The sequence below is a fragment of the Hordeum vulgare genome, chromosome 3H (assembly GCF_904849725.1).
Source record: "Hordeum vulgare subsp. vulgare chromosome 3H, MorexV3_pseudomolecules_assembly, whole genome shotgun sequence".
Taxonomy (NCBI): Eukaryota; Viridiplantae; Streptophyta; class Magnoliopsida; order Poales; family Poaceae; genus Hordeum; species Hordeum vulgare.
In genome coordinates, this window is record NC_058520.1 from 433484768 (window position 1) to 433556856 (window position 72089).

A 72089-nucleotide genomic window follows, 5' to 3' on the forward strand; every position below is an offset into this window, starting at 1 on the left:
GTAATCCAACTAGCATCAACTACAAAGAGTAATGAACACTACTAGCAACCTTACAAGTACCAATCGGAGTCGGGAGATGGAGATTGGTTATAAGAGATGAACTAGGGTTTGGAGAAGAGATGGTGCTGATGGAGATGACTCCCCTCCGACGAGAGGAGTGTTGGTGATGACGATGGCGACGATTTCCCCCTTCGGGAGGAAAGTTTCCTCGGCAGGATCGTCCTGCCGGAGATCTAGATTGGTTTTTCTCAAGTTCCGCCTCGTGGCGGTGGAGAATCTACGAAAAAGCTCCACCCTGATTTTTTCTCGGATGAAACCCTTCGTATAGAAAAAGAGGGGGGCTAGTGGGCCACCAGGGTGCCCACAAGCCCTGTTGCCGCGGCCAGGGGGGTAGGCCGTGGCAAGCAGGCTTGTGGGCCCCTGGCATCTCCCCTCTGACACTTCTTTCGCCCAGTATTTTTTATATATTCCCAAAAAATTCCACGTTGATTTTCTGGGCATTTGGAGTTGCGCAGAATAGAGGACTCAGACTTGCTACTTTTCTAGTCCGGAATTCCAGCTGCCGGTATTCTCCCTCTTCAAATAAACCTTGCAAAATAAGAGAGAAAAGGCATAAGTAAGGTACCACAAAGTATAATAACAGTCCATAAAGTGATAAATATCAACATGAAAGTATGATGCAAAATGGACGTATCAACTCCCCAAAGCTTAGACCTCACTTGTCCTCAAGCAAAAACCAAGACAGAAAACATGTCCACATGTTTAGGGATGAAGGTGTCGATAAAACATAATACGGACATGAGGGCATCATGATGACACATAGAACAGCAATACATCATAGAGATTCTTATGGGAAAGTAACAATTCCTTCACAAAGCAAAGTATGAAACAAAAACCTTACCGAGAAGTAGACAACAAAAGTCCATAGTCATTGAAGCAATTGCAATTTATCATATCATGAGAATGAGTCAAATAAGAGCTTGTAAAGCAAATCCAGATACTCAATCATCTCTTTTCTTTTCCACAATTGTTACAACTCATGTGGTACTCATGGTATCAAAGTTTCAGTTGGACACAGAGAAAGATAGGGGCTTATAGTTTTGCCTCCCAACCATTTACCTCAAGGGTAAAGTCAACAATAATAAAGCATAAGTACTCATCTCCAAGTTGATATATGAATATAGATCTTTCCCAAGCATATGACGTTCACCAAGAAAAAGGCTAAATGAGGAATTGGTGAAGATCACCATGACTCTTACAAGGGCAAAACGTAAAGGTACAAGGTAGGCCCTTCGTAGAGGGAAGCATAGGTTGTCATGCACTTTTGAGGTTTGGATGCGTGTCCTCTTAGTGCGGAGGAACGTCACTTTATATTGCCTCCTGTGATAAAGAACTTTATTATGCAGTCTGTCGCTTTTATGTCTTCCTCATCACAGGTTCGTATAAAGCTTATTTTCCACACACTAATAGATCATACATATTAGAGAGAAATTTTTATTGCTTGCACCGATGACAACTTACTTGAAGGATCTTATTCAATCCATAGGTAGGTATGGTGGACTCTCATGGCAAAACTGGGTTGAAGGTTTATGGATGCACAAGTAGTATCTCTACTTGGTGCGGGAGTTTTGGCTAATATGAGGTGGAAGCAATAGTCACATGCTAAGGGATCTCTAATCATATAACATTGTTTGGAACCAAGCAAACACAATTCATTATGTTGTCTTCCTAGTCAAACATCTACTTTTAAGCATGTAATAGTTTGGTGAGTGCTCACAATCATAGAAAGTGTCTAAGATGATATATTTATATGTGAACCTCTCTTTCCTTATTACTTCTTATTAATTGCAACAATGACTGAGGTCTATGTTGGTCTATTCTCAACAAGTTTCAATCATCATACTTGTTATATGTGAAGTTGTCACTTTCCATAACATCATCTCATGATCTTTCATGCTATCGTTCTTTTCATACTTTTGATCACGGCACAAAACAAAGCCCTTGACTAAGATACTCTTTATTATATAGCTCGCAAGCTCGAATACATCGGGGGAGACACAAGGCAAAAGACTCAAACTAAACACTAAAGACTTATTCCACTAAAAGAAGAAATAAAAACTGAAAAAAGAAAGAACTAAAATAAAGGTAAAAGCAAGAGATATAAAGGTGATATGATACCAGGGCAACTCCCCCAAGCTTGGCATAAGCCAAGGGAGTCGCCCATACCAATGCTTAGTTGCCTTCCTTTGGTGGTGATGGTGGCGGAGTCTTTGCCTTTCATTCCAAGAGAGATATCAATCTTTGATTTATACCTTGGAGATCTGTGACATGGTTTTCCAGCAAAACAACTTCACGAGAAAGGGAAATATTGCGAGCACGAGTTGTTTAACAAAACCTCAAGAGTTCAATCAAGGATGGAGACAGCACATGGAGGAAAGGTTGGAGAAAATCCACTCCTTCAACGTCTTCAATGTTGAACATAGGTTGAGCTTCCTCCCTAGCTTGGGTTTTCTCCTTAGCTTTGTCCCTGGCTTCCGTGACTTCTACTCTTTTCAGATAAGTATCTACTTCTTCATGAACTTGAGAGGGATTATTCTCCCCAACAGATTCTTGAGACATCTTTGCTCTAAATATGCGGCAGACAACAGGCTCGAAACGAAAACAGAGGAAAACTGCGCGATACGGAGATCAAAACCCTCGGGCGTATATATAATGATTTTTTCTGGACCAGAAGGAGTGCTCCGCAAGAAAATGGAGTCCAGGAGGCACACGAGGCCGCGGCAACCAAGCTTGTGGCCTCCTCGTGCACTCTCCGGATTGCTTTTTATTTTTCTAATTATCCATAAATTCCAAAACGGAGAAAATTTCCTATTGGAAATGTTTCGGAGTCCAATTACTTACCGAAACACATACCTCTTCGTTTTCAGGGTCTAAAATAGGTTGATAAACATCCCTTATGTACTCCTGTGGAGTTATGATATTGATGATATTGGTTTCAACATTTATGGGAGTACCAGAGATATAATGCTTGATTCTTTGCCCATTTACCACTCTAGGAAAATTACCTTCCGTGTTATTGATTTTGATGGCACCAGAACAATATACTTCCTCGACAACGTAGGGACCTTCCCATTTCGAGAGAAGCTTGCCTGGGAAGAATCTTAAGCGAGAGTTGTATAGAAGGACATAATCACCTACATTGAACTCTCGTTTTTGTATTCTTTTATCGTGTCATCTCTTGACCTTTTCCTTGAACAACTTGGCATTCTCATATGCCTGGGCCTTCCATTCATCTAATGAGATGATATCAAACAACCGCTTCTCACCGGCAAGTTTGAAATCGAAGTTGAGCTCTTTGATTGCCCAATAAGCTTTGTGTTCCTGTTCAAGAGGTAAATGACAAGCCTTACCGTAAACCATTTTATACGGTGACATGACCATGGGATTCTTATAAGCAGTCCTATAAGACCATAGTGCATCGTCAAGTTTGCTAGACCAATTCTTTCGAGATCTATTGACGGTCTTTTGTAAGATCAATTTGATCTCCCTATTACTCAACTCCCCTTGACCACTAGACTGAGGATGATAAGGAGATGCAACTCTATGGTTGACATCATACTTAGCGAGCATCTTGCGGAAAATACCATGAATGAAGTGTGAACCGCCATCAGTTATCAGATATCTAGGGACTCCAAATCTTGGGAAAATGACTTCTTTAAGCATCTTAATAGAGGTGTGGTGATTAGCATTTCTAGTGAGGATAGCTTCTACCCACTTAGTGACATAATCCACAGCAACTAAGATGTGAGTATACCCATTGGAACTTGGGAAAGGTCCCATATAATCAAAGCCCCAGACATCAAATGGTTCAATGACAAGTGAATAGTTCATAGGCATTTCCTAACGCTTACTGATGTTCCCTATTCTTTGGCATTCGTCACTAGACAAGACAAACTTACGGGCATCCTTGAAGAGAGTGGGCCAATAGAAACCTGATTGCAATACCTTATGAGCAGTTCTGTCTCCAGCAAGGTGTCCTCCGTAGGCTTCGGAATGACACTTCTGCAGGATCTGTCCCTGTTCATGTTCAGGCACACAACGTCTAATAACACCATCTACTCCTTCCTTATAAAGGTGAGGATCATCCCAAAAGTAGTGTCTCAAATCAAAGAAGAATTTCTTCTTTTGCTGGTAGGTGAAACTGGGTGGTATGTATTTGGCTACGATATAGTTTGCGTAATCAGCATACCACAACGCACTATGTGAAGTGCGGATGACATTCAATAGCTCATCAGGAAAGTTGTCATCAATAGGTCGTGGGTCATCAAGGACATTCTCTAGCCTAGACAAGTTATCTGCTACACGGTTATTAGCACCCTTTCGGTCAACAACATGCAAATCAAATTCCTGTAGCAGGAGAACCCATCTTATTAGCCTAGGCTTAGCGTCCTTCTTCTCCATAAGGTACTTAATAGCAGCATGATCAGAGTGAATAGTGACTTTGGAGTCAACTATATAAGATCTTAACTTTTCACATGCAAACACGACTGCTAAAAACTCCTTCTCCGTAGTGGCATAGTTTCTTTGGGCACTGTCTAGAGTTTTACTAGCGTAGTGGATGACATTCAACTTCTTGTCAACTCTTTGTCCTAGAACAGCACCAACAACATAATCACTAGCATCGCACATGATTTCAAAGGGCAAGTTCCAATCAGGTGGTTGAACAATAGGTGCGGTTATCAAGGCCTTCTTAAGTATTTTGAAAGCTTCCTCACAATCCTCATCAAAAACAAAAGGAACATCCTTCTTCAAGAGGTTGGTAAGAGGCCTAGAAATCTTAGAGAAGTCTTTAATGAACCTTCTATAGAAACCAGCATGACCTAGGAAACTTTGTATACCTCTAATATCTGTGGGGCAAGGCATTTTCTCAATTGCATCAACGTTAGCCTTATCAACTTCAATGCCTTTCTTAGAGATTTTGTGTCCTAAGACGATGCCATCATTAACCATGAAGTGGCACTTCTCCCAGTTCAAGACGAGGTTGGTATCTTTGCATGTCTGTAAGACTCGATCAAGGTTGCTGAGGCAATCGTAAAAGGAAGAACCGTAAACGGAGAAATCATCCATGAAAACCTCAACGATCTTTTCACAAAAGTCAGAGAATATTGCCATCATACATCTTTGAAAGGTGGCAGGTGCATTGCATAAGCCAAAAGGCATACGTCTATAAGCAAAGGTACCGAAGGGGCACATGAAAGTGGTTTTCTCCTGATCAGATTGTGCAACAGGTGTTTGCGAGAAACCTGAATAACAGTCTAGAAATCAGAAGTGTGTATGTTTAGATAGCCTTTCTAGCATTTGGTCGATAAACGACAAAGGATAATGGTCTTTCCTGGTTGCCTTGCTCAGTTTCCGGAAGTCTATCACCATCCTATAGACAGTAATAATCCTTTGTGGGATTAGTTCATTCTTATCATTAGGAACAACGGTGATACCTCCCTTCTTAGGTACGTAATGTACTCGGCTTACCCAATCACTATGAGCAACAGGATAAATGATTCCTGCCTCCAGAAGCTTTAATATTTCTTTCCTCACGACCTGTTTCATCCTCGGATTTAATCTCCATTGATGATCAACAACTGGCTTAGAATCAGGATCGGTTTTAATCTTGTGCTGACATAGAGTGGGACTAATACCCTTTATATCATCAAGAGTATATCCAATAGTAGCATGGTGCTTCCTCAAAGTTTTTAATAACTTCTTCTCTTCGCGATTCGAGAGGTGAGCACTAATAATAACATGATATATCTCCTTCTCATCAAGATAGGCATACTTAAGAGTATCTGGTAACTGTTTTAGCTCGAACACAGGATCACCCTTTGTTGGGGGAGGATCCCCAAGTAGTTCAATAGGTAGATTATTCTTGAGAATAGGATATTGTTCTAAAACAATTTTATCTATCTCATCTCTTTCATCCATATGCATATCATTTTCATGCTCAAGAAATTATTGCTCTAAAGGATCCGTAGGAGGTACAGCAATAGAGGCAAGAGCAATGATTTCATCCCTACCAAAGGACTCTTTTTCATGGGGTTGTCTTCCAAACTTGGAGAAGTTAAATTCATGATACACACCCTCGAAACTAACAGTGACAGTCTGTTTAATGCAATCAATATGAGCATTGACAATATTGAGGAATGGTCTACCAAATATGATGGGACAAAAGCTATCTTGTACAGTAGCAAGGATGAGGAAATCAGTAGGATACTTCGTCTAACCACACATGACTTCTACGTCTCTCACAATTCCCAGAGGGCAGATAGTGTCTCTATTAGCTAGCGTAATAGCGACATCAATGGGTTCTAACTCAGTAGGTGTAATCTCATCTTTGATTTCATCATATAGGGACCGGGGTATTGCACTAACACTAGCACCCATATCACATAAACCATGATAACAGTGATCTCCTATCTTGACAAAAACAACGGGCAGTCTAACTACAGGTCCGTATTTGTCTTCCGCGTGAGGTTTGGCAATTCTAGCGGAGTCCTCACAGAATTTGATAACATGCCTGTCTATGTCTTCGGCTAAGATATCTTTGATAATAGAAACACTAGGTTCAACTCTAATTTCCTCAGGGGTGCAAGTGGTCTAATGTAACCCCTACGTATCACAGTTGGAGCTTTAGAATAATCCTTTTTCCTAGCAGGGTAAGGTGGTTTCTCAGTGTAGGCACAAGGAACAATAGGATCACTAAAGGCAATGACTTTCTCTTCAACTATATTGGGTTTAACTATGTTGACTTCTACAGGAGGATGATACTTATGTTGGGGAACGTCGCATGGGAAACAAAAATTTTCCTACGCGCACGAAGACCTATCATGGTGATGTTCATCTACGAGAGGGGATTTCCGATCTACGTACCCTTGTAGATCGCACAGTAGAAGCGTTAGTGAACGCGTTGATGTAGGGGAACGTCCTCACGTCCCTCGATCCGCCCCGCGAACCGTCCCATGAACCGTCTCGCGATCCGTCCCACGATCTAGTGCCGAACGGACGGCACCTCCGCGTTCAGCACACGTACAGCTCGACGATGATCTCGGCCTTCTTGATCCAGCAAGAGAGACGGAGAGGTAGATGAGTTCTCCGGCAGAGTGACGGCGCTCCGGAGGTTGGTGATGATCTTATCTCGGCAGGGCTCCGCCCGAGCTCCGCAGAAACGCGATCTAGAGGTAAAACCGTGGAGGTATGTGGTCGGGCTGCCTTGAAAAAGTTGTCTCAAATCAGCCCTAATTGCTCCATATATATAGGAGGATGGAGGGGAGGCTTGCCTTGAGGCTCAAGGAGCCCCAAGGGCTGCGCCACCAAGGGAGGAGGAGTCCTCCTCCAATCCTAGTCCAACTAGGATTGGAAAGTGGAGTCCTTCTCTCCTTTCCCACCTCCTTTTTTTTTCTTTCTCTTTGATTTTCTATCCTTGGCGCATAGGGCCGTTTTGTTCTGTCCCACCAGCCCACCAAGGGCTGGTGCGCCACCCCCAAGGCCTATGGGCTTCCCCAGGGTGGGTTGCCCCCCCCCAGTGAACATCCGGAACCCATTCGTCATTCCCGGTACATTCCCGGTAACTCCGAAAACCTTCCGGTAATCAAATGAGGTCATCCTATATATCAATCTTCGTTTCCGGACCATTCCGGAAACCCTCGTGACGTCCGTGATATCATCCGGGACTCCGAACAACATTCAGTAACCAACCATATAACTCAAATACGCATAAAACAACGTCGAGCCTTAAGTGTGCAGACCCTGCGGGTTCGAGAACTATGTAGACATGACCCGAGTGACTCCTCGGTCAATATCCAATAGCGGGACCTGGATGCCCATATTGGATCCCACATATTCTACGAAGATCTTATCGTTTGAACCTCAGTGCCAAGGATTCATATAATCCCGTATGTCATTCCCTTTGTCCTTCGGTATGTTACTTGCCCCAGATTCGATCGTCAATATCCGCATACCTATTTCAATCTTGTTTACCAGCAAGTCTCTTCACTCGTTCCATAATACAAGATCCCGCAACTTACACTAAGTCACATTGCTTGCAAGGCTTGTGTGTGATGTTGTATTACCGAGTGGGCCCCGAGATACCTCTCCGTCACACGGAGTGACAAATCCCAGTCTCGATCCATACTAACTCAACGAACACCTTCGGAGATACCTGTAGAGCATCTTTATAGTCACCCAGTTACATTGCGACGTTTGATACACACAAAGCATTCCTCCGGTTTCAGTGAGTTATAAGATCTCATGGTCATAGGAACAAATACTTGACAAACAGAAAACAGTAGCAACAAAATGACACGATCAACATGCTACGTCTATTAGTTTGGGTCTAGTCCATCACGTGATTCTTCTAATGACGTGATCCAGTTATCAAGCAACAACACCTTGTGTATAATCAGAAGACCCTGACTATCTTTGATCAACTGGCTAGCCAACTAGAGGCTTGCTAGGGAGAGTGTTTTGTCTATATATCCACACATGTATATAAGTCTTCATTCAATACAATTATAGCATGGACAATAAACGATTATCCTGATACAGGAATTATAATAATAACTATATTTATTATTGCCTCTAGGGCATAATTCCAATAGTCTCCCACTTGCACTAGAGTCAATAATCTAGCCCTCACATCATCATGCAAATTACATTGTAATAAATCTAACTCCCATACAGTTCTGGTGTTGATCATGCTTTGCCCGTGGAAGAGGTTTAGTCAGCGGGTCTGCTACATTCAGATCAGTGTGCACTCTGCATATATTCACGTCCTCCCCTTCGACGTAGTCGCGGATGAGGTTGAAGCATCGGTTGATGTGTCTGATCTTCTTGTGAAACCTTGGTTCCTTTGCTAAGGCAATGGCACCTGTGTTGTCACAGAACAAAGTTATTGGATTCAGTGCGCTTGGCACCACTCCAAGATCTGTCATGAACTGCTTCATCTAGACACCCTCCTTATCCGCCTCCGAGGCAGCCATGTACTCCACTTCACATGTAGAATCAGCTATGACGCTTTTCTTGGAACTGCACCAGCTTACTGCACCCCCATTAAGAATAAATACGTATCCGGTCTGTGTCAAAGCTTGCATCGACGTAACCCTTTACGGCGAGCTCTTCGTCACCTCCATACACGAGAAACATCTCCTTAGTCCTTTTCAGGTACTCCAGGATATTCTTGACCACCGTCCAGTGATCCACTCCTGGATTACTCTGGAACTTGCCTGCCATACTTATGGCCAGGCTAACGTCTTGTCTAGTGCACAACATTGCATACATGATAGATCCTACGGCTGAAGCATAGGGGACGGTGCTCATATGCTCTCTATCTTTATCAGTTGCTGGGCACTGAGTCTTACTCAATCTCGTACCTTGTAAAAATGGCAAGAACCCTTTCTTGGACTGTTCCATTTTGAACTTGTTCAAAACTTTATCAAGGTATGTGCTTTGTGAAAGTCCTATCAGGCGTTTCGATCTATCTCTGTAGATCTTTATGCCTAGAATGTAAGCAGCTTCTCCTAGGTCCTTCATACAGAAACTTTTATTCAAGTAATCCTTTATGCTCTCCAAAAACTCTACGTTGTTTCCAATCAGCAATATTTCATCCACATATAATATTAGAAACGCCACAGAGCTCCCACTCACTTTCTTGTAAATACAAGATTCTCCAACCACTTGTATAAACCCAAATGCTTTGATCACCTCATCAGAGCGTTTGTTCCAACTCCGAGATGCTTGCACCAGTCCATAAATGGATCGTTGGAGCTTGTACACCTTGTTAGCATCCTTAGGATCGACAAAACCTTCGGGTTGCATCATATACAACTCTTCCTTAAGGAAACCGTTAAGGAACGCCGTTTTGACATCCATCTGCCGGATTTCATAATCGAAAAATGCAGCTATTGCTAACATGATTCTGACGGACTTAAGCATCGCTACGGGTAAGAATGTCTCATCGTAGTCAACTCCTTGAACTTGTGAAAAACCTTTTGCCACAAGTCGAGCTTTATAAACGGTCACATTGCCATCAGCGTCCGTCTTCTTCTTAAAGATCCATTTGTTCTGAATAGCCTTGCGGCCCTCAGGTAGTACTTCCAAAGTCCACACTTTGTTTTCATACATGGATCCTATCTCGGACTTCATGGCCTCCAGCCATTTGTTGGAATCTGGGCCCACCATTGCTTCTTCAAAATTTGCAGGTTCATTGTTGTCTAACAACATGATTGACAAAACGGGATTACCGTACCACTCTGGAGCAGCACGTGGTCTCGTCGACCTGCGTGGTTCGATAGGAACTTGAACCAGAGTTTCATGATCATCATCATTAACTTCCTCCTCAACCGGCGTCGCAACGACAGGGGCTTCCCCTTGCCCTGCGCCACCATCCAGAGGGATGAGAGGTTCGACAACCTCATCAAGTTCTATCTTCCTCCCACTCAATTCTCTCGAGAGAAACTCCTTCTCGAAAAAAGCTCCGTTTTTAGCAACGAACACTTTGCCCTCGGATTTGAGATAGAAGGTGTACCCAAATGTCTCTTTTGGGTAACCTATGAAGATGCACTTTTCTGCTTTGGGTTCCAGCTTTTTAGGCCCATGCTTTTTGACATAAGCATCACATCCCCAAACTTTAAGAAACGACAACTTTGGCCTTTTGCCATACCACAGTTCGTATGGTGTTGTCTCAATGGATTTTGATGGTGCCCTATTTAAAGTGAATGCAGTTGTGTCTAATGCATAACCCCAAAACGATAACGGCAAATCGGTAAGAGACATCATAGATCGCACCATCTCTAATAAAGTACGATTACGACATTCGGACACACCATTACGCTGTGGTGTTCCAGGCGGTGTCAACTGTGAAACAATTCGACATTGTCTTAAGTGAGCACCAAACTTGAAACTCAGATATTCACCCCCACGATCAGACCGTAGGAACTTAATCTTCTTGTTACGATGATTTTCAACTTCACTCTGAAACTGCTTGAACTTTTCAAATGTTTGAGACTTGTGCTTCATTAAGTAGACATAACCATATCTACTCAAATCGTCAGTGAAGGTGAGAAAATAACGATATCCGCTGCGTGCCTCCACGCTCATCGGACCGCACACATCGGTATGTATGATTTCCAATAAGTCACTGGCACGCTCCATTGTTCCGGAGAACGGAGTTTTAGCCATCTTGCCCATAAGGCATGGTTCGCACGTGTCAAGTGAATCAAAGTCAAGTGACTCCAAAAGTCCATCGGTATGGAGTTTCTTCATGCGCTTTACACCAATATGACCTAAGCGGCAGTGCCACAAAAACATGGCGCTATCATTGTTAACTCTAGCTCTTTTGGTCTCAATGTTATGTATATGTGAATCACTATCAAGATTCAATATGAACAATCCTCTCACATTGGGTGCATGACCATAAAAGATGTTACTCATAGAAATAGAACAACCATTATTCTCTGACTTAAAAGAGTAACCGTCTCGCAATAAACAAGATCCAGATATAATGTTCATGCTCAACGCAGGCACTAAATAACAATTATTCAAGTTCATAAGTAATCCTGATGGTAACTGAAGTGAAACTGTGCCGATGGCGATTGCATCAACCTTGGAACCATTTCCTACGCGCATCGTCACTTCATCTTTTGCCAGCCTTCGCCTATTCCGGAGTTCCTGTTTCGAGTTGCAAATATGAGCAACATAACCGGTATCGAATACCCAGGCACTACTACGAGAGCCGGTTAAGTACACATCAATAACATGTATATCAAATATACCTGATTTTTCTTTGGCCGCCTTCTTATCAGCCAGATACTTGGGGCAGTTGCGCTTCCAGTGACCCATACCCTTGCAATAGTAGCACTCTGTTTCAGGCTTAGGTCCAGCTTTGGGTTTCTTCATCGGATTGGCAACAGGCTTGCCGCTCTTCTTTGAATTTCCCTTCCTGCCTTTGTCGTTTCTCTTGAAACTAGTGGTCTTATTCACCATCAACACTTGATGCTCTTTACGGAGTTCAGACTCTGCGACTTTCAGCATTGCAAACAACTCGCCGGGTGACTTGTTCATCCCTTGCATGTTGTAGTTCAACACAAAGCCCTTATAGCTTGGAGGTAGTGGTTGAAGAATTCTATCAGTGATAGCCTCTTGCGGGAGTTCAATCCCCAGCTCAGCTAGACGGTTTGAGTACCCAGACATTTCGAGCACATGTTCACTGACACACGAATTCTCCTCCATCTTGCTAGCATAGAATTTATCGGAGGTCTCATACCTCTCGATCCGGGCGTTCTTCTGAAAGATAAACTTCAACTCCTGGAACATCTCATATGCTCCATGACGCTCAAAGCGACGTTGAAGTCCCGGTTCTAAGCCATACAAGACTGCACATTGAACTACTGAGTAGTCCTCCTTACGTGTTAACCAAGCGTTCTTAGCATCCTGATCAGCCGTAGCGGGTGGTTCATCTCCTAGCGCAGCATTAAGCACATAATCCTTCTTCCCAGCTTGTAGGATCAACTTAAGATTACCAGCCCATCATCTTTCAACTTAGCTTTCTCTAGGAACGTATTAAAATTCAGGGTGACTGTCGCGGGAGCCATGATCTACAACACAAATATATTCAAAGTGGACTTAGACTATGTTCAAGATAATTAGAGTTTAACTTAATCAAATTACTTGCTAAACTCCCACTCAAAAAGTACATCTCTCTAGTCATTTGAGTGGTTCATGACCCACTTACACTAGCTCAAGTCCGATCATCACATGAGTTGAGTATAGTTTCAGTGGTAAGCATCCCTATGCTAATCATATCAACTATATGATTCATGATCGACCTTTCGGTCTCATGTGTTCCGAGGCCATGTCTGCACATGCTAGGCTCGTCAAGCTTAACCCGAGTGTTCCGCGTGTGCAACTGTTTTGCACTCGTTGTATGTGAACGTTGAGTCTATCACACCCGATCATCACGTGGTGTCTCGAAACGAGGAACTGTAGCAACGGTGCACAGTCGGGGAGAACACAATTTCGTCTTGAAATTTTAGTGAGAGATCACCTCATAATGCTACCGTCGTTCTAAGGAAAATAAGGTGCATAAAAGGATTAACATCACATGCAATTCATAAGTGACATGATATGGCCATCATCACGTGCTCCTTGATCTCCATCACCAAAGCACCGGCACGATCTTCTTGTCACCGGCGCCACACCATGATCTCCATCAACGTGTCTCCATCAGGGTTGTCGTGCTACTCATGCTATTACTACTAAAGCTACATCCTAGCAAAATAGTAAACGCATCCGCAAGCACAAACGTTAGTTTAAAGACAACCCTATGGCTCATGCCGGTTGCCGTACCATCGACATGCAAGTCGATATTATCTATTACAACATGATCATCTCATACATCCAATATATCACATCACATCATTGGCCATATCACATCACAAGCATACCCTGCAAAAACAAATTAGACGTCCTCTAATTTTGTTGTTGCATGTTTAACGTGGTGACCAAGGGTATCTAGTAGGATCGCATCTTACTTACGCAAACACCACAACGGAGATATACGAATTTCTATTTAACCTTATACAAGGACCTCCTCGGTCAAATCTGATTCAACTAAAGTTGGAGAAACCGACACTTGCCAGTCATCTTTGAGCAAATGGGGTTACTCATAGCGATGAAACGAGTCTCTCGTAAGCGTACGAGTAATGTCGGTCCAAGCCGCTTCAATCCAACAATACGGCGGAATCAAGAAAAGACTAAGGAGGGCAGCAAAACGCACATCACCGCCCACAAAACTTTTGTGTTCTACTCGAGAAGACATCTACGCATGAACCTAGCTCATGATGCCACTGTTGGGGAACGTCGCATGGGAAACAAAAATTTTCCTACACGCACGAAGACCTATCATGGTGATGTTCATCTACGAGATGGGATTTCCGATCTACGTACCCTTGTAGATCGCACAACAGAAGCGTTAGTGAACGCGGTTGATGTAGTGGAACGTCCTCACGTCCCTCGATCCGCCCCGCGAACCGTCCCACGAACCGTCCCGCGATCCGTCCCACGATCTAGTGCCGAACGGACGGCACCTCCTCGTTCAGCACACGTACCGCTCGACGACGATATCGGCCTTCTTGATCCAACAAGAGAGACGGAGAGGTAGATGAGTTCTTCGGCAGCGTGACGGCGCTCTGGAGGTTGGTGATGATCTTATCTCGGCAGGGCTCCGCCCGAGCTCCGCAAAAACGCGATCTAGAGGTAAAACCGTGGAGGTATGTGGTCGGGCTGCCTTGAAAAAGTTGTCTCAAATCAGCCCTAATTGCTCCATTTATATAGGAGGAGGGAGGGGAGGCTTGCCTTGAGGCTCAAGGAACCCCAAGGGCTGCGCCACCAAGGGAGGAGGAGTCCTCCTCCAATCCTAGTCCAACTAGGATTGGAAAGTGGAGTCCTTCTCTCCTTTCCCACCTCCCTTTTTTTTCTTTCTCTTTGATTTTCTATCCTTGGCACATAGGGCCGTTTTGGGCTGTCCCACCAGCCCACCAAGGGCTGGTGCGCCACCCCAAGGCCTATGGGCTTCCCCGGGGTGGGTTGCCCCCCCAGTGAACATCCGGAACCCATTCGTCATTCCCGGTACATTCCCGGTAACTCCGAAAACCTTCCGGTAATCAAATGAGGTCATCCTATATATCAATCTTCGTTTCCGGACCATTCCGGAAACCCTCGTGACGTCCGTGATCTCATCCGGGACTCCGAACAACATACGGTAACCAACCATATAACTCAAATACGCATAAAACAACGTCGAACCATAAGTCTGCAGACCCTGCGGGTTCGAGAACTATGTAGACATGACCCGAGTGACTCCTCGGTCAATATCCAATAGCGGGACCTGGATGCCCATATTGGATCCCACATATTCTACGAAGATCTTATCGTTTGAACCTCAGTGCCAAGGATTCATATAATCCCGTATGTCATTCCCTTTGTCCTTTGGTATGTTACTTGTCCGAGATTCGATCATCAATATCCGCATACCTATTTCAATCTCGTTTACCGGCAAGTCTCTTTAGTCGTTCCGTAATACAAGATCCCGCAACTTACACTAAGTCACATTGCTTGCAAGGCTTGTGTGTGATGTTGTATTACCGAGTGGGCCCCGAGATACCTCTCCGTCACACGGAGTGACAAATCCCAGTCTCGATCCATTCTAACTCAACGAACACCTTCGGAGATACCTGTAGAGCATCTTTATAGTCACCCAGTTACGTTGCGACGTTTGATACACACAAAGCATTCCTCCGGTTTCAGTGAGTTATATGATCTCATGGTCATAGGAACAAATACTTGACACGCAGAAAACAGTAGCAACAAAATGACACGATCAACATGCTACGTCTATTAGTTTGGGTCTAGTCCATCACGTGATTCTTCTAATGACGTGATCCAGTTATCAAGAAACAACACCTTGTATATAATCAGAAGACCCTGACTAACTTTGATCAACTGGCTAGCCAACTAGAGGCTTGCTAGGGATAGTGTTTTGTCTATATATCCACACATGTATATAAGTCTTCATTCAATACAATTATAGCGTGGACAATAAACGATTATCTTGATACAGGAATTATAATAATAACTATATTTATTATTGCCTCTAGGGCATAATTCCAACAACTTAAACCACTTCTCTTTGGGAAGATCAACATGAGCAGCAAAAGATTCACATAGAGAAGCTACTCTCTCAGAGTCAAGTCCATACTTAGCGCTAAAATCTCTAGAGGTGCTTGTTTCAACAAAAGATTTAACGCAATCAAACTGGAAATTCATACCTGACTCTTTACGTTCTTCAAGCTCCGAATCTTCAGAGTTACGTTTAATTCTTTCCAATAAATTCCACTTCTGGTCAATATCCTTCTTCATAAAAGAACCGGTACAAGAAGTGTCAAGCATGGTACGATCTTCATGAGGAAGCCGAGGATAAAAGTTTTGAGTGATAATTTCTCTCGAGAGCTCATGATTGGGGCACGAATATAGCATTGATTTAAGCCTCCACCAAGCTTGAGCTATGCTTTCCCTGTCACGAGGCCAAAAGTTATAAATATAATTCCGATCACAATGTACTAAATGCGTAGGATAAAACTTTTGATGAAATTCCAATTTCAACCGATTGTAGTCCCATGATCCAGTATCATCACATAGCCTATACCATGTCAACGCCTTATCCTTCAAAGATAAAGGAAATACTTTCTTCTTTACCTCATCCTCGGGCAAACCTGCAAGCTTAAATAAACCACAAACTTCATCTACATAGATTAGATGCAAGTCTGGATGTGATGATCCATCTCCTCTAAAAGGATTAGCCAGCAGTTTCTCAAGCATACCTGAAGGAAATTCATAAAAGATATGTTCAGTAGGTACCTCAGGTTTAGGAGCAAACCCTCGTGCTTCCATTCGTGGTGAAGATACCCCGAACAAACTCCTCAAAGAAACAGTTTCCATAGTGACAAGTGACAATAAATTTCAGCACAATATATAAATATTTCCTTACCAAATTCCACTTACAAAAGGCGCTTCCCTCCTCGGCAAAGGCGCCAGAAAAGAGTCTTGATGTCCCACAAGTATAGGGGATCAATCGTAGTCCTTTCGATAAGTAACAGTGTCGAACCCAACAAGGAGCAGAAGGCTCTGATAAACGGTTTTCAGCAAGGTAATAATTGTAAGCACTGAAAGTAGCGGTAACAAGTGATGGTGTAGTGAGGTGAAACATAGCAGGTGAAAAGTAACAAGTAACAAGTAGTAGCAACGGTGCAGCAAAGTGTCCCAGTTCCTTTTGTAGCAAGGGACACGCCTGAACAAAGTCTTATAAGAGGAAAAACGCTCCCGAGGACACACGGGAATTTCTGTCATGCTAGTTTCATCATGTTCATATGATTCGCGTTCGTTACTTTGATAGTTTGATATGTGGGTGGACCGGCGCTTGGGTACTGCCCTTACTTGGACAAGCATCCCACTTATGATAAACCCCTCTCGAAAGCATCCGCAACTACGAGAGAAGAATTAAGACAACGTCTAACCATAGCATTAAACAAGTGGATCCAAATCAGCCCCTTACGAAGCAACGCATAGACTCGGGTTTAAGCTTCTGTCACTCCAGCAACCCATCATCTACTTACTACTACCCAATTCCTTCCTCTAGGCCCAAATATGGTGAAGTGTTATGTAGTCGACATTCACATAACACCACTAGAGGAAAAGACAACATACAACATATCAAAATACCGAACGAATACCAAATTCACATGACTATTATCAACATGACTTATCCCATGTCCTCAGGAACAAAAGTAACTACTCACAAAGCATAATCATAATCATGATCAGAGGTGTAATGAGTAGCATCAAGGATCTAAACATAATCTCTTCCACCAAGTAATCCAACTAGCATCAACTACAAAGAGTAATCAACACTGCTAGCAACCTTACAAGTACCAATCGGAGTCGGGAGATGGAGATTGGTTACAAGAGATGAACTAGGGTTTTGAGAGGAGATGGTGCTGATGAAGATGTTGATGGAGATGACTCCCCTCCGACGAGAGGAGTCTTGGTGATGACGATGGCGATGATTTCCCCCTCCGGGAGGGAAGTTTCCCCGGCAGGATTGTCCTGCCGGAGCTCTAGATTGGTTCTGCTCAAGGTCTGCCTCGTGGCGGCGGAGAATCCACGAAAAAGCTCCACCCTGAATTTTTGTCGGACGAAACCCTTCATATAGCAAAAGAGGGGGGCCAGTGGGCGACCAGGGTGCCCACAAGCCCCGTTGCCACGGCCAGGGGGGTAGGCCGAGGCAACCAGGCTTGTGGGCCCCTCTGATACTTCTTTCGCCCAGTATTTTTTATTTATTCCCAAAGAATTCCACGTTGATTTTCAGGGCATTTGGAGTTGCGCAGAACAGAGGACTCAGTCTTGCTTCTTTACCAGTCCAGAATTCCAGCTGCCGATATTCTCCCTCTTGAAATAAACCTTGCAAAATAAGAGAGAAAAGGCATAAGTAAGGTACCACAAAGTATAATAACAGTCGATAAAGCGATAATTATCAACATGAAAGCATGATGCAAAATGGACGTATCAGTGACTACAACTTGCAAGATAGGATCAAGAACACACATATATTGGCGACAACATAATAGGTTCAGATCTGCAATCATGGCACTCGGGCCCTAGTGACAAGCATTAAGCATGGCAAAGTAGTAGCAACAACAATCTCAGAACATAGTGGATACTAGGGATCAATACCCGTCAAAACTAACTCGATTACATGATAGATCTCATCCAACCCATCACCGTCCAGCAAGCTGCTAGGGCAACAAAAGTCCTTCCGTGGCAACGACGCCAGAAAACCTTCTGTTGTCGCTTGCGTTGGTTTTCCCTTGAAGAGGAAAGGGTGATGCAGCACAGGGGCATTAACTATTTCCCTCAGTATGAGAACCAAGGTATCAATCGAGTAGGAGAATCGCGTCAAGTCCAGAGTACCTGCGCAAACACAAAAGAACTTGCACCCAACGCTATAAAGGGGTTGTCAATCCCATCAAGATTGATTGCAAAGTGAGATCTGAAGGCGGAAAGTGCAACGAAGTAAAAGTGTATGGCTGAAAATATGGTGTGGAGTAGACGCGGGGGCCATAGTATTCACTAGAGGCTTCTCTCAAAATAGCAAGTATTACGGTGGGTGAACAAATTACTGTCGAGCAATTGATACAACCGCACAAAGTCATGATGATATCTAAGGCAATGATCAAACATATAGGCATCACGTCTGAGACAAGTAGATCGATACTTTCTGCATCTACTACTATTACTCCACACATCGACCGCTATCCAACATGCATCTAGTGTATTGAGTTCATGACGAACATAGTAACGCCTTAAGCAAGATGACATGATGTAGAGGGATAATCTCAAACCAATGATGACAACCCCATCTTTTTACCCTTGATGGCAACAACACGATGCGTGCCTCTCGACCCCTTCTGTCACTGGGTGAGGTCACCGCATGGTATGAACCCAAAACCAAGCACTTCTCCCATTGCAAGAATCATAGATCTAGTTGGCCCAACAAAACCCACAACTCGAAGAGAATTACAAGGATATGAAATAATGCGTAAGACAGATCAGAAGATACTCAAATAAGATTCATAGATAATATGATCATAAATCCACAATTCATCGGATCTCGACAAACACACCGCAAAAGAAGATCACATCGGATAGATCTCCATGAAGATCATGGAGAACTTTGTATTGAAGATCTAGGAGAGAGAAGAAGCCATCTAGCTACTAGCTATGGACCCGTAGGTTTATGGTGAACTACTCACGCATCATCGGAGAGGTCATGGTGTTGATGAAGGAGCCATCTGTATCCGAATCCCCCCTCCAACAGGGCACTAGAACGTGCCCCAGATGGGATATTGCGGAGATAGAAGCTTGCGGCGGCGGAAAAGTATTTTCGATGATCTCCTGATTTTTTTTTTGGGATTTTAGGGAATATATAGGCGCAAAACCTAAGGCAGAGGAGGTCGAGGGTGCCCACATGCCAGAGAGTCCCAACCTCCCCCCTGAGCGGGGCTAGAGGGCTTGTGGTGTCCCAGGGGACCCCCTGCCTTGGTTCTCAAGTCTCCCGATCTTCTTCTGTTTCGGAAAAAATCTTTTCGGGGAAATATGCCCTAGAGGCAATAATAATTAGTTATTATTATATTTCTTTGTTCATGATAATCATTTATTATCCATGCTATAATTGTATTGATTGGAAACACAATACTTGTGTGGATACATAGACAAAACACTGTCCCTAGTAAGCCTCTAGTTGACTAGCTCATTGATCAAAGATGATCAAGGTTTCCTGGCCATAGGCAAGTGTTGTTACTTGATAACGGGATCACATCATTAGGAGAATCATGTGATGGACTAGACCCAAACTAATAGACGTAGCATGTTGATCGTGTCATTTTGTTGCTACTGTTTTCTGCGTGTCAAGTATTTGTTCCTATGACCATGAGATCATATAACTCACTGACACCGGAGGAATGCTTTGTGTGTATCAAACATCGCAACGTAACTGGGTGACTATAAAGATGCTCTACAGGTATCTCCGGAGGTGTTCGTTGAGTTAGTATGGATCGAGACTGGGATTTGTCACTCCGTGTGACGGAGAGGTATCTCGGGGCCCACTCGGTAGTACAACATCACACACAAGCCTTGCAAGCAATGTGACTTAGTGTAAGTTGCGGGATCTTGTATTATAGAACGAGTAAAGAGACTTGCCGGTAAACGAGATTGAAATAGGTATGCGGATACTGACGATCGAATCTCGGGCAATTAACATACCGAAGGACAAAGGGAATGACATACGGGATTATATGAATCCTTGGCACTGAGGTTCAAATGATAAGATCTTCGTAGAATATGTAGGATCCAATATGGGCATCCAGGTCTCGCTATTGGATATTGACAGAGGAGTCACTCGGGTCATGTCTACATAGTTCTCGAACCCGCAGGGTCTGCACACTTAAGGTTCGACGTTGTTTTATGCGTATTTGAGTTATATGGTTGGTTACCGAATGTTTTTTGGAGTCCCGGATGAGATCGCGGACGTCACAAGGGTTTCCGGAATGGTCCGGAAACGAAGATTGATATATAGGATGACCTCATTTGATTACCGGAAGGTTTTCGGAGTTACCGGGAATGTACCGGGAATGACGAATGGGTTCCGGGTGTTCACCGGGAGGGGGCAACCCACCCCGGAGAAGCCCATAGGCCTTGGGGGTGGCGCACCAGCCCTTAGTGGGCTGGTGGGACAGCCCAAGAAGGCCCTATGCACCATAGGAAGAAACTCAAAGAGAAAAGGAAAAAAAGAGGAGGTGGGAAAAAGGGGAAGGACTCCTCCTTCCAAACCTAGTAGGATTCGGTTTGGAAGGGGAGGACTCCCCCCCTTGGCTCGGCCGACCCCCTTGGGGGTCCTTGGACCCCAAGGCAAGGCCCCCCTCTCCCACCTATATATACGGAGGTTTTAGGGCTGATTTGAGACAACTTTGCCACGGCAGCCCGACCACATACCTCCACGGTTTTACCTCTAGATCGCGTCTCTGCGGAGCTCGGCCGGAGCCATGCTGATATTAGATCACCACCAACCTCCGGAGTGCCGTCACACTGAAGGAGAAATCATCTACCTCTCTGTCTCTCTTGCTGGATCAAGAAGGCCGAGATCATCGTCGAGCTGTACGTGTGCTGAACGCGGAGGTGCCGTCCGTTCGGCACTAGATCGTGGGACTGATCGCGGGACGGTTCGCGGGGCGGATCGAGGGACGTGAGGACGGTCCACTACATCAACCACATTTCTTAACGCTTCTGCTGTGCGGTCTACAAGGGTACGTAGATCGAATATCCCCTCTCGTAGATGGACATCACCATGATAGGTCTTCGTGCGCGTAGGAAATTTTTTGTTTCCCATGCGACGTTCCCCAACATGCTATTGACATGAAAACAATAATACTTCAACCAAACTAGCAAGGTAATCATGAACTTTCGAAATAACAAGGCCAAAGAAAGTTATCCCTACAAAATCATATAGTCTGGCTATGCTCCATCATCCTCACACAACTAATATAAATCATGCACAACCACGGTATTGGCCAGGTAATTGTTTTCGCTCACTTACTTTCTCAAACCTTTTATAACTATCACGCAATACATGACCGTGAGCCATGAATATAGCACTATAGGTGGAATAGAGTGTGGTGGTTGTTGTGAGACAAAAAGGAGGAGATGGTCACATTGACTCGGTGTATCAAAGGGCTATGGAGATGCCCAATAATAGATATCAATGTGAATGAGTAGGGATTGCCATACAAGGGATACACTAGAGCTATAAGTATGTGAAATCTCAAAAGGAGAACTAGTGGGTGTGCATCCAACTTGCTTGCTCATGAAGACCTAGGGCAATTTGAGGAATCCCATCATTGGAATATACAAGCCAAGTTATATAATGAAGATTCCCACTAGCATATGGTAGTGACAAAGCAAGAAGCTCTCAATCATGAGAACATGCTGCTATTATCAAGCACGAGTGTGGAAAAAGATAGTAGCATTGTCCCTTCTCTCTTTTTCTCTCTTCTCTCTTTTTATTATTTGGGATCTTGGCCTCTTTTTTTTATTTGAGCTCTTTGGCCTCTTTATTTTTATTTCCTCACATGGGACAATGCTCTAATAATGATGATCATCGCACTGTTATTTACTCACAGCTCAAAGCTCAAAATGATGATGACTCTATAGGAAATGCCTTCGGCAGTGTACCGGGATGTGCAACGATCTAGCTTGGCGTATGACGATGAAACATCTCGCTAGCTATCTTACAATCATGCAATGGAAATATGAGAGTGAGGGCACAAGTCATGAGATGGAACGGTGGGAGTTGCATGGCAATATATCTCGGAATGGCTATGAAAATGCCATAGTAGGTAGGTATGGTGGCTGTTTTGAGGAAGACATATGGTGGGTTTGTGTACCGGCGAGAATTGCACGGCACTAGAGAGGCTAGCAATGGTGGAAGGTGAAAGTGCATCTATGCCATGGACTCACATTAGTCATTAAGAACTCACATACTTGTTGCGAAAGTTTATATTAGTAATCGAAACAAAGTGCTAAACGCATACTCCTAGGGGAAGGTTTGGTAGGTGTTAACCATCGCGCGATCCCGACCTCAACACAAAGGATGACAATCAATAGATCAATTATGCTCCGACTTCCTAACATAGCAGTTCACCATACGTGCATGCTACGGGAATCACTAGCTTCAACACAAGTATTTCTAGATTCACAACACCATACTAACATAACTCTTAGTATTACCAAATCCATGTATCAAAACTAATTGAGAGGAATCAAGACTTCTCTTTCTACTCAATGTACATGAATATGGAGGTTTTTGTATCCTATTTGGGTACCTGTCACCTTTGGGACTGCCTTCATAGCATAAGCCAACTACCAAGTCACGCACCGCCATGCTCTAAAAGATCTAAGTGAAGCACATAGAGCAAAATATCTAGCTCAAAAGATATAAGTGAAGCACGATGAGCATTCTAGCAAAATCACGATGAGTGCATGTCTCTCTCTAAAGGTGTGAAGCAAGGATGATTGTGACACAACAAAAATAAAAGACTCGTAAGATACAAGACGCACCAAGCAAAACACATATCATGTGGTGATAAAAAATATAGCTCCAAGTAATGTTACCGATGGATTGAAGACGAAAGAGGGATGCCTTCCCGGGGCATCCCGAATCTTAGGCCTTTTGGTGTCCTTGAATTTTTCTAGGGATGCCTTGGGCATCCCCAAGCTTGAGCTCTTTCCACTCCTTATCTCTTTGTCCATGAGAAAATCACCCAAAACTTGAAAACTTCACGACACAAAACTTAAACAGAAACTCGTGATAACATTAGCACAAGAAAACAAACTACCACCACTTTAGGTACTATAGCAATCTTGATTTCTATTTATATTGGTGTTGGGATACTGTATTATCACTTTTCCATGGCTAGTACCCCCCGATACTATCCATAGTTTCATCAAAACAAGCAACCAACTCAAAAAAATAGAATCTGTCAAAAACAGACCACTTTGTAGCAATTAGTATACTTCGTATACTTCTGGTACCTTAAAAATTCTGAAAAATTAGGAATGCCTGGGAAAAAGGCATATCAACCAGCAGCAGAAAGAATAAACTCAAAAGCTCTTTCTTAATAAAAATGAAAAATCATCTCGGGAGCGAAAAGTTTCTGTCTTTTTCCAGCAGGATCAAACAACCATCACCAAAACTAGTCATAAAGGTTTTGCTTGGCTCAAACACAAAAAGAAACACAAAAAACACAATCACAACAAAATTATGATGGTGTGGACGAAACAAAACAGAAAGAAAAAGATAAATTGATTGGGTTGCCTCCCAACAAGCGCTATTGTTTAACGCCCTTAGCTAGGCATAAGGCGATAGAATCACGTATCGTCGTCTTTGGTACTCAAACCATAAGTGGCCCTCATCATGGATTCATAAGGCAATCTTATTTTATTTCTAGGAAAGTGTTCCATTCCCTTATTTAAAGGAAATTGAAATCTAATATACCCTTCCTTCATATCGATGATAGCACCAATAGTCCTTAGGAAAGGTCTACCAAGAATAACAGGGCAAGTAGGATTGCAATCAATGTCAAGCACAATGAAATCCGTGGGTACATAGTTCGTATTTGCAATAATAAGAACATCATTGATCCTACCCATGGGTTTCTTGACAGTAGAATCCGAAAGATGCAAATTAAGAGAACACTCTTCAAGCTCATTCAAACCCAGAACATCACATAAAGACATTGGAATCGCGGAAACACTAGCACCCAAATCACACAAAGCATTGCATTCATAGTTTTGATTTTGATTTTGATAGTAGGTTCCCACTCATCATGAATCTTTCTAGGGATAGAGACTTCCAATTCAAGTTTCTCTTCAAGAGATTTTATCATACCTTCGACGATATGATCGGTAAAGGCCTTGTTTTGGCTATAAGCATGTGGAGAGTTTAGCATGGATTGCATCAAGGAAATGCATTCAATCAAGGAGCAACTATCATAATTGAATTCCTTGAAATCCAAAGTAGTAATTTCATTACTACTCAAAGTTTTAATATCTTCTACTCCACTTTCAATGCTTTTAGCATCAAGATAGATGGACTACGAATCATTGGGGCTCTTTTCAACCATAGTGGATTCATATCCAGCCCCATCATCATTGGGTTTGACACAAGAAAACAAAGATTCAATGGGAGTCACACCAAGAACTTTAAGATCTTCGTGATTCTTATCATGAGAACACGCCTTTTTAAGCCATTCATGTCTAGCACGAATTTGGGCGGTTCTTTCTTTGCTCTCAATCATGGAAACTTGCATAGGTTTCAAAGTTTCATCCATATTGATCTTGGGAGGAGCACATCTAACTTTCAAAAGCATCAATATCACTAGAAATTCTATCCACGCTCTTAGCCAAATCGTCAATGTTGAGTAGTTTTTCCTCTATGGACGCATTGAAAATCTTTTGCGAGTTGATAAACTCTTTGATATTACTCTCTAGATCAGAGGGTAATCTATTGTAGTTTCCATGAGTGTTGTTGTAGGAGTTGCCAAAGTTATTAGAGGAGTTATTAGGAAAAGGCCTAGGAACATAGTTTCCTCTAAAAGCATTGTTGTTGCCAAAATTATTCCTACCAACAAAATTAACATCCAAGCTAGCGTTGCTACCCTTCAATCAAGGAAGACAAGGGCATATCATTAGGATCTAAAGGAGCACTTCTACTAGCAACCAAATTCATCAACTCATCCATCTAAGCACTCAACGAGTTAATTTCTTCTATAGCGTGTACCTTCTTACTAGTAGGTGACCTTTGAGTGTGCCACTAAGAGTAGTTCATCATGATATTGTCTAGGAGTTTTGTGGCTTCCCCTAACGTGATTTCCATGAACGTTCCACCTGAGGCGGAGTCCAAAATATTTCTAGAAGCAAAATTCAAGCCAGCGTAGAAGATTTGTATAATCATCCAAAGACTCAAGCAATGAGCGGGACAATTTCTAATCATCAATTTCATTCTCTCCCAAGATTGTGCAACATGTTCATGATCAAGTTGCTTAAAATTCATGATATCATTACGGAGAGAGATAATCTTAGCCGGCGGAAAATACTTGGATATATAAGCATCTTTGCACTCATCCCAAGAATCGATACTATTTTTGGGCAAAGACGAAAACCAAGTTTTCGCTCGATCTCGCAACGAGAAAGGAAAAGGCTTCAATTTAATCACATCATTATCCACATCTTTCTTCTTTTGCATATCGCAAAGCTCAATGAAGGTATTAAGATGGGATGCGGCATCTTCACTAGGAAGATCGGAGAATTGCTCTTTCATAACAAGATTCAGCAAAGCAGCATTGATTTCGTATGATTCCGCACTAGTGGCGGGAGCAATTGGAGTACTAATAAAATCATTATTATTATTATTCAAGAAATCACAAAGTTTGGTGTTTTCATTCATGGTGACTTCGGCAAGCAAGCAAGCACACAAGCGAACAAAGAGCAGGCGAGAGAAAAGGGCGAACGAAAAAAGGCAAACGAAAAAGGCAAAGGTTTTTTTGGTAAATTTTTGTTTTCCAGAACTGGGGAGAGGAAAATGAGAGGAAAAAAAGTAAATGAAGAGATGAGTTTGCGACACTTACTTGGATGAGTTCTTGAATTGATCCTCCCCGGCAACGGCGCCATCAATTCTTGTGCTTCGGCAACAAAAGTCCTTCCCTGGCAACGGCGCCAGAAAACCTTTTTTCGTCTCTTGAGCTTGCATTGGTTTTCCCTTCAAGAGGAAAGGATGATGCAGCACATGGGCAATAAGTATTTCCCTCAGTTTGAGAACAAGGTATCAATCCAGTAGGAGAATCGCGTCAAGTCCAGAGTACCTGTGCAAACACAAAAGAGCTTGCACCCAACGCAATAAAGGGGTTGTCAATCCCTTCAAGATTGATTGCAAAGTGAGATCTGATGGCGGAAAGTGCAACGAAGTAAAAGTGTAAGGCTCAAAATATGGTGTGGAGTAGACCCGAGGGCCATAGTGTTCACTAGAGGCTTATCTCAAAATGGCAAGTATTATGGTGGGTGAAAAAATTACTGTCGAGAAATTGATAGAACCGCGCAAATTCATGACGATATCTAAGGCAATGATCAAACATATAGGCATCACGTCCGAGACAAGTAGACCGATACTTTCTGCATCTACTACTATTACTCCACACATCGACCGCTATCCAGCATGCATCTAGTGTATTGAGTTTATGACGAACAGAGTAACGCCTTAAGAAAGATGACATGATGTAGAGGGATAATCTCAAACCAATGATAAAACCCCCATCTTTTTACCCTTGATGGCAACAACATGATGCATGCCTCGCTACCCCTTCTGTCACTGGGTGAGGTCACCGCACGGTATGAACCCAAAACCAAGCACTTATCCCATTGCAAGAGTCATAGATCTAGTTGGCCAAACAAAACCCACAACTCGAAGAGAATTACAAGGATATGAAATCATGCATAAGACAGATCAGAAGAAACTCAAATAAGATTCATAGATAATCTGATCATAAACCCACAATTCATCGGATCTCGACAAACACACCGCAAAAGAATATTACATCGGATAGATCTCCATGAAGATCATGGAGAACTTTGTATTGAAGATCCAAGAGAGAGAAGAAGCCATCTAGCTACCAGCTATGGACCCGTAGGTCTATGGTGAACTACTCACGCATCATCGGAGAGGTCTTGGTGCTGATGAAGGAGCCCTCCGTATCCGAATCCCCCCATCCGACAGGGCACCAGAACATGCCACAAATGGGATCTTGTGGAGACAGAAGCTTGTGGCGGCGGAAAAGTATATTCGATGATCTCGTGGTTTTTTCTGGTATTTTAGGGAATATATAGGCACAAAACCTAGGGCAGAGGAGGTCCAGGGTGCCCACAAGCCAGAGAGGCTCGGCCTCCCCCCTGGCCGGGGCTAGGGGGCTTGTGGGGTCTCTGGGGACCCCCTGCCTTGGTTCTCAAGTCTCCCGATCTTCTTCTGTTTCACAAAAAATATTTTCGGGGCTTTTATTCCGTTTGGACTCCGTTTCAAATCTTCCTCTGAAAAGGGTCAAAAACACGGAAAAAACAGGAACTGGCACTTGGCACTGAGTTAATAAGTTAGTCCCAAAAAAGATATAAAAGGCATATAAGACATCCAAAGTTTGACAAGATAATAGCATGAAACCATCAAAAATTATAGATACGTTGGAGACGTATCACAAGCCTACGATGAGATTACTGCCGAACGGTGAAGAGCATCATGGAATTGGCGATGAAGGAAGGTTGATGATGACGTTGGCGATGATCTCCCCTCTCCCGAGCCTAGAACAGACTCCAGATTTGCCCTCCAGATGAAGAACAGGAGGTGGCGGTGCCTCCGTATCGTAAAACGCGATGAACTCTTCTCCTTTATTTTTTTTTCCGGGCGAGACGGACTAAATAGAGCTGAGATTGGAGGCGGTGAAGCTTTGTGGGCCCCACAAGCCTGCCAAGCGCGGCTAGGGGGGCCCCATGCCTGGTGGGCTTGTGGGTTCATAGTTCCACTCCCTCCGCTGATTCTTGCGCCAATATTTTTCATAAATTCTAGAAAAATTCTCCGTAAATTTTCAAGTCATTCCGAGAAATGCTATTTCTGCGCAAAAACAACACCATGGCAATTCTGCTGAAAACAACGTTAGTCCGGGTTAGTTCCATTCAAATCATGCAAATTAGTTTCCAAAACAAGGGCAAAAGTGTTCGGAAAAGTTGATACGACGGAGATGTATCAACTCCTCCAAGTTTAAAGCCTTGCTTGTCCTCAAGAAATTCAGTTGGCAAACTGAAAGAGACAAAAAGAAAAACTTTGGCGAACTCTATTTGATCTTGTTGTTGCAACTATGTCTAACTCATAACCAGAATCTCAGCAAGATCACAAGCTAACCACATAAGCAAATGACATCTAGGTCTCACGGTAAACTCATATCAATGGCAGAATCAACTAGCGAGCAAATAATAATAAGTCTCAAACGTCAACACTTCAATCAAGACAATCATGAAGCAGTAAGAACAGATGGTATCTCGCTAGCTCTTTCTGAGACCGCGAAACAAAAATGTAGAGCACCTTCAAAGACCAAGGGCTGACTAAACATTGTAATTCATGGCAAAGAAGATCCATCACAGTCATACTCAACAAAGTTAAAAGCAAAGCATAAAAATGACACAGGTGCTCTCTAATTGGTGCTTTTATAAGAGGAGGATGACTCAACAGGAACATAAATAGACAAGCCCTTTGCAGAGGGAAGCATTGATTCGCACCCAGATGATAATTTTGGGTGGCATGCTTTCATTGTCAACGCAATGACCAAGAGTTCTCACCATCTTCCACGCTACATATGGTATAGGCGGTTCCCAAACAGAAAAGTAAAGTTTTGACTCCCCCACCACCAATCAATCACACTCCACGACTAGCCGAATACTCGGGTGCCGTCCATACAATCATCAATCCAGGGGGAGTTTTGTTTGCAATTATCTTTTCTACTTGAGCATGGAACTGGGCATTCCAATTACCGGCCCCTTTATCGTGAATGATAGTGAATAAACACATATCGAGGATAACACGCCTAACATGGAAGATACTGATAGCGCCCTTTCACCACATGAGCGGTTTGGGCATGCAAAACAGATTATTTCTTAAAGATTTAGAGGGTGGCACATACAAATTTACTTGGAACGGCAGGTAGATACCGCATGTTGGTAGGTATGGTGGACTCTTATGGAACAACTTTGGGTTCATGGAAGTGGATGGACAAGCAGTATTCTCGCTTAGTACAAGTGAAGGCTAGCAAAAGACTGGGAAGCGACCAACTAGAGAGCGACAACAGTCATCAAAATGCATTGAGATTAACTAACATTGAGTACAAGCATGAGTAGGACATAAATCACCATGAACATGAATATCATAGAGGTTATGTAGATTTTGTTTCAACTAGATGCGTAAACATGCGCCAAGTCAAGCCACTTGAATCATTCAAAGGAGGATACCTGTGACAGCCCGAGACCGACGTTCCAGAAGATTCCTCTTTATTTCCGTTTCCGTCGTGTGGTTATTTTATTTTGTGGCCTCTTCATTTAGTTTGCATCGTCGCATCATGCATGGCATCTTGCATCGCCTGTCACGTGTGGTGTTTTGAGTGTTGTGCTTCGAGTGATCACCGAGTCGTAGTGCGATAGTAACTCCCCCTCTCCCCTCTCTTTTCATTTTTGTGGTTTTGCTAAAGTTTCTGTTTTATCCCCTTTAAAAAAGCGTCTTCTTTTAAAAAGGTCCTTTATTAAATGCGGGGGCAACCCTTGGGTTTTCTTTATTTTTCTCGTTTGGTTTTATTTTAAAACGTCTCATTTACTTTTCTCTTTTAAAGGGCTTTTATTTTATTCTTTAAATAAAAGAGGTTTTATTTTATTCTTCAAAAGGGTTTTAATTATTTAATTCTTTAAAAGGTTTTAGTTTTTATTCGTTTAAAAATGCCCAAATTATTTTTAAAGTTGGGGTGTATTTATAAAGGAGCAAAGGCATTTTTTTATTTAATTTTTTTCCTCTTTGTTAAAAGCCTTTCTTTATTAAAAAAGGTTTCTGTTTTAAAAGTGTTAAAAAAACCTATTAGGGGGAGGGAGCAGGCCCAGCCGAGCACGCCAAGGCCCAGCTTCCCCCTGCCCTAGCGCCAAGACCCGATGGCTGTCCTCCTCCCCCATCTCCCCGTGCGCCGTCAGCCTCGCCCGATCCCCTTCTTCCCCGTCGTCCTCCCCAGCCTCCTTCCTAGCACTATCTCCCTCAATTCTTCCCGCTCGCCGATCCCCATCTCTCCCTCGTGGCCTCCCTCGCCCGATCCGCAGCAGCGCCCCTGCGCCCAAGCCCCTCGCTGCAATGGCCCCGCGCGCCTCTTCTCCCGCGCGTGCCTCGCGTCTCCCCCCTGCACGCGCAGCCCCGTTCGTCGGAGCTCCTCCAGCTCCCGGCCAGCCCGAGGCCTCGCCGGCGCGCCCCTGCCGCCAGAGTCATGCCCCATCGCGCCCAGGCTCTGCAGCCACCCGAGGTCGCCCCTGCCGGACCTTCCCCAGCGCAACCCCCTCCTTTGTCGGCCTTCCCCGCGCAGCCGCCCGAGGCCCTGTGCCGAGCTCCCTCCTCCCGCGCCTCAGGAGGTTTGCCTCGCCCTGCCGGAGCCGCCGCGCCATGGAGCTCCTCCATCGCCGCTGCTATTGCCTGGCCGCGCCTCAGGCTGTTCTGCTGCTGCCGATGCTCATACATGCCTGCTGTTGCTGCGCCGTTGATGCTGCCTTGCTGTGCATTGCTGCTTGCTCTTGCTCCTGCTGCCGTAGCCTGCCGCCGCTGTCTTGCTAGTGTGCTACTGTGCCTGCGTTTTTGCTTGCCTGATGTGCTGCCTTGCCTGATTTGCTTGCTAATAGGTGCTTGAAGATGGTAGCTGCTGATGTTTGCTAGGTGCTGTAGCCGGTTGGTAGACTAGTTGCTAGTTGCTGCTGTCTGCCGCCAATGATAGCTGATGTAGCCTGCTAGCTGCTTTTTGCTAGATGTTGTAGCTTGCCGCTATGTTGCTGTCGCGTTGCTGCCAGATGTTGCTGCTAGATGTTGTTGTGTCGCATGTCGTCGCCGCGTACCATCCCTGCTTGCCGTGAGTCATTGACAAATTCGACGAGTTCAACGACGTCCTCGACGACCCGAGAAATGAGTTCGACAACCGACACCGAAGACCGTGAACCATGACGCCGAGTATGACTACCGTCGGCGAGACCCGAGTTCCTCGACGACCACGACTTCCACGACGTCCGATACGAACCGAACCGCTCCGATATGCACGCTTCGAAGGTATACCGATGAGACATGCCGTGTAACGAACGAATGTGATGTATGAGTTGCATCGTGTGTTGCACCGTATGTTGGCCATTGCACGTTGTGTTCCTCTTTCGTTGTGCCCTCGACACATGGGAACCAGATATCGGGATCACCCCATCCTTATTTAACGTTGCCGCACGCGCTCCCTATTCGTGGCATCGATATCTCGACGAGTTGTCGGGAAAGGAACGTTGTCTTGGCATCCTATCCGATTTGCCGCCATGGTTCCCTCTCGCTCGCCGTGGAGAGATATGCTTCTTTCCCTTCTTGCCGTGTTGTTGTAACTTGCATGCATGACGCATTCATGGCATATATCATGTGTTGCATGCCTCTTGTGCCGTAGCTCCGTTCTATGTTTCACGTGTTAAGCGACTAGTATGACAGGTAGAATCATCGCTTCACCCTTGCCATGTTAACAACAATTTAATATTGCCGTGTAAATAGTCGGGTGTGAATTAAATAATTAAACGTGGAGTTTGGTCGGTATGCAACTCGTTACATATCGAGCTTCACTTAATGTGTAGTGTTTGCGTGATCTGAATTGCCATGCCATCCCTTGCATCGATGAACTGATCATGCATCATATTAGGGTATGCATCATGTTGCGCATCGTGTGGTGAATATTTGTGTTGATGTTTCTTTCCGGTTTGCTCCGATCCGATAGAGTTCCGCAAGAGTGTCGGAATGTGAGGACCCGTTCGAGTACGTGGTTCGCCGACTTCTCGGAGTTGTTCTTCTTCCAAGCGGGATCTCAGGCAAGATGACCATTTCCTCAGATACCATTACTAGCATTGCCATGCTAGTTATTTCGATGCTATCGTTTATGTCTCGTTGCCTACCATTTGTCAAATATCAGCCTCTCAACAATGCCATGAAACCTTCAACCTGTTTGACCTAGCAAACCACTGATTGGCTATGTTACTGCTTGCTTAACCATGTTGTTAGCGTTGCTAGTTGCAGGTGCAGTTGTTTCCATGTGAAAACATGGGTTCCTTGTCATATCACCATATTAATGTTGTTTAATTTAATGGACCTATATACTTGGTAAAAGGTGGAAGGCTCGACCTTTCTAGCCTGGTGTTTTGTTCCACCTTTGCCCCCTTAGTTTTCGGCTACCGGTGTTATGTTCCATAAATGAGCGCTCCTAACACGATCGGGGTTGTTATGGGGACCCCCTTGATAATTCGTTTAAGATTAAAGCTGGTCTGGCAAGGCCCAACTTTGGTCCTACATTTGCCTAATAACTAATGAACTGCATAGGGAGTAATTAACCCGAGGATAATTTAATCAACCCCCGGGCGAGTGCTCCTCATGAGTGTTGGTCCACCCACCTAGCAGTCGGCGGTGCCACCACGGGGCAACTCGAGGTTTTGTTCCCATCCACTTTGCATAGACGGTGTGTCCTGAGAACGAGACACGCAGCTCCTATCGGGTTCGTCGACACACCGGGTGGCCTTGCTGGATTAGTTTTACCTTTGGCGAGATATCTTGTGCATCGGGATTCTGGTGATGCTTTGGGTAATCTCAGAGTTGAGGTTTTCCACTAGTGAATCCAACGAGATCGCGAGCGTCGTGATGGAGGATTTCTATGCGGCTTGTGGTAATTTGTGATGGACTAGCTGGAGCACCCCTGCAGGGTTAAATCTTTTCGAAAAGCCGTGCCCGTGGTTATGTGGCAACGTGGAAACTTTGTTTAACACTGGTTCTAGATAACTTGAAGTTAACTTAATTAAAATATGCCAACTGTGTGCGTAACCGTGACTGTCTCTTTCGTGAGTTCCTTCACCGATCGAGGACACGGTGGAGTTATGTCTGACGTAGGTAGGTGTTCCGGATCATTCATTTGATCAACAGTAGTTCACGTCCGTTATGCGTAGATCTTCCCCCTCTTATTTCTTGTACTCGTAAGTTTAGCCACCAAATATATGCTTAGCCGCTACTGCAACCTCACCACTTAACCATGCCTCACCGATTAAGCTTTGCTAGTCTTGATACCTTTGGAAATGAGATTGCTGAGTCCCGTGTGGCTCACAAATTACTACAACACGAGTTGCAGGTACAGGTAAAGGTTACTTGACGCGAGCGCGTTGATTTCTCATTTTAAGTTGCTTCTTCTTCTTCTTCATCATCGATCTATGATGGGTTCGAGGCCGGCAGCCTGGGATAGCAAGGATGGACGTCATTCTTCTTTTCTCGTTTGTTTTCGTCCGTAGTCGGACCCTGCTCTTACTCTTGATGATTATGAAATGTACTGATGTGACTCTGATGTAGCTTGTGGCGAGTGTAAGCCAATTCGATATATATATCTCTTCTTTTCAGTACATGTGCTTGTAACGATATCCATTCTTGCGACACGACGAGATGCGCTTCTATCCCTGACGAGGCCCTCGTGCCAAATTGAGGATAGGGTCGCATCTTGGGCGTGACAATACCATCCTATCATACTACATCATAGTCATATCAAAATTCATGTGGGCATCCAAGACAAACCATTATAAGCTCCTAGCTAAATAAGCATGGCATCAGCAACTATGATCTCTAAATTGTCATTGCAAACATGTTTCTCTCACAACAAAGCTGAATCAGGCACGATGAGCTAGTCATATTTACAAAAACAAAATAGATCGAGTTCATACCATCTTTTCCAGGCTCAGTCACTTCATCATATATCACCATTATTGCCTTTCACTTGCCCGACCGAACGATGTGAACAATAATAAGCATTCTCGTGCATTGGACTAAAGCTGGAATCTGCAGGCAAACACAAAGGAGAAGACAAAGTAATATGGCTCATTAACAGATAAACAGATATGCATGCAAGAGCCACTAAACATTGTAACCATGGTCTTCTACCTTGACCCAAAGAAAAAGAAAACTATTTACACGGGAAAGCTCCCAACAAGCAAAAGAAGAACAAGAAAATCTTTTTGGATTTTCTCAAACTAGACAGGCACAAGAAAAGGAAACAAGAAACAAATATAAACTAGCATGGATGATACAGTGGCAAAGTGTGAACACCGACAAGCAAAGTGAAAGCATAAGCAAGAATGTAAGGTCGGTGAGAAACACGTACTCCCCCAAGCTTAGACTTTTGGCCTAAGTTGGTCTACTCCCAAGGATGGTCCTGGCGACACCCAAAATCATAATGGGGGTTATACGGGAGCTCTGTGGCCACTCCCTGAATAGCTGCCTCACGGAGACGAGTAGGCTTTCCCTCCCTCTCATACTCCTCTGCCTGTCCTCTGGTTATGTAATATCTCCGTTTTACCTGAAATTCAAAGAAGGCAGGAGCTGGAAGGGTCATATGGAAAACACGCTGCCGGTTAAATATTAAACGATATAGGAGGGATTCATCATCCCTCTCAAGGAACTGGTAGCGTGTCCAAGCACCGCGGTGAAGGAAAGCTGTATGGAGCAGGGGATCTCCTTCACGGATGGGTACTCCAAGAAAATTTGCTATGCAAGTGGCATAGATCCCACCAAAGAAATCCCCTTCATTAGCATTATTATTCAGCCTCCTTGCTATTATAGCTCCCATGTTAAAACTTCTATCACTCGTTACTGCGCTCTTAAGGATACTAAGGTCGGGTGCGCAGACGTGACAATGCTCAATCTTGCCATTAATGCATCTACCTATGAAAAGGGCAAAATAATGCAAGGCAGGAAAATGAATGCTCCCCATGGTACCCTGCGTAATATCTCTAGTTTCTCCAACAGTTATACGAGAGAAAAAAATCTCTAACCGAAGACTTAGGAGGATCATTGAGACTACCCCAAATAGGTATCTTGAAGATTCTATTGAAATCCTCTAAATCCATGGTATACGATTTGTCATAGAGATCAAACAGTACATATGTATCACGGCCAACTGAAAATTTGAATCTACGAACAAAAGAGGCAGTGAGAGCAACATACTGTTCACATTTATTGGAGATGAATTCTTCGAGTCCAACGTTGTGAACAACTGCATCAAACTCGTCTTTGAAACCTGCCTCAATCATGAATTCATTAGAAGGCCATTCACATGGTTGTACCTGTGCATCCCTTGGTTGGTAAGGATTGGGCTCCCGAAACGCAAGACGGGGACCTCTCTTACTTGAGGAACCACCATGATAATTTCTCCTGAACATCTTCCTTTTCTGAAATTTTCAGTGACCCAAAGGAAAAGTGGACAAGGCTCAACTAAACTCCTAGCAACTACTCCAACAAGTCCCTAGAGGCCATATTACGCATCAAAACTACTTGGGACCAGCTAAAATGAGCATGCAAAGCTCAAGAACATGGTCACCAAGGTAGCAAAAATACGCGAAGTATAAGGCACTAGAGCAAAAACTAATTGGACCAAGGGAGGAGTCACTTAACAAGGAGCAATTTCCCCAAAACAGTTCGGAGAATGGTGCTTTGAGCAAAGAGATCGAAAATTCCCAGCAAGAGGACCAAGAACACGGGTTTGAGCTGCGAAACGATTTTTATGGAGGTAGGAGAACCAGATGGGATCTAGAATGAGTAGAGGGGGTGCACGTGGGCCCCACAAGCCAGGTAGGCGCAGCCAGGGGGTGCCCTTGCCTCCAGGGCTTGTGGCCCACTGGTGCACCCCCCACACTAGCTCTTCGTCTCAGTATTTTTCAAAAATTCCAGAAAAATCATACTTGATTTTCAGGACGTTCGGGGAACTTTTATTTTCGGGGTACTTTTCTACCGGATGCTAAAACAGAAAACAGGGAAAACTAAACCAAATCTATCTTCTTCTTCTAAGCAACCGAAGGTGAAAGCTTGGAACAGAGGTTTGTGACTCCTCGATTCATCCATCACATGGTCATCGAAAGAAATCCGTCAATGAGGTTGATCAAGTCTCCTCGACAAACCTTTTAGAATCACAAAAGAAGACGGAGAATTTTCGAATAGTCACTAGGTCGCCTCAATGGGGAAGTGTATTTTCCCAACAAGCAAGTCATACTTCATCTTAACACGAGGTATGGGGCATTCAAAGCTCCCAATAAGAATCGATGAAGTTTTTTCGATAGCATTGATGCAATGTACTCGATATAGTTTCTTCGGAAACTGCACCGTATGCTCATTACCGTTGACATGGAAAGTGACATTGCCTTTGTTGCAATCTATAACAGCCCCTGCAGTATTAACAAAGATTGTTAAGATCGTGACATTGGCAACCACAAGAGGAACATCCTCGCAAATGTCGATAGGGAAAGCAGTTCATTTGTCGGCCATTTGCGGAGAGATTTCAGTGGGTGTCAACTTATCCAGTTCAAGTCTATGATAAAGAGAGAGAGGCATAACACTAACACCGGCTCCAAGGTCGCATAAAGCAGTTCTAACGTAGTTACCTTTAATGGAGGATGGTATGGTGGGCACACCGGGATCGCCTAGTTTCTTGGGAGTTCCACCCTTGAAGGTTGTCGTGGTAACGATTCCGACAATAGAAAGAGGGTAGGATAACGGAGCATGATCTATCAAGATGCACATGGGTGACACGGTGGTTTTAGCAAGTTCAGGCCTCTCACAGTGGAGATAACAACCCTACGTCTCGTGCTCCGGAGAGGCTTTGTTTTATCTGTCATGGACATGAGTTACATGGTATGGAGAGAGCCAGAGCTCCAGGGAAGGAATGAGCCCGCAGGGGGAGATGAAGAAGAAGATGTCCCTAGCTATGTGGAGGGGGTGGCTTATATAGAGTGCGCCACCTCCTCACCTCTTATGTTACAAGATGGGGCATTGATGCCATAATGTCAGCCCACTACGGATGTCTTGCCGACTGTTGGTATTTGCATGACCGAGTGAGTCATACGGCCGAGTGGTTGACTGTCATCCGAGTGCATGGAATGTACTTGTCTGAGTGGATCCGTACCGAGTGGATTAGATGTTGTCACGATCCAGTAGGAATTTCCCTTGTAGTCCTTAAACTAATAATGAGGTGCCCTTGGGTAGGACGTATTGGTCACACCTATGACCCTACCCTAGGGCTATATCCCCGTCATTAGCCCCCGAATGGATCAGGGTCCGAGTGGTGAGGTGTCGATGTAAATCTTGTAGCAGCAGACCGAACTTGAACGTGCTTCAGGGCCTAGCAAAATTATGCGTTGATTGAAGTCTTCATCATTCGCCCTGATCGATTCTGCTGAGTAGTACGTCCGAGTGAACTTAAGAATTGAAGTAGATCCGAGTGACCAACAGGATCTTGAGACTCTGACTGACTGCTGGTAGTTGGTTGGAATCTGGTGAATCTGTTGAACTTGGATGTTGTTGGTGGACCTGACCAAGCAGAATGTTTCTTTTATTGTATTTCTCTTCATGTGGGGGCACGCTCAGTGCACCCACTAGGTGTAGTCCCCGAGCCTCTGTCGGACTAGATGAGTCTGGCAGAGGGTTTAAGATTTCCAGTGCTTGTCATGTTGAATGTTTGTTGAATCTGCATTATATGATTTCTGGATCAAAGTCAAGTCTCCGAGTGTATTTTTTTAACTTAGGCGATACGGGGTCGTAGCTAAGTTCCCGAGTGTGGAGCGTGTCTGTACTCGGACTAGTTTTAACTTAGGCGATACAGGGTCGCAGCTAAGCCTCCGCGTGTGGAGCATGTCCTCACTCGGAATTATTTTTAACTTAAGCGATACGGAGTCGCAGCTAAGCCCCCGAGTGTGGAGCATATCCGCACTCGGAGTTATTTTTAACTTAGGCGATACGGAGTCGCAGCTAAGTCCCCAAGTGTGGAGCGTGTCCGCACTCGGAGTTGTTTCTAATTTTGGCGATACGGAGTCGCAGCTAAGTCCCCGAGTGTGGAGCATGTCTGCACTCGGAGTTGTTTTTAACTTAGGCGATACAGAGTCGCAGCTAAGCCCCCGAGTGTGGAGCATGTCCGCACTCGGAGTTGTTTTTAACTTAGGCGATACGGAGTCGCAGCTAAGTCCCCGAGTGTGGAGCATGTTCGCACTCGGAGTTGCTTTTTAACTTAGGCGATACGGAGTCGCAGCTAAGCCCCCGAGTGTGGAGCATGTCTGCACTCGGAGTTGTTTTTTAACTTAGGCGATACGGAGTCGCAGCTAAGTCCCCGAGTGTGGAGCATGTCCGCACTCGGAGTTGTTTTTAACTTAGGCGATACAGAGTCGCAGCTAAGTCCCCGAGTGTGGAGCATGTCCGCACTCGGAGTTGTTTTTAACTTAGGCGATACGGAGTCGCAGCTAAGCCCCCGAGTGTGGAGCATGTCCGCACTTGGAGTTGTTTTTAACTTAGGCGATACGGGGTCGCAGCTAAGCCCCCGAGTGTGGATCATGTCGGCACTTGGAGTTGTTTTTAACTTAGGCGATACGGGGTCGCGGCTAAGTCCCCGAGTGTGAAGCATGTACGCACTCGGAGTTGTTTTTAACTTAGGCTATACGGAGTCGCAGCTAAACCCCGAGCGTGGAGCATGTCCGCACTCGGAGTTGTTTTTAACTTAGGCGATACGGAGTCGCGGCTAAGCCCCCGAGTGTGGAGCATGTCCGCACTCGGAGTTGTTTTTAACTTAGGCAACACGGAGTCGCAGCTAAGTCCCTGAGTGTGGAGCATGTCCGCACTCGGAGTTGCTTTTTAACTTAGGCGATACGGAGTCGCAGCTAAGCTGGGCGGTGGTGCGCGGGGCAGCCGAATGATGAAGACGTGCCACACGGAGTGGCAATGCGCATGGCATCCGAGTGAGGTAGACGATTCTGGCTGAGTGGCAACGCGCGGGGCAGCCAAGTGATGTATGCCGAGGAGGAGTCCGACCCCCTGACGGCACGCTGGGCGGCCGTGTCCACTACGTCATCGAGGGGGCTTCCGTACACGTGAAAACGCACAAATGATTGTTGCGGCGACTGAGCCTGAGTAGCGACGAGGATGGCGCACGGATGCGTCGAGTAACCTGTGTATGAAAAATAGCAAAAGCCAGCATAAAAAATTATCAAAGTAATATGATCTTTTCTGAAATAGTTTGTGTAAATTGCACCTATAGACACCCGCTGGGTGTGCCATGTGATTGCTGGTTCAGAACCAGCAAGTGTCTAAAAGAGTGAAGGATCCGGCTGAACTCGTTTGCGTACTAGACCCAAACGAAGCGGAAGTGAAGTGTTCCCACATAAAAATAAACAACCGAGTGTAGAGGTACACTCAGTGGCGTGGCCTCCGAGTGAACGTCATGTGCGACTTCCTCGACACTTGGTAATGCATAAATAATTATTTAACTGAATGCACTTTGCGAAGAATGACTCAGCTGGCTAACGACGCGTGAAGCAGTCGAGTGCTGACGACACGTCTGACTGAGCATGGCATGCAGGGCGGCCGAGTGATGACGACGGGTCCGACTGAGGGGCGGCGCACGGGGCGGCCCAGTGTTGACGACATGTCCGACTGAGGGACGGCGCGTGGGGCGACCGATTGATGACGACGCGTCCGACTGAGCGACGGCCCGTAGAGCAGCCGAGTGATGACGCCTATGGCAGCTGATTGATTCCTTCGTGTCCGATTGTATGGCGACGCGCGGGGCGGCCGAATGATGAAGACCCATCCTACGGAGTGGCGACATGCGGGACGGCCGAATGATGAAGCCGCATCCTGCGGAGTGGCGACATGCGGGACGACCGAATGTTGAAGACGCATCCTGCGGAGTGGCGATGCGTGCGGCGGCCGATTGATGTAGCCGCGTTCTGCAGAGTGGCGACACGCGGGGCAGCCGACTCGCTGCATGTTAGTAGTAACCATAGCTACGAATATTTTTTGATGGACTAAGTGTCCTGTATAGTTGCTAATTTGCAATGAATAAAAACCACAAATGAGAATATGCATGCATGCATGCATGCATGCACGATTGTCCGTTGAAGGAAACAGTGTGGCAGATGTTCTGGCCGCACTAATTGGGAAACCGATGTCATCAACCCTCACCTGATGAGCCGGTTAATGAGGCCATTACCATATGCAAACCGTCAGCCCATCCCATGAAGGACTATGAAGACCACGTTCTTCTGTTTCCGTTTTTCCTGCATGCAGTTAATCAAAACAAGGAACAGGCCCACGTAGCGCACGCACTTACGAAGCGTTGGATGGCCATCGGTTGCAGCCTTGCAGGTCGAGGCTGATTTGTAGGTCGCCGTTGCTGTGCGCCTCGGTCATAGAGACCTTGCCGGTGGCCGGCATTGAAGGAAGAAGCGTTGCGCGCCCGCACCGCACGGAGCCCGCGCTTCCACCGCGTAGGTCGCCCTCGAGTGGCCGAGAACACAAGGCTCGTGTCGACGACGAGGTGAACGGTGGCGGCGGTCATGCGTGGGGGCTCAACGTGGTTGGAGACGACGATGAGGCGAAAGGCACTGTCGACCATGCGCGACGACGATGAGACGAACGGCACCGGCGGTCGTGCGCGACGACGATGAGGCGGACGACACCGGTGGTCGTGCGCGACGACGATGAGACGAACGGCACCGGCGGTCGGGCGCGACGACGATGAGGTGGACGACAATGGTGGTTGTGCGCGACGACGATGAGGCGGACGGCACCGGCGGTCGTGCGCGACGATGAAGAGGTGGACGACACCGGTGGTCGTGCGCGACGACGATGAGACGAACGGCACCGGCGGTCGTGCGCGACGACGATGAGGCGGACGGCACCGGTGGTCGTGCGCGACGACGATGAGGCGGACGGCACCGGTGGCCACGCGTGGTGACGATGAGGCGGAAGGCTCCTACAGCCACCCGTGGCGACGATGAGGTGGACGGCGCCGTTGGCCGGGCATGGGGGCCACACGACGACATCGCAGATGAAGTGCAGTGTGCAGTGTCGAGGTCGGAGATGACGATGAGGCAGACGACACCGGCGGCCACGTGCGGAGGAGCAGTCGGTTTCCTGAAGGTCGGTGGTGCTCCTTGTATGTGCTTGGATAGATGTCTGTTTTCCTTTTGCTTGTGATGCTTTGCTCGTCTTGGAGATGAACAATACAGACAAATGTGTTAAATTATGAAGATGAAACTGAATAGAGGGCACCAGCGGAATCGATCCGCCGCCGGTGGCTGAAGAAATAACCATATACATCATGGCTCGATAGACGCCATGCCCACGGTGGGCGCCAAATGTCGTGGTAACGATTCCGACAATAGAAAGAGGGTAGGATAACGGAGCATGATCTATCAAGATGCACATGGGTGACACAGTGGTTTTAGCGACTTCAGGCCTCTCACAGTGGAGATAACAACCCTAAGTCTCGTGCTCCGGAGAGGCTTTGTTTTATCTGTCATGGACATGAGTTACATGGTATGGAGAGAGCCAGAGCTCCAGGGAAGGAATGAGCCCGCAGGGGGAGACGAAGAAGAAGATGTCCCTAGCTATGTGGAGGGGGGTGGCTTATATAGAGTGCGCCACCTCCTCACCTCTTATGTTACAAGATGGGGCATTGATGCCATAATGTCAGCCCACATCAGATGTCTTGCCGACTGTTGTTATTTGCATGACCGAGTGAGTCATACGGCCGAGTGGTTGACTGTCATCCGAGTGCATGGAATGTACTTGTCTGAGTGGATCCGTACCGAGTGGATTAGATGTTGTCACGATCCAGTAGGAACTTCCCTTGTAGTCCTGAAACTAATAATGAGGTGCCCTTGGGTAGGACGTATTGGTCAGACCTATGACGCTACCCTAGGTCTATATCCCCGTGAAAGGTGTAATTAGCAAGCATGGTGGAAATCTCAACCTCAGGTATCATCCTCTTATTAGTCACAATATCCTTCATGTACTTAGCCTACGTAGACATTTTGAGCATATCTGTCAAATGCATTTGCAGAAAGACAGTTCTAATCATTTCAACAAATCGCTCAAAATCCTCATCATCATTTTTCTTGCATGGTTTTGGAGGAAAGGGTATGGGTTTCTGAACCCATGTATCCTTTCTTTACCATGCTTCCTAGCAGCAAAGTCGTTCTTATCGTATCTCTTATTCTTAGGCTGTGGGTTATGAAGATCAACAAGTTCAATCTCCACATCCTTATCATTGCTAGGTTGAGCATCTTCATGAACATCACTATTGATATTATCATTAGGCTCATGTTCATATCCAGATTGTGTCTCAGCATTATAAACAGAGGCATCGTTTGGACTCTCAGGTGTATCAGCATCACGGTTGCTAGCGTGCAAGTTCCTATCATCTTTCTTCTTCTTTCTAGGATGACTAGGTGCATCAGTGCTAACTCCTTGAGAATCTTGCTCAATTCTCTTCGGATGATCCTCATGATACAAAGGTTCCTGAGTCATTCTACCGCCTCTAGTAACGACTCTAACAGAATTGTCATTCAACTCATTGAGCAAGTCATTCTAAGCTTTAAGTACTTGTTCTACCTGAGTAGTAACCATAGAGGCATGTTTACTCAACAACTTAAGATCATTGACATTTCTGTCCACACAAGCACTTAAATGACTAAGCATACGAGCATTCTGTTCCAATTGTCCGCTAACATAATCATTGAAACTATGTTGTTTGGCAACAAAGTTATCAAATTCATCCAGGCATAAGCTAGCGGGTTTATCAAAATGAATATCACTCTCATCAAACCTACGTAGAGAATTTACTTCTACTACCTGTATCGGGTTATCAAGACGATGGATCTCTTCGATAGGTGGTAGATTTTTGACATCTTCAGATTTAATGCCTTTCTCTCGTATAGATTTCTTAGCTTCTTGCATATCTTCGGGACTGAGGAATAGAATACCTATTTTCTTTGGAGTTGCCTTAGGAGGTGGTTCGGGAATAGTCCAAGCATTCTCATTGCACAAGATGTTACTCAGTAGAATCTCAGCTTGTTCTATGGTTCGGTCCCTAAAAACACAACTAGCACAACTATCTAGGTGGTCTCTGGAAGCATCGGTAAGTCCATTATAGAAGATATCAAGTATTTCATTCTTCTCAAGAGTGTGATCACGCAAAGCATTCAGTAGCTGGACGAGCCTCCCCCAAGCTTGTGGGAGGCTCTCTTCTTTAGCATGAGCAAAATTGTATATTTCCTGCAAGGCAGCTGTAGCGACCCGACTCAAAACGAGTCAAACCTCTGTGTATCTGTGCCATCCCTGGATCAGTATGCTGGCACACACAATACATCAATGTATATATCAAAGTGCAATCACATGTAAATAGCGTAAAACTGATATATACCTTAATATCTCAGCGGAAGCAGTCAAGGGAGTGGATTCCCAATAAACACCAACGGCAAGTTGAGTGTAGACCGTAACCCTGCATCGTACTCTTACTCGTCGAAGAAAATATCTGCAACATAAGACGTTGCAACCGTGTAGGTCAGCATATTGAATATGCCGGCAAGTCACAAAAAAAGAGGGGTGGAAAGTAATCATCTATACTATATGCATATATGGCAGGTGGGGCTATAAGATTTTAGCGAAAAGCAAGTTTTCTCCTACATCAAGAGAGGGGCTAAAAGCAAAATATTACTACGTAGTTGGTTGTTAATGAGATGGTTCCGCCAACCAGTTCTCATACCCGAGTTATCATTATTACCCTCATCAAATATATTTAATGGTGTTGAGAAATCCAGATAAATTCAGATCCTTTGGCTCAAGTTGTCCATGACCGTGGACACGGCTAATCTATTAGGTTTGAGTACTTTGCAGAGTTTTGCACACGTTCCCCACAAGATTTGATCGCCTCCCAGTATGTCCTCGCACTTCAGGGTGTTTGAAGATCGGATGATCAAAACATGGTCTTTCAACGGGTCCCTCTGAATCCCTGTCGGTGCCCATCCATTCCTACCGTTCTTCTACATCTGCTAGCACCGCCTGTCCAGAGTCGCGGCGCTGTCCAACCAAGCCAGAGCCCATAATGACTTGTGGTTGTGCAGGTAAGCCTTGGGTCTTGAAAATATCCGTCCGTCTCTTTGAGCCTGGGTGAAGCTTTCCGTAGGAAGTCATGGCCTCTCCAGCATCCCGGGTCATCCACTGGGTTCTCCACGGAGCCGATCAACCGTCCTTCACCCAGAGTTGCATTGCGTCCAAGGTCTTGAAAAGTCTTGTATTAACCGTTCTTGATTATTTAATCAACCTCCCATCACTCGTGTTATGCACTCAACCGAAATCCCGTCTACTCAAGCATAGCAATATGAAATTTGTCGTCCTGGGCCAAGTAACGGGGTTGTTGGGTGCCTACCACATGATACTACAATCTATACTAAAATTTCCAAGTACCTAAGCAGCATGCAATTGGGCATAGGATGGTAGAACTACGATGCATAAAACATAGGTGATAGTATGATCAAAGTGACTTGCCTGGTGATGTTGACGAAGAAGAATTTTCGTGAGAAATAACTTGATAGACTACTCGTCACTCTCTGATGAAATCTATATAACAAACATATCATTCACGTAAGCACTCATACTAGCAATCATTCTAGCATTGAAAACAAAAGAGAGAGCGAATAATAATCCGAAAGAAACTTCAACTAAAACTAGGAGTCGTCTACTACATCAAACACTAAATAGTTTTTTTTGTTCTAACTGAAAATAAAAAACTAAAATAGAAAAAATAACAGAAAACAAAATATAAAATAACTAAGATAACAGAACTAAAACTTACAAAACAATATTATTTTATAAGTATTTTCAAAATAGGAAATCAAACTAGCAATGCAATCAATTCACAAGTTAGTATAGAACTAGAATTGATTCCATGCAAACAAATAAGAAAAAACAAAATAAAATTTTGTTGTTGTTGAAAAGTTACTGGTAAATATCAGAAAACAAAATATAACTTGTCACAATTACAAAATAAACAAATTAAGAACAAATAATACAAAAGAAATAGCAAGAAAACAAAAAAGGCTAAAACAGAATCTGTTTTTCTTAAAACCCTCAGTAAAATTATTTAAAAAAACTTGAAACTTAAACTACTGAAATATATGATCAATAGGAAGCAGCAACAAAAAGAATCAAATTAAAAGCTATTTTTAATATCCCGGAATAAGCAAAACAAGCTTTAATTCAATTCTGATCTAACTCAATTTTTATAAATCCAAACATAGACAAATTATATATCTACAGAAACTACATAAAATTTGTGATCCAACTCAAAAAGAATCACCTAATTTGGAGTTATAGACTAATAGATATGAATTTTCTAAGATTGCAATTTTCTGAAATAACTGTCATATGGGATTTCGTGAATCTCACCATGGGTTACAGAGAGGAAGAACTCCGGCGAGGTAGCTGCTCCGGCGAGGTGGACAGGTCGCCGGCGGGAAGGGGGAACGGCGGAGGGGGTCCCGGAGGCGAGGAAGGGGGCGTCAGGGGATCCTGGGCGTTCTTTTGTTCGGCTCCTTGCAGGAACAACAATGGTGGGGGCGTCCTGGCTACGGGCAGGGAGAGGGCGAGCTGATGGGGAAAATGGAACGAGGAGAGGAGGGGCGTTCTTATAGGGGTGGTGGGAGGCTCGGGAAGGAAGTGTAGCCCGCGAATCGGGGGAGGGAAACTTCGTGGGAAGCTTCTGCCATGGCCACAAAAGGAAGCTCGTGAGGAGGAAGAAGAAGGTGGGATTGGGCGGGATTGGTTTCCTAACATGGCCCAAGTACATTCCTAAGATAAGAGATCTCTTTCCCTTTTTATTAAAACAGGAATTAATACGATTAAAAGGAAATAGAATATCCTCGGAATATAGGGGTATAATATATTAAAATTTTCAGAAAAATAAATCCAAAAATATGGGCATTTTTCCACTACCAAAGTAAATACTTCAAAAAAATGTTTTTTAGAAAATCCCTAAATTGGTTTATTTTCTTTCTGCAAATATTTTTCAAATAAACCTTGGGTTTTATGGTCCAAATATTTCAAAGGAATATCCCCGGTTTGGAGGGTCATGTTCCTCATCTCTTTCTTGCTTGGCAAGAATTATTTTCGTGGTATTTCTCGGGGAAGAAAATACAGAAGCAAGGGCAAATATTTGAAAGCATTCAAATGCAAACTCCGTTCAAATTCTTTATAGTTGAAGAAGTCATGTCACCTTCTCTCTTTGTTTTTAAATGATTGAATTTGAATTTACCGGAGAAGGGGAAACTCATTTTATTCCCTCTCATTCAAAAGTTTTTGGAAAGTTTCAAATTTCACTCAAGTTTCAATCACTCAAGCAAACAAACAAACAATCTTATAATTTTATTAACATTCCAAAATTTGGGATGTTACAAACCTACCACACTTAAAATGAATCTCGTCCTCGAGATTCTAAGAGGCTAGAAAGAAAGGTTAGGGTTTGGTGGTCTTCTAACAAATCCAACCTCTGGCAAAGTGGGATGCTACCACATTTCAAAATAAGGATTACTCATCCCTCAAAATGTTTTAACGATCCTCTGGGGTTTTGGCAACTGACTTCTCACAGTCTTCATACTAAATCATTTGGTGATGCTCTCCCGTTATATTCATAACGTTTCCATCAAAATCGAGGGTTCCTCTGTTGATATAAGCTTCTTCCGTTACTGGGTCTTCTTAACTGACAGTCTCGTGGTCAATTCTAAATAACCTATCAACGATTCTCATGGTGGTCTACCATTTGTGGTTATCCTGCAGAGAGAGGGGTCTTGGTTTCATCCTCACCGTAAAATTTCTTACGCGTGACAACAGCTGCCATGTACATGGGGCTTTCAGTATACCATTCTAAGGCTTAAACAAAAGCTTCAAAGAACGTCCTCTCTCACTATGGGTAAGTCTCTCAGATTTACCATTCTGAATAGCAAGAGAATGATAATAGTAAGTCGTCATGGTGGCCAAGCCATGTCGCACTGAAATCATTACCTTGTATAAGGCTTAGTGAATCTCGTATTCTAACACTTGGACATCCTCACAAGCGTTGCAGAGTTTCTCTTGTCCACGAACGAAGTTCGGATAAACCATTGGTTCTGCAAGCTGAACAAAACATCTATCGTTTCTTCACCACTCTCAAGTTGTCGTATGCTCCTAAGAAAATGTTTGCTGATACAAGTTTCCTTCTCCAAAAAGATAGTACTTGATCCTTGTTAGTCCCGGGGTCTATGGGTTTCAGGCATACTTGGGGTAAATGTGACACGCCGCTCGGTAGTGGGTGGTTCCTTCACACAAGAAACAAGTCACCTGACTAGTTGGGCATTCCTCACCTGGGTGATTTTCTTCACAATGAGTGCATCCATCCTTGTGTTCCTCTTGGGTGTGTCCTATTTCCCCACAGATCTTGCATGCACAAGTCTTTTTCTTCGGATTATCATAACACTTCTGAATAAGACGGGATCTTAACAGAGTCTTCTTGAATTCGTCCTAGGTTTCTGCTCCACTAAATCCTTGTATGGCATGATGCATTTTCTACCAGATTGCAGCACTTTGTGTAAAGTACTGAAGAGCGTGTTCCACTTCATACTTCCTTGAGATCAAGTTGCTCCCAAAGTGGTTCTCCATGTTCTAAATCCATATTTCAACCTCCAGTTGGGTCATTGGTCCAAAGACTACAAGTCCAGCTTCATACTCCATCTGGTAGGGTTGAGGTTTTGGGGATGAGACGGGTAAGAGAGGGAGGGAGATACACACAATACAAACAATATTTTTGAGAATAGGTTTTATTTGTGGCCGTCGGAAAACACACACCAATGATGGCTCACAAATCATCGTATCTAACGTGGGTATATAACAGGGGATTGGACTTCTAATGGTCATATGAATATTCGAACGCTTCAGGGTCTTCGAATTCTTCGGGTCTTGAGAGTCTTCAATTGGTGCAGCTTCAACTGCATGATGAAATCCTCTTTACTTTGAAGTAGAACTCCGTTGATTCTTCATGAGGTCAAAGGGGTAAGGGGATTGTCTAACTATTTGAGGTGAGAGAGAACATTTGATGAAATCAGAAGAGATGAGAAGTAAAAGGTGTTATTGAAGAATTTTTAGAGAGATCCTATCCTAAAAAATTTCCAGTTTCTAGGGTCACGTCCTACAGTCAACATGTGCTCTGATACCATTTCTGTAGCGACCCGACTCAAAACGAGTCAAGCCTCTGTGTATCTGTGCCATCCCTGGATCAGTATGCTGGCACACACAGTACATTAATGTATATATCAAAGTGGAATCACATGTAAATAGCATAAAACTGATATATACCTTAAATATCTCAGCGGAAGCAGTCAAGGGAGTGGAGTCCCAATAAACACCAACGGCAAGTTGAGTGTAGACCGTAACCCTGAATCTTACTCTTACTCGTCGAAGAAAATATCTGCAACATAAGACGCTGCAGCCGTGTAGGTCAGCATATTGAATATGCCGGCAAGTCACAAAAAAAGAGGGGTGAAAAGTAATCATCTATCTATATGCATATATGGCAGGTGGGGCTATAAGTTTTTAGCGAAAAGCAAGTTTTCTCCTACATCAAGAGAGGGGCTAAAAGCAAAATATTACTACGTAGTTGGTTGTTAATGAGATGGTTCCGCCAACCAGTTCTCATACCCGAGTTATCATTATTACCCTCATCAAATATATTTAATGGTGTTGAGAAATCCAGATAACTTCAGTTCCTTTGGCTCAAGTAGTCCATGACCGTGGACACGGCTAATCGATTAGGTTTGAGTACTCAGCAGAGTTTTGCACACGTTCCCCACAAGATTTGATCGCCTCCGAGTATGTCCTCGCACTTGAGGGTGTTTGAAGACCGGATGATCAAAACATAGTCTTTCAATGGGTCCCTCTGAATCCCTGTCGGTGCCCATCCATTCCTACCGTTCTTCTACATCTGCTAGCACCGCCTGTCCAGAGTCGCCGCGCTGTCCAACCAAGCCAGAGCCCATAATGACTTGTGGCTGTGCAGGTAAGCCTTGGGTCTTGAAAATATCCGTCCGTCTCTTTGAGCCTGGGTGAAGCTTTCCGTAGGAAGTCATGGCCTCTCCAGCATCCCGGGTCATCCACTGGGTTCTCCACGGAGCCGATCAACCGTCCTTCACCCAGAGTTGCATTGCGTCCAAGGTCTTGAAAAGTCTTGTATTAACCGTTCTTGATTATTTAATCAACCTCCCATCACTCGTGTTATGCACTCAACCGAAATCCCGTCTACTCAAGCATAGCAATATGAAATTTGTCGTCCTGGGCCAAGTAACGGGGTTGTTGGGTGCCTACCACATGATACTACAATCTATACTAAAATTTCCAAGTACCTAAGCAGCATGCAATTGGGCATAGGATGGTAGAACTACGATGCATAAAACATAGGTGATAGTATGATCAAAGTGACTTGCCTGGTGATGTTGACGAAGAAACATTTTCATGAGAAATAACTTGATAGACTACTCGTCACTCTCCGATGAAATCTATATAACAAACATATCATTCACGTAAGCACTCATACTAGCAATCATTCTAGCAATGAAAACAAAAGAGAGAGCGAATAAGAATCCGAAAGAAACTTCAACTAAAACTAGGGGTCTTCTACCTGAAAATAACAGAAAACAAAATATAACACTGAAAATAAAACACTAAAATAGAAAAAATAACAGAAAACTAAATATAAAATAACTAAGATAACAGAAGTAAAACTTACAAAACAATATTATTTTATAAGTATTTTCAAAATAGGAAATCAAACTAGCAATGCAATCAATTCACAAGTTAGTATAGAACTAGAATTGATTCCATGCAAACAAATAAGAAAAAATAAAATAAACTTTTTTTGTTGTTGAAAATTTACTGGTAAATACCAGAAAACAAAATATAACTTGTCACAATTACAAAAAAAACAAATTAAGAACAAATAATACAAAAGAAAATGCAAGAAAACAAAAAAAGCTAAAAGAGAATCTGTTTTGCTTAAAACCCTAAGTAAAATTATTTAAAAAAAATTGAAACTTAAACTACTGAAAGATATGATCAATAGGAAGAAGCAGCAAAAAAAATCAAATTAAAAGCTATTTTTAAACTCCCGGAATAAGCAAAACAAGCTTTAATTCAATTCTGATCTAACTCAATTTTTATAAATCCAAAGATAGACAAATTATATATATGCAGAAACTACATAAACTTTGTGAAACAACCTTGAGGATATAGTAGTGGCGGATCATTTCCTCACTCGTGAATAGGGTGGCTATATTGTGCAGTTTGGTAAGATGGGATACACCCGTTTCAGACTCATAACCGTGAAAAGGATCAGATTCGACCAGAGTGATTAACTTAGGGTCGACAGAGAATTCATAATCCTTATCGATCACAAAGATAGGCGAAGTAGCAAACCTCGGGTCGTATTTCATCCTAGTGTTCAAAGATTTTTCTTTCCACTTGAGCAGTAATTTCTCAACATCATAGCTATCCTTACACGCAAGAAAATCCTCAGCTATCTCTCCCTCCATAACATAACGCTCAGGCATATCAGGCAATTCAAGTCTAGGAGAGCTAGTTCTAGCAGGCAAAATAGCAGGTTCTACTTCAATAGTATCAGCAGTTTCAGAAGTATCATCACATCTAGCAGCAACTCTAGCAATTTGTGCATCAAGGAATACACCTAGTGGCAAAGCAGTATCAAGAATAGCATCATCACGCAAAACAGTATCAAGCATAGCATCATCATAAGCATCATGGGCAGCAGAAGTAGCATCATCAAGCACATGAGACATATCAAGATTTCTAGCAGGAGGCGGTGTCGCAAACTTACTCATAACTGAAGGTGAATCAAGTGCAGAGCTAGATGACAGTTCCTTACCTGTCCTCATAGTTGAGGGCAAAACTTTAGTTCTTAGATCTATCGGATTCCTCATAGTGACCAGTAGACGTAAATCCCAAGTGACTCAGAGAATATAGCTGTGCTTCCCCGGCAACGGCGCCAGAACATAGTCTTGATAACCCACAAGTATAGGGGATCGCAACAGTTTTCGAGGGTAGAGTATTCAACCCAAATTTATTGATTCGACTCAAGGGGAAGCGAAAGAATATTCTCAAGTATTAGCAGTTGAGTTGTCAATTCAACCACACCTGAAAGATTTAGTATCTGCACCAAAGTATCAGTAGCAAAGTAGTATGATAGCAACAGTGGCAACGGTAACCAGTAGCAGCAGAGTAACAGTAGCAGTAGTGACAATAGTAGTAGCAGAGTAACAGCAGTAGCAGCAGAGTAACGTAGCAAGGACCAGTAGGAAAAACTCATAGGCATTGGATCGGTGATGGATGATTATGCCGGATGCTATTCATCATGTAATAGTTATAACACGAAGAGATAAGTAACTAGCTCCCGTTCATCAATCTAATGTAGGCATGTATTCCGTATGTAGTCATACATGCTTAGGGAAAAGAATCTGCATGACATCTATTGTCCATCCGTCCCGTGGCAGCGTTGTCCTAATGGAAACTATGGGATATTAAGGTTCTCTTTTTAATAAAGAACCGGACCAACGCATTAACACGTGGTGAATACATGAACTCCTCATACTATGGTCATCTCCGGGAGTGGTTCCGGCTATTGGCACTCCGGGGTTGCCGGGTCATAACACATAGTAGGTGACTACAACTTGCAAGATAGGATCAAGAACACACATATATTGGCGACAACATAATAGGTTCAGATCAGAAATCATGGCACTCGGGCCCTAGTGACAAGCACTAAGCATGGCAAAGTAGTAGCAACATCAATCTCAGAACATAGTGGATACTAGGGATCAATCCCCGTCAAAACTAACTTGATTACATGATAGATCTCATCCACCCCATCACCGTCCAACAAGCCTACGATGAGATTACTCACGAACGGTGAAGAGCATCATGGAATTGGCGATGAAGGAAGGTTGATGATGACGATGGCGAAGATCTCCCCTCTCCGCAGCCCAGAGCCGACTCCAAATCCGCCCTCCAGATGAAGAACAGGAGGTGGCGGCGCCTCCGTATCATAAAACGCGATGAATTCTTCTCCTTCATTTGTATCCGGGCGAGACAGACTAAATAGAGCTGAGATTGGAGGCGGTGGAGCTTTGTGGGCCCCACAAGCCTGCCAGGCGCGGCCAGGGTGGCCCGCGCCTGGTGGGCTTGTGGGCTCACAGCTCCACTCCCTTCGCTGATTCCTGCGACAGTATTTTTCATAAATTCCAGCAAAATTCTCCGTAAATTTTCAGGTCATTCCGAGAACTTTTATTTCTACGGAAAAACAACACCATGGAAATTCTGCTGAAAACAGCGTTAGTCCGGGTTAGTTCCATTCAAATCATGCAAATTAGAGTCCAAAACAAGGGCAAAAGAGTTTGGAAAAGTAGATACGACGAAGACGTATCAATCCACACATGTATTTGAGCTTCGAATCAATACAATTCTAGCATGGATAATAAAGGATTATTTTGAACAAGGAAATATAATAATAACTAATTTATTATTGCCTCTAGGGCATATTTCCAACATCACGTGGGGCCTTTTTAAGGCCATAGAGCGCCTTGTTGAGTTTGTATACATGATTGGGGAGCTTGGGATGTTTGAACCCCGGGGGTTGTTTGACATATAACAACTCATTTAAAGGACCATTAAGAAATGCACTCTTCACATCCATTTGTTGTAATTTGAAATCATGATGAGAGGCAAATGCAAGAAGCATGTGAATAGATTCAAGACGAGCAACAGGGGCAAAGGTTTGACCGTAGTCGATACCCTCGACTTGGGAATAGCCTTGAGCCACCAGTCTTGCCTTGTTTCAAGCCACAATCCCATTGGCGTATTGCTTGTTTTTGAAGATCCATTTGGTGCCAATGACATTATGTTCCTCCTTTGGTCTTGGCACTAACTCCTAAACTTGATTGCGCTCGAAGTTGTTTAGTTCTTCATGCATGGCCATAAGCCAATCCTCGTCATCGAGCGCTTCCTATACCTGTTGAGGTTCACAATACGAAACAAACGCGTGATGCTCACAATAATTTGAAATTTGTTGATGAGTGGATACTCCCCTTTTTAACCTTCCAAGCACATTCTTCATAAGGTGTGATATGACCCTAAGCTTGGATGCTATGTTGGCTACGCGACGGTCTAGGAGTTCCGCGCTAGTTAATTGAGAGGAATCAACTTGATCACGTTGTTTGTCCTTGTTATTGGGTTTTGACCCTACCTTGACACCGTGGCCCCTTTTAGGTTTCGCAGTAGGAAATTGAGGAGCAACCACCTGATCAACTTTGATCTTCATCTTGAGAAAGCTCAATGGTTTGTTATTTATCTTGTGATTGCTGTTGATCTTGATCTTGATCTTGAGCAGATTCAGAACCTTGTGTTAGAACTTGGACATCATTTTGTGCATCACAATGTTCGTGTGGTTGATCTCATCCTTGATTCTGTTCAGCTGGTTGAGGGTCTTCACTTTGTTTATCGGAATCATGTGGGGCTAGCGAGGGTGATAGCTCCGCTTGAGTAGAGCATTGTCCTTCTCCTTCATCCACAAGGGGTTCTTCAATGGGGAGTATTTGACCAATCCCCATTCTTCTTATGGCTTGGGGAGGAATTTCATCACCTACATCACAAAGACCACTTAGCTCCACCTGGGAGCCATTATTTTCGCAAACTCCACGTTACACGTCTCCTCAATGAGTCCGGTGGACTTGTTGAGGACACGGTAACCATGCGAGTTTGTAGCATAACCAACAAATATGTCGTCTTGAGCTCTAGAATCAAAATTTTCTAGACGAGCACCTTTCTTGATAATGAAACACTTACACCCGAAAACCCTGAAGTACTTGAGGTTGGGCTTGTTTCCGGTGAGGATATCATAAGGAGTCTTGTTCAAGCCTTTGCGGATGTAGAGCCGATTGGGTGCATGACATGCTGTGCTGATGGCTTCGACCCAAAAGTTGTATGGAGATTTGAATTCTGCCATCATTGTTCTTGCCGCGTCCATCAACGGCCGGTTCTTCCTTTCCGCCACACCATTTTGTTGAGGGGTGTATGGTGCTGAATATTGATGCTTGATCCCCTCATCACTGAGAAACTCATCCAAGGCGTAGTTCTTTAACTTGGTGCCGTTGTCACTTCTAATCATCAAAATCTTTGTGTCATGTTGGCGCTGAGCATCATTTGCAAAGTTGATGACGGTCTGTTGAGTCTCGCTCTTCCTATTGAAGAAATACACCGAAGTGTATCTTGAGTAATCATCAACAATAACCAGGCAATACTTTCTGCCTCCAAGACTATCAAAAGATGGAGGACCAAAGAGATCCATGTGAAGGAGCTCCAAGGGACTCTTAGTGTAAATGAGAGTCATGGGACAATGAGCAGTTTCATGAATCTTCCCTTCAATACATGCACTGCAAGCACGATCTCTGGAAAAACTCACATTTTTTAGTCCACGAACATGGTCCCCTTTGGGAAGACTTTGCAAAGATCTCATATTGACATGGGCTAGTCGGCGATGCCAAAGCCAGCCCACATCAACTTTAGCCATTAGAAAAGTCGCAGTCTTAGTTGGTCGGTGTGAAAAGTTCACCACATAGGGACCATTTTCGTCATATCCAACATAGGCTACTTTAATAGTCTTCCTCCAGAAAAGGGCCACGATATCCAGATTAAAGAATGTGGCAAAGCTCATAAGTGCAAGTTGACGAACAGAAAGTAAACTCCAAGCAAGGGACTCAACAAACATGACCTTCTCAATAGATAAGTCTTGAGAGATGACCACCTTACCAAATCCCAGTACCTTAGACGTTGAAGGATCACCAAATTGGAGATGGGTGTGCATAGATGGGGTAGGACGCACGTCCACCACCAAGTCCTTGCTTCCGGTCATATGATTTGTTGCTCCACTATGACACCCCACCGGAAGCAAAATCCTACAATAGATCAATGCTTGGTTTTAGGTACCCATATTTGAATGGGTCCTTTGATGTTAGAAACAAGGGTCTTAGGAACCCAAATAGCCCATTCAATGGACTCATAATAAGAACCAACAAATCTGGCATAGACATGCCCATCATGGGCACATCATAAAACATAAGAAGTAATAAATTTGCCAGCTGTGTTGGTAGGGATGGTTTTGCCCTTCTTGGCATTACCATCCCCTACCTTGTTCTTGTTCTCCTTCCGAGTCTCCTCGCCCTCTTTGACAAAGATGTCCTTCAGAGTAAGAGATCGCTTGTTCCTGTTCCTCCTTTTTCTTTTCGACTTGGATTAAGTCCAAGTCCCTCCTTTCCTACAACTTTATTTTGATTACTCAAATCGTCGTTTAGGTTCTTCTCGACTTGGATGCATGACACACGACTTCCTCCACAAGATGTACATGCTGACAACAAGGGTTAGTTGCACAAGCATTATCAATTAAAACAAAAGGAGAGATCTCCTTGGTAAGCTTTTCTTAGAGTTGATCATGAGACTCCTTCAGGGAGAGATGTGCACCTTTCAAGACCTTGTGGGCCTTGTCAAGTGTATCAAAGTCTCCCTTGAGTCTTTCATGGCCAACCCCAAGTGCAGCCTTTTTCGACTTAAGCACACGGATAAGAACAATTGCGTGATCTAACTCTTTTTGTAATTTAGCACAATCATCATTCTGTGACCCCTCAACAGCCAAACGGCGACTGCGCTCTTCTTCTAGAGCAATAGATAGTTCAGCAATCTCGTCGGCATAGTCACGACTATGTCCTTGCAACTCGGAAATAGTCTCCTCATGAGACTCAATGAGGTCATTAGCCTCACCTAGTTGTTCCAAAAGAGCAACAAAATGCTTCTTGGATTCTCCTTTGATTTTACACAGAAATTTGTTAAAATCATGCTCATTAAGTTCCACAGCATCACTATCATCAACACAGTTCAACAATGAGGGAGCACTAGTGATGGTGGTCTTAATGCTGGGTGTTACCTGATCGATACCTTTGGCCATAAGGCACTTGGTGATGCGGTTGTCGTTGGGGCGCAGAATTGAGACACCTTGGGAGAGGAGGTCGCAATGGCTACAGTAGACATTTCCATCATATCAGCACCATCATCATCGGTGGTGTACTCTTCAAGTGCCACCATACCCTTTGGATGGGGTTTCTTGACAAAGTTGTTCTTGTTCGGGAAATACTTGGTTTTGTCTTTGCGAATGAGCTTGCCACCATTGTCTTCCCTATTTTCATAAGGACAATCTGCCATGAAGTGACTCACATTGCCGCAGTTATAGCATGTCCTCACATTCTACTTGGTCTTGGACCCACTCGAGTTATTCGTGGAGAAGTTGAGCCTTGAGTTTCTCTTGTTGCCCCAGAATTGCCGTGACGCAAGAGCCATGTGCTCGTCATAAGCACACTTAGTGTCTTCAGGACAGCCATTCCATTCCTATTCTTCTTCTTCATCAGAAACAACCTTGGCTTTCAATGCAAGGTTGGGTGAAGCTGTCTTTGACCTAACATGAGCAAGAGCATTATCAGCAGTCTTGTTCATGATATTCATTGCAATGAATTCATCCAACACTTTACCGGAGGACAAGGAGTGAAAATCTAGCCTTTGACGAATGACAGATGACATGGCTTTGTTGAATGCCATGATGGCCTTGAGAAACTTGCGCTTGATCCATGTGTCATCCACATCCTTGCTCTCGTGATCCTGGAGAGCAACAACGAGAGCAGTCACCCTTCGATAGACACCTCGAGGGTCCTCATCTTCCTTCATCACAAAGTCATCGGCCGAATCAAAAACCACTTCATAGTTGGACCGTTGAATGCTTGAGCTTCCCTTGTACAACACCATGATGTGCTCCCAAAAGTCCTTGGCACGAGTGAAAGGACGCAAGTGAGGAAGATCTTCCGGAGGCACTATAGACTAAAGAATGAACAATGCGGAATGATTATATTGATTGTCCGCTTCTTCTCTTGGCGTGACGTTGCTTGGGTCGTGTGGGTAGAAGCCTTGCTCAATGATTCTCCATATATTTGTTAAGTTGTGACTCAAAGGAGACTTAATGCAAAACACCCAGTTAGCAAACTCCCCCTTAACAAGCTTAGGAGGAGGACCAAGATTATTAATATGCAGTGTATGAACTGGTCCTCCAAAGACCAGGGGAGGTGGAACCAAGGCAAAGGTTACTGTCCCATTCTTGTCTAGAAGGGAAGACGGTTGCATACCTTTAGCCGCTTCCTTGGTGGAATTAGCCTCCGATCCCGAGTTGGTAGGTTTAACCACCAACGCCAGTTCGGGAGATTTTTTTAACCCCTCAAGTAACTCTTTAAACATGGACTTGACTTCGTTCGTCAAGGATGACCTGAGGGAGGCCATAGCCTCATTCAAGTCGTCCCTTGTGACCGAATTCAAGGCCACGACCTCGGGTGGTCCACTGGCTCCCTCTTCTTCGTCAACCATACCTTCGGGTGGTGAAACCCTTAATAAAGAGACGTGGCTCTGATACCAATTGAAAGGATCGACATGGTTGACTAGGGGGGTGAATAGGAAACCACCAATTTTAGTTCTTCTTACCAAGGTAGAGAAAGCAACATAAAGGTTCTCTAAATTAGCTACTAGATGAGCAACCTATATGATGCAAACTACCATGACAACTAGTACAAGGAAGAAATACATCGCAACAATAATATACACAAAGTAAAGGTAAGAGATAACCGCAAGTGGAACCATGACAACTAGTACAAGGATGTGTTACCGAAGCTCCTTCCCTTTGACAAGAAGTACGTCTCCGTTTGAGCGGCGTGGAGGCACAATGCTCCCCAATAAGCCATTAGGGCCATAGTATTCTCCTCACGCCCTCACACAATGCGAGGTGTCGTAATTCTACTATTGGTGCCCTTGAAGGCGGCGACCGAACCTTTACAAAAAAGGTTGGGGCTATCTCCACACAATGCATGGAGGCTCCCAACAAGACCACTAAGCTTCACCACAATGGATATGGCTCCAAAGTGACCTCAACCGTCCAGGGTTCTCAAACACCCAGGAGTAACAAGATCCGCAAGGGATTCGTGGGGGGAATCAAATATCTCTTGGTGGAAGTATAGATCTCGGCCTTCTCAACCAATCCCTAGGAAATCAACAAGTTTGATTGGCTAGGGAGAGAGATCGGGCCAAAATGAGCTTGGGAGCAACAATGGAGTCTCACAGGGTCAAAGATAGGGTTCTTGGAGTGGAAGAACCCTTTATATAGTGAGGGAACAAATCCAACCGTTACCCTCACTTACAGCAGCCTCAGCATGGTACTACTGCTTGGGGGTAGCGGTACTACCGCTGCCCCTAGCGGTACTACCGCTTGGAGGTAAGCGGTACTACCGCCATCCCCAGAGGTACTACCGCCATCCCCAGCGGTACTACGCTAGGTAGGCATAAGTGCACGGTAGTAAAAATACTACTACCGGGTCTACCACCGCTGGAAAAGTACTCGCAAAAAGTCTGACGAAGTACAACCGCTCAGAGAGGGTGGTACTACCGTCCAGAAGCGGTACTACCCCTCAACAGGAGTGGTACTACCGCTCAACCGGAGCGGTACTACCGTTAACCAGCGGTAGTACCGCTGGAACTTTTTGCAGAGGCTGGGAGAGACCAAACAAGAGCTCCATTATTGCAAAGAAGAGGTGGTGGAAAGAAAGAGTGTGCGTGTGTGAGTTGATTCCACCCAAAACTTTCCGACGCGGACCCCCTCTTAATAGTACGGCTTTCCTACGACTCAAAACCACCAAAGAGAACCATAGAAACCACCGTGCTTCAAAACCACCGAGGGGCGACGAATCGTCTTGTGCCTTGCCATGTATAATCAAAAATGCTCAAAGCACACGATTAGTCCGCAGTGGTACTGTTACCAATCTCCAAATTTACTTAGGACACAATATGCCTTAACATAAGGTAAACATGCAAGTGTAAATAGAGGTGTAAGGAAGAGAGATCGAACTCATAAGGTTGACATGGCAATTTTTGGTATGGTTTCGATAGGTGGCGCTATTGTACGTCCATGTTAGTGAAGACTTCAACCCACGGAGGGTAATGGCTGCGAGAGTCCACGGAGGGCTCCACGCACGGAGGGTGCACAAAGAAGCGGACTTGTCTATCCCACCACGACTTCCGTCCACGGAGGACTAGCCTTACTCACGGTAGATCTTCACGAAGTAGGCGATCTCCTTGCCCTTACAAACATCTTGGTTCAACTCCACAACACGAAGTAGGAGGCTTCCAAGCGACACCTAACCAATCTAGGAGGCACCACCCTCCAAAAGGTAATAGATGGAGTAGATCAATGAACTGCTTGCTCTTGTGCTTCTAAATTTAGTCTCCTCAACACAAATCTCTCACACACAAAATATACATGGGTAGGAGAAGTTGATTTGGTGGAAAGCAGTTTGGGGAGGGTGGAGATCAAGATTCAAATCATAGGATTGGAATATCTTGGTCTCAACACATGAGTAGGTGGTTCTCTCTCAGAAAATGGATCTGGAAATGAAGTGTGTGTTCTGAGTACTTCTCCCACAAATGAGAGGTGGGTGAAGGGGTATATATAGGCAGCAGCCAAAATCTAACCGTTACACGAAAAGAGCAAACTCACTGACACCGAAGAGGACAACTCGGTGGTATCGATTAACACTAAAGTGGTGAACTTTTGAATCTCGGTGACACCGATATATAGATATCGGTGTCACCAAAAAGGTGACTTATGGTCAGATGGCCAAAATCGGTGGCACCGATACTCAAACTCAGAAATTCTGATTTTGTGTATCTTGGCAACAAAATGTTGGTCACACTGAACTCTCTAGCACCGATGCAGTTTCAGTTGCACCGATTTGATGGAAATGTCTAGGGTTTTGTCTTACACTACTGGAATTGAGAAATTTGCCGTCTCTCATGCCTTTGCCATCTGCTGACGCATGGCAAAGATCCTCTTTGCCGTCAGCTGGTACAAAGCAGACGGCAAAGAGGTTGCTGATGGCAAAGGTTTTATTTGCCATCGGCCACCTCTTTGCCGTCTGCTGACGCATGGCAAAGGCCCTAGTGGCGAACGGCAAAGAGCACGCAGACGGCAAAGGGGCGCCACCCTAACGGCCGAAGCCCGCCCCACCTCACCCACCCCTTTGTCGTCTGCCTCCCAGCTTCTGCAGACGGCAAAGGGGCGCTCCCCCTAATGGCACCCAGCCCCCACCCCTGCTCCCCTAACGGCACACTCCACCCCCGCTCCCCTTGATCTCGTGCCTCTCTCGCGCGCGCCCCTGCCCACTCCAGCGCCGCCGCCACCACCACCTGAGCTGCTCCGGCCCACCGCCGCCGCCCACGACCGGAGCTCCCCGCTCCCCTCCTCCCCGCGTCCCTCCTCCCTGCGGCCCTCCTCCTCGCGCTCTACCCACCCAAGCACCGCCACCACAACCACCGTAATCGCTCCGACCCACCACCGCCGCCCATGGCCGGAGCTCGCCCTCCCCTCCTCCCTGCGCAACTCCTCCCCACGCCCCTCCTCCCAGCCGCCCAGGGCCGGAGCTCGCCCTCCCCTCCTCCCACTGCCCTCCTCCCACTGCAGGTACGTTTTTTTTTCTTTTTTGTCTTTATTTCCTGTTTTTTATTTTAAATTAGATAGTTAATTTAGATAGTTAGTTTATTTTTTATTTTGTCTATTAAATTGGATAGTTAGTTTTTTTCCGTTTTTTATGTGAAATTAGATAGTTAGTTTATTAGGTAGAAAAAGTAGATAGAGAAGAAAAAAATAGATAGAAAAAAAACTTAGAAGAAAATAAGAGAATAATAAACTAGAAGAAAAAGGAAGAAGAAGAAGAAGAAGAAGAAGAAAGAGGAAAGGAGGAGAAAGATAAAAGAAAGAAGAAGAAGAGGAGGAGGAGGAGGAGAAAGAATAATAATAATAATAATAATATGATGATCAAGAAGAAGAAGAAGAAGAGGAGAGAGGAGAAGAAGAAAGAAAAGGACCCCGACCCCCGACCCCCGGCCCACGACCCCCGACGCCCGACGCCACCAACCCTCGACCATCGACCCCCGACCTCCGACGCCACTGAGACCCGACTCGAACCCCCGACGCCCGACACCACTGACCCCCGGCCCCCGACTCCCGACCCCCGACTCCACTAACCCCCGACCCCCGATGCCCGACGCCATTGACCCTCGACTCCAGAAGCCACTGACCCTCGACCCTCGACTCCCGACGCCCGACGCCACTGACCCTCGACTCCCGACGCCACTGACCCTTGACCCCCGACCCCCGACGCCCCTGACCCTCGACCCCCGACCCCCTACCCCCGACCCCCGACACCATTGACCCCCAACCCCTGACCCCCGATACCTCTTCGGCCTCTTGTTGACCAAAGAGACCCCAACCCCCGACGCCAGTGATCCTCGACCCCCGACAACACTAACCCCCGACCACCGACACAACTAACCCCCGACCGCCGACGCCACCGACACCCGACACCACCGACCATCGACGCCACCGACACCCGACACCCCCGACCATCGACGCCACTAAGCCGACGGGGTCATAATTTTGTAAATTATGAGTTAGGTCACATATTTTTCGATTATGTTAATTACAAAAACATCATATTTGTGTTGATCGAGTGAATTTCAATGTGCAGTTGTTCGACGACCGCCACGTGCGTTGGACGAGCTCCTCCCTTGCGTTTGTTGGTGAGTACAAATGACTTCTCCTCCTACCCCCTTAATTTGCTCTGTCCCGGTCTTCGTGCCGATGAAACTTGCTAGCTATAGGTTTCTTCAATCATGAGTATGCGTGACCAGTATGCGTCTCCCGTTCGAAAGGGCGACATCTATAAATATGCATTTCTTTGCATATTTATAAACCGCCATCCTTTCGAATTGTCCAACATTATCCATGGACAGCCCGAGTATGTGTAGATTGGGTTTGTTTTCCCGTATGTTGTGCTCCGGATCCGATGCAGAATTTCGTCAGTGCCTCCCCTGTTGTTCTCCGGGTACACATCCTCTCTGCTTATTGCCGAGACGTGTATCAGGAGAACAGCGGGGAGGTGCTGCCCAAATTCTGCGTCGCATCTGAAGCAGAGCATGGGAAAACGAACCCAGTCTACACATACTCGGGTGGGATTAGGACCTATCTTTACCTATTAGCGTGTAGGTTGCATGGACGTAATAAAACTGACAAACTTGATTAGCGTATGAATATAGATGATGAATTATATATTTATTTCTTGTGCCCCCATAGGTAGCTAGGCAACATGAGTGATCGTGCTTGGATGTACACTGGTCACCCTAGTCAGAAAGACATGACCCATGAATGGTTAAAAAAACCAGGGGGTTTGTGAGAGCCGCATTTGCAAATGGCCAGCATAAAACATGGTGCCCCTGTCCCAACTGCGACAACTCAAAAAAGCAGACATAGTTTGAAATGGGTAAACACCTGCAGAAGTGGGGTTTTACACCTAATTATACGGTGTGGACTTTTCATGGAGAGTCTGACCAACGTGCCAGAGCTGAGGTGATTCGTCGTCGCACCGACGAGCATGGTACCGGGATTGAAGACATGGTGCAAGACTTTGATGATGCTCGTGATTCGGACGATGAGATGGAGGAATCTGCAAAGGCCTTCTATGAAATGCTGGAGTCTTCCAAACGTCCTCTCCACGAGCAGACTGAGCTTTGTCAGCTGGATGCCATCGCGCAAGTAATGGCTCTAAAGGCTCAATTCAACCTAGGCAGAGAATGCTACGACGCGATGATGACGATATTTGGACGCTTTCTACCCAAAGGCCATGTACTGTCTGCAAACCTGTACCAGTTAGAGAAAATCCTCCGTGTACTGAAGATGCCCTATGAGAAGATACATGCCTGTGAGAATGGATGTGCCTTATTTAGGCTTGAGTATATTGTGGTAGACAACGGCATGGGTGAGAAGAATCAGACCAAAATCCCCATTAGTGTTCTTCGATATCTTCTAATCGTACCAAGACTTCAACGTCTTTTGATGGTCGAAGAGACGGCCATACAGATGACATGGCACAAATTGGGCAAAAGAACCGAACTAGATGCGGATGGGAACAAGATGCTGGTACGCACTTCAGATGGTTTTGCGTGGAGGCACTTCGATGCATTACATAAGGATAAATTGGAAGATCCAAGGCAACCTAGAGTTGCCATCAGCACAGATGGGTTCAATGTGTATGGTATGACGGCAGCACAATACAGCTGTTTGCCTGTATTTGTCATTCCACTAAATTTGCCACCCGGAGAGATTATGAAAAGAAAGAACATTTTCCTAATATTGATAATTCCAGGGCCCAACTATCCGGGGAAGAATATGAATGTGTACATGCAGCCGCTTAAGGATGAGTTGCAAGAAGCCTGGGATAATGGGATCAAGACCTACGACGCGGCTACCAAAACAAATTTCAGAATGCATGTATGATACATGTACTCGACGCATGATTACCCGGCGTTTGCGCTATTCGCTAGCTGGTGTGTGCATGGAAGGTTCCCGTGCACTACATGCAAGGCAGCTCTTCCGTTCCGTTGGTTGCAGGCTGGTCGCAAGTATTCTTGCTTAGACATGCATAGACAATTCCTGGATCCTGACCATAAGTTCAGAAAAGACAAGAAGAATTTCATCAAAGGTAAAGTTGTCAAAAACACTGCACCAGCTGCGTTGACAGGCCAACATACCCTTGATTAGTTAAACGCTCTCGAGCCTGATCCTTTTCGTCCAGGATACTTCAAAGGGTATAATACGGAACACGCCTGGACTCACAAGTCATGCTTATGGGATCTCCCTTACTTCAAAGACCTCCTTTGCCCACACAACATTGACGTGATGCACACTGAAAATAATATTGCGGAGGCCATTTTTGGTACATTGTTCGGCATAGAGGGGAAGTCAAAAGATAATCCTAAGGCTAGAATCGACCTGGAGGCTCTATGTGATAGACCGTTGCAAAACTTGCGACAACGGAAAGGAAAGCAAAGCATAGCGAAGCCAAAGGCATGGTTCAATCTTTTAGGAGCGTCACAATAAGACGGAGGCGCCACAATTTTGCTCTCTCTCTTTTAGGCGCGTCACAATAAGACGGAGGCGCCACAGATGTACGACCTGTATGCGATGGCCCATACTGCCTCGTACAAGAAGGTCAAGGCATTCTCTGAGTCTGACCTCGAGCATCCAGAAAACATCACCAACATCTCCTCCCACGACAAGCTCGTGAAGTACAGAGATCACGGGAAGGCGAGGAAAGGGGATGACTTTAACCCAAGCGAGGGGCCTATTGATCCAGAGCTGGTGATGATAGCTGGCAACGGGAGGCCCCATGGCTCGATCGCCATTGGAGACGGCCTTATACGTTGTCCTAGCACTCTCCGGCAGATAAAGGCACGCCAAACGAGCTCTTGTCCGAAGATAACACGTCGTCCACGGCCAGTCGAGCTCGCCATCGAGGTTAGTTTAATGGACTCAACTATCTTTCTGCATTATGTTGTGTGTTGGAACCAATATGATTACATTGCTAACAATGAGTTGTATTGTAGGCTGCTATTCAGAAAGAGAGAGAGGCAATGTAGGCGGCTATGGCGGAGAAGGATAAGGAAATTAGGGAGCTGGAGGAGAGGACGACTGCATTGGTGGATGCGGAGAGGGCACATAATGATGCGTCTAACAGGGCCATATACGAGCTCTTCGTGGTAAGTTTCTTATTCATGTTATTTCAAATATTTCATTTGAATGTCCGTTTCATTAATAAATAAAATGTTTGACTTGTCGAAACCAAATGTATAGTCTATGTGCGAGAAGAACGGCCAAGTCCCTCCGCCGATGCTAGTCATTAACGTGGCGGGCACGGTGAGTTTCATTTCAGTGGAGTGATCTTAACAGTGTCCTCATGCTAACTACACATTGCAAACCATGTTTGGTGCAGAATATCTCCCGAAACGCATCGCACGACCCTTCTACAGTCGAGCCTTCTGTAGGGCAGCCTTCTCCAGGTGAAACAAGCCAGAGCCACCGTGCTTCACCCTAACTTAGGTATGTTATTTCTAGTGTTTTAATAAAAGATAGCTAGACTTCCATCTAAATGACATAATTAGCTTAGCCAATTTATCCCGAAGAAGGGAAGGAAGAAGAAGAAGAGGAGAAGAAGAAGAAGGAGAGGGAGGAGGATAAGAAGAAGGAGAAGAAGGAGGAGAAGAAGGAGAAGGAGCTCATCCTTCTCCTTCTTCCTCCTCCTTCTTCCTCCTTCTCCTTCTCCTTCTTCTTTTCTTCTTCTTCACCTCTTCCTTCTCCTTCTCCTCCTCCTCCTCCTCCTCCTTCTTTTACTTCTTCTTCTCTTTCTCTTCTCCTACGTAGCTTAGACTCATCCAAGAAAGGCTAAATTGGCTAATTATCCATCTAAATGACATAATTAGCATAGTTAGCTCCAAAATGACCTATTTAATAAAAAATGACCTATACTTAGCTAATTATCCTCGAAATGACATAATTAGCTCCAAAAAGGCTTTCTTAGCCAATTTAGCCCGAAGAAGGGGACAAGAGGCGAAGAAAGAGGAAAAATGAAAGGAAGGAAGAAGAATAAGAGGAGAAGAAGAAGAAGGAGAGGGAAGAGGATAAGAAGAAGGAGAAGGAGGAGAAGAAGGAGAAGGAGCTCCTCCTTCTCCTTCTTCTTCCTCCTTCTTCCTCCTTCTCCTTCTCCTTCTTCTTTTCTTCTTCTTCTCCTCTCCTTCTCCTTCTCCTCCTCCTCCTCCTCCTCCTTCTTTTACTTCTTCTTGTCTTTCTCTTCTTCTACGTAGCTTAGACTCATCCAAGAAAGGCTAGATTGGCTAATTATCCATCTAAATGACAAAATTAGCTTAGTTAGCTCCAAAATGACCTATTTAATAAAAAATGACCTATACTTAGCTAATTATCCTCAAAATGACATAATTAGCTCCAAAAAGGCATTCTTAGCCAATTAACTCGAAGAAGGGGACAAGAGGAGAAGAAAGAGGAAAAATGAAAGGAAGGAAGGAGAAGTAGAGGAGAAGCAGAAGAAGGAGAGGGAGGAGGATAAGAAGAAGAAGAAGGAGGAGAAGAAGGAGAAGGAGCTCCTCCTTCTCCTTCTTCTTCCTCCTTCTTCCTCCTTCCCCTTCTCCTTCTTCATTTCTTCTTCTTCTCCTCTCCTTCTCCTTCTCCTCCTCATCCTCCTCCACCTCTAACCTTCTTTTACTTCTTCTTGTCTTTCTCTTCTTCTACGTAGCTTAGACTCATCCAAGAAAGGCTAAATTAGCTAATTATCCATCTAAATGACAGAATTAGCTTAGTTAGCTCCAAAATGACCTATTTAATAATAAATGACCTATATTTAGCTAATTATCCTCGAAATGACATAATTAGCTCCAAAAAGGCATTCTTAGCCAATTTAGCCTGAAGAAGGGGACAAGAGGAGAAGAAAGAGGAAAAATGAAAAGAAGGAAGAAGAAGAAGAGGAGAACAAGAAGAAGGAGAGGGAGGAGGATAACAAGAAGGAGAAGGAGGAGAAGAAGGACAAGGAGCTCCTCCTTCTCCTTCTTCTTCCCACTTCTTCCTCCTTCTCCTTCTCCTTCTCCTTCTCCTTCTTCTTTTCTTCTTATTCTCCTCTCCTTCTCCTTCTCTTCCTCCTCCTCCTCCTCCTCCTTCTTTTACTTCTTCTTCTCTTTCTCTTCTTCTACATAGCTTAGACTCATCCAAGAAAGGCTAAATTGGCTAATTATCCATCTAAATGACATAATTAGCTTAGTTAGCTCCAAAATGACCTATTTAATAAAAAATGACCTATACTTAGCTAATTATACTCAAAATGACATAATTAGCTCCAAAAAGGCATTCTTAGCCAATTTAGCCTGAAGAAGGGGACAAGAGGAGAAGAAAGAGGAAAAATGAAAGGAAGGAAGAAGAAGAAGAGGAGAAGAAGAAGAAGGAGAGGGAGGAGGATAAGAAGAAGGAGAAGAAGGAGGAGAAGAAGGAGAAGGAGCTCCTCCTTCTCCTTCTTCTTCCTCCTTCTTCCTCCTTCTCCTTCTTCTTTTCTTCTTCTTCTCCTCTTCCTTCTCCTTCTCCTCCTCTTCCTCCTCCTCCTCCTTTTACTTCTTCTTCTCTTTCTCTTCTTCTACGTAACTTAGACTCATCCAAGAAAGGTTAAATTGGCTAATTATCCATCTAAATGACATAATTAGCTTAGTTAGCTCCAAAATGACCTATTTAATAAAAAATGACCTATACTTAGCTAATTATCCTAGAAATGACATAATTAGCTCCGAAAAGGCATTCTTAGCCAATTTAGCCCGAAGAAGGGGACAAGACGAGAAGAAAGAGGAAAAATGAAAGGAAGGAAGAAGAAGAAGAGGAGAAGAAGAGGAAGGAGCGGGAGGAGGATAAGAAGAAGGAGAAGAAGGAGGAGAAGAAGGAGAAGGAGCTCCTCCTTCTCCTTCTTCTTCCTCCTTCTTCCTCCTTCTCCTGCTCCTTCTTCTTTTCTTCTTCTTCTCCTCTTCCTTCTCCTTATCCTCCTCCTCCTCCTCCTCCTCCTTCTTTTACTTCTTCTTCTCTTTCTCTTCTTCTACGTAGCTTAGAGTTTTCCAAGAAAGGCTAAATTGGCTAATTATCCATCTAAATGACATAATTAGCTTAGTTAGCTCCTAAATGTTCTATTTAATAAAACATGACCTATACTTAGCTAATTATCCTCGAAATGACATAATTAGCTCCAAAAAGGCATTCTTAGGCAATTTAGCCCGAAGAAGGGGACAAGAGGAGAAGAAAGAGGAAAAATTAAAGGAAGGAAGAAGAAGAAGAGGAGAAGAAGAAGGAGAGGGAGGATGATAAGAAGAAGGAGAAAAAGGAGGAGAAGAAGGAGAAGCAGCTCCTCCTTCTCCTTCTTCTTCCTCCTTGTTCCTCCTTCTCCTTCTCCTCCTTCTTCCTCCTTCTTCCTCCTTCTTCCTCCTTCTCCTTCTCCTTCTTCTTTTCTTCTTCTTCTCCTCTTCCTTCTCCTCCTCCTCCTCCTCCTCCTTATTTTACTTCTTCTCTTTCTCTTCTTCTACGTAGCTTAGACTCATCCAAGAAAGGGTAAATTGGCTAGTTATCCTACGAAATGACATAATTAGCTTAGTTAGCTCCTAAATGGTCTATTTAATAAACATGAGCTATAGTTAGCTAAGTTCTCTCCTAAATGACATAATAAGGCTTACGTAGCTGCAACATGACCTATTCCCCCTAACTTAGGTATTAAATGGCCTATAATTAGCTTGGCTAGATCAAAAATGGCTTAATAAGCATAGTTTGCTCCGGAATGACCTATTTTACCAAAGTTAGCTCCGAAACGACCTATAGTTAGCTAGGGTTCCACCTAAATGACATAATTAGCTTAGTTAGCTCCTAAATGGTCTTACTTAGCTAATTTCTCTCCAAAATAACCTATATATACACTACTTCATCTAGTATTATTCTTCTAACATTCTTATTTGTCATTTTGCAGATTACCTTCACTTCACGGGAAGCTTGGAAAATATTGATGGAATGCTTGAAGATGATTTCTTGTACCATGGGTTGTATTGAAACTATTGTAGTATACGAATATATGAAACTTTGTATGCACGTGGATGAAACTGGTGTAATATATGGTTTGGTAAGGATGCAACTTGAAAGCTGGATATAAGAGGTTATTTTAATATGGTTATGAGTACGGAAAGAAATTTATTTATGTCAACTATATATATATATATCCTCATTATTGTTAAAAATGTTGGATATAACAAAAAATAAATAAAAAAGGGGATGGTTCCCCTCTTTGCCGCCTGCCCCCACATGGCAAAGGGGGGAAGGCAGACGCAAAGGGGGGAGAGAGAGGGGGCAGATTCCCCCCTTTGCCGTCTGCCCCCACATGGCAAAGGGGGGAAGGCAGACGGCAAAGGGGGGAGAGAGAGGGGGCAGATTCCCCCCTTTGTCCTCTGCCCCCACATGGCAAAGGGGGGAAGGCAGACGACAAAGGGGGGAGAGAGGGGGCAGATTCCCCCCTTTATCGTCTGCCCCGACATGGCAAAGGGGGGAATCTGCCCCCTCTCTCTCCCCTCTTTGCCGTCTACCCCCACATGGCAAAGGGGGGAAGGCAGACGACAAAGAGAGGAGGCATGCCGTTAACACTTATCGGGGACATTGCAATATGTGTCGTCCCATTTATTTTGCCGTCTGCCCCCTCATGGCAAATATTCTTTGTCGTCCGCTTTGAGAAAGCAGACGGCAAAGAACCTCTTCACCGGATATTTTTTGTCGTCTACTTTGCCGTCCGTGGTTGCACCCTTTGCCGTCCGCCTTGGCAGATGGCAAATTTCTGAATTTCAGTAGTGTTAGGTTCAATCGGTAGGTACGATATAGCAATGTTGGTGACACCGAATTTTTGAATGCGGAACTTGACAGAGTGGATATGTGGGGAAAAATGAATGAGTATTTTGGTGGCTAATTTGATCATTTGAGCAATCAGTTCATTTTACTACCTCACCCCCTTTTAATAGTATTGGCTTTCCTATGGACTCAAAAGTGATTTCTCACAAATATAAAATGAACAGTCTTCTAGCTTGAAGCTTGAGCCAATATTATTCCATTCTTGCATCCAGGGGCATCTCCACATAAACTTTAATCCATAACATATTTTGAACTTTTCTGAAACATACTTGGAAAACACACTAGTCCAATGATGCATATGGTTTGATCAATTATCAAAACCACCCTACGAAGCAATTGTCCTTTCAAACCTCAAACCATACGGGATCGTGGAGGAAATTCTATGGCAAGACGAACAACATGTGTAGCCAGACCTTGCTGACCAGGGAGCAGGAGTGGGCAGGAACTTTCTCGTGGAACACCGTCCGGGTCGGCTGGAGCTCAGGCTCCAGGATGTCGAGCTTGTCCATGGTGTCGCAGTAGATGATGTTGATGCTGCTACCACCATCAACAAGCTCCCGAGTGAAGCGGCTAGTGCTCCGCTGGGAGACGAAGGTGGGGTCGAGGATTAGCACGTAACTGCCCGGCGTGGGCATCATGGCTTGGTAGTCCTCGCATCCGAAGTGATGAGTTTGTCCAACCAGTGCATGTACTAGGGGACCATAGGGGTTATGGCATTGACCTCCAGCGCACGCCTATTCTAGTTGTTCTTGTCCCCGTCTTCTGTGGTGAAGACAACGTACGTCGCTGATACGTCTCCATCGTATCTACTTTTCCAAACTCTTTTGCCCTTGTTTTGGTCTCTAATTTGCATGATTTGAATGGAACTAACCCGGACTGTGTAACTGCATCTAGTGCCCCTTAGTGATTTTGGTGGTGTGAAGACTTATAGGTTAAGTATCTAATGTGTTCTTGAGTGTACACATGATCTATAAGTCGCTGAGGAGTTTGAAATAATCTATGAATATCGACCCCTAAAAATGTATATCTTCGGTTGAAGAAATTGGTCTGATGCTGAAGAAATGAATCGCGAAGAATTTGTGTTGAAATTGATATTCCTCATGAGGATATTGAAATTGAGGAATTTGGTGTGTCCTGAAGAAAATCAATCTGAAGATTTTGAAGCATGAAGATTTATCCTTTATGTTTTCTTTCTTCGCACTTGAGTAATAGGAACACCGTACTGTTAAAGGGGGTCGAGGTATCACATTGGAATGAATTTCCTCCTGATGCTCAACCCAAGCCTAATCCTACCAAAAGCCTCAAGTGAGGAATATGAGTGACATGAGGACTCTCACAGTTGACGGTCCCGACCGTTATAGATAGCCACGCCACATAATTGGTCTTATCCACACCAACGTTCACATTATTTGAGGGCATTGATGTCAAATCATGTCGGGATGCTCCCATGCTATAAATAGCCACCCCTCACAACCATTAGCCGGTTGGCTGCTCCGTTAGAAACTAACACTTGTCATAAGAGCAACCCAAATTCCTAAGAGTCTTCAAGAGTAATTCATCAGTGAGGAAATACCCCAAACACCAAACAACAAACCGAGAACCAAGTGATTGAGCATCACTGAAGAAGTTGTTCCTGTGTTGGACTGAAGCCTTTTACCTTTGAGGACTGTGCATCCTCCAGACGGTTAGGCGTCATGGTCTAGAGCAATCCAGCAGTCAATTGTGGATCGCCAGGTGACCAAGTTTGTGAGGGTTTGGAAGTCTGCCCTGAAGACTTACCACAAGTGTTGGGCGAGGACTGTGTGTTCTTAGCCCATGGAGAATACGGTAGGGACTGTGTGTCCCGGGACTGTGTGTCCTTTGGTTTCAATACGAAGCCGCGCTAAACCAGATGTACAACTGTCACAGCAGTTGGAACTGGGTCATCAACCACTATCTTCATTGTGAAACGGGTTCTATTTCCTCAACTCTTTATATTCCTCGGATTGTGTGTTGATGATTTTCACTGTCACTGTTTGAAGAATTTGCTAAAGACTTTCTCTGAAATTCCTCAAACCCAAATTCTTCACTCAAGTTAATCCTCATCTGTTTTCTGCGTGCCTGCATACTGTGCAAACTTTCTTCATATTCTTCATCCTCAAAAACTGTTGTAGTGAAACTTTGCACTCTTGATCCTTTACTATTTCCGCTGTAAGTTAGTCATCAGTGAGG